The sequence below is a fragment of the Sturnira hondurensis genome, unplaced genomic scaffold (assembly GCF_014824575.4).
Source record: "Sturnira hondurensis isolate 20B ecotype Veracruz unplaced genomic scaffold, ASM1482457v3 Scaffold0001221, whole genome shotgun sequence".
In the NCBI taxonomy this organism is placed as follows: domain Eukaryota; kingdom Metazoa; phylum Chordata; class Mammalia; order Chiroptera; family Phyllostomidae; genus Sturnira; species Sturnira hondurensis.
Genome location: NW_028073852.1, coordinates 5,037,684 through 5,105,934, shown reverse-complemented (window position 1 = coordinate 5,105,934; position 68,251 = coordinate 5,037,684). Strand labels below are relative to the sequence as shown.

The following is a 68,251-nucleotide window of genomic DNA, read 5'->3' as shown; positions in this document are numbered from 1 at the left end:
TAAACATTTCTCTAAGGAAGACATACAGATGGCCAATAGACATATGAAAAGATGCTCAACACCACTAATAATCATGGAAATGCAAAGTAAAACCGCAAGGAGCTATCACCTCCCACCGGTCAGAATGGCCATCACCAATAAATCAACAAACAACAGTGTTGGTGAGGAGGACGTGGAGAAAAGGGAACCCGGGTGCCCGGCTGGTGGGATTGGAACTCGGTGCAGCCGCTGTGGAACACAGTACAGGGGGCCCTCAAAAAATTAAAAATAGGACTACCTTATGACCCACCAGTTCCATTTCTGGGTATTTATTTGAAGAAACTGGAAACACTAATTTGAAAAGATATGTGCTCCCCTGTGTCTATGGCAACATTCTTTACAGTCACCAAGATACGGAAACAACCAAAGTCTCCACTGATAAAAAAAAATAGGCAGAGAAGATGCGGCACATATATACAATGGGATCCGTCACTCAGCCAATAAAAAATAAATTAAATCTTGTGACAACATGGGTGAACCTAGAGGGCACTCGGCTAAGTGAAATAAGTCAGACAGAGAAAACCAATACTACGTGATTCCACTTGCATTTGGAATCCAAAAAGCAAACAAACAAACAAAACTGAAACCAACTCATGGATGCAAAGAACAGACCGGTGGTTGCCAGGGATCTGGGTGAAAATGGTGGTTTTCTCTCACTAGAGAATCACTAGTTGTAACTACAGCCGCAGGGGTGTGAAGTACTGCGCGGAGAAGGTTGTCAAGGACGTTGTAACAACCCCGTGGGGTGTCAGAGGGCGCTGCACTTATGGGGGTGAGCCCTTCACAAGTTATGTGAAAGTCCGATCACTGTGTTGCACACTTGAAACTAATCCAATACTGTGTGTCCACTGTGATTTAAAAAAATTTTTTGTGTACTTTTGCCCTGGCTGGTTGCCAAGCTGGCTGGAACGTCATCGGGTTTGACTGTGGTCGGCACACACATGCAGGTTGTGGGGTCCCCACCCGGTCAGGGCACGGACGGGAGGCAGCCGATCGCTGTCTCTCTCTCTTTCTCTCTCTCGCCCCCCCCTTCCTTCCTCTTTAGATTCAATAAACATATTCTAGGGGGGAGATTTGTTTTCTAAGTGGAACCTAATCAACAAAAGAAACAAGCAAGTGTGGAGATTTCTTCAATGTACTTTCTGCCATAAGAACACTCAGGTTCTGGGGGTTTTTCTTCTTCTTTGGAACACTCTGAGTATTGCCTAAGTGCGTTTTGGTTTGTAAACAAACCCTAAGACACTTGAATAAATCTTAGTCCTTCATTTCTAGCAGGGCCTCCCAACTGTTTCCGAGCTCCCGCCACGGTGTGATGAAGTCTGGCCTCTTCCCACACACTACTGCGCCACCCACGCTGGGAATGGGTGCCAGAGAGGAACCCCTTCGCAGGAGCCGTCCACAATACAACCTTGAACACTGACCGGGAGGAGACGCAAGGCCCTTCTTCCGGCTTTAGCTTTCCATCAAGTTTACTCTGGCCTCTGTGACTTTGCTCGTGCTACTCTGTTAGCTCTTCTTCAAATGTTTCTTACTGCCAGTCACAGAAATTGGTAAATATTCGGTCTACATCCTGCCCCCTTCCTCACGGAGTCGTCTCAGACCACCTTGACATAGCCCATCCCAACAGTTCAATTTCAAACCCAGTGAGTACAGTCCATCTACTCGGTGCTTCCAAGAAAGACAACTGCCGGGGTCCAGCCTCAGCAGGTCTCAGGGTCCCCAAAGGATGGACAGTGCATGCGACGAATGAAGACTCAGACACCCGACTGAATGCCGGAGAACAGCCAGCCTCTGAGGGTCTGACTGAACTTGCAGAGTTTGATTTAAGCTTTATCTTTATAGAGATTGTAACATAACATTAACAGAACAGGTGCATGGCATGATTAGTTGAGCAGAAAAAATCAATACAGAGGTAGCTAGGAAAAGTACAGGAAATTCCATAGGTTCAGTTATGTTAAACAGAGGTTATTTGGACTAGGAGAGCCATTAATCAGACAATTAGAAATAGCTGTATGTACAGAGTTTTAAGTGTCTTATTGTTTATTAAAGTTCTTCGAATTTGGCATAGGGCAAAAGGGTATGCTAGACTGAACAGTGGTTATAGCAAATTTATTGCAAGGCCTTTGTGATGTCTAACTTAGCTATCTATCTTTCTGTCTAAAATGTTTCTCTATGTGCTATGGACTCTGACTCCTTGGTAATTGTTTCTACGTGCTTAGTTTGTAACAGTTAACCAGCTTCTCCTGTTTCTTTGTCTGTCTAATTCTAATTAATTTATATTCCTGTCCAAGGTAGAGGAGGGGAAGTTACTCCATCAACTTTTAGACATTCAGGGGCTACCCCATCAGGAGGGACTTTTGTTCTATGGCCAAGAAACCATTTTGTACAACTTCATTGGAATTCTGCGGATCATTGGGCCTGAAATGCAGGTGTCTAAAAATCCCACCACCTATTAATCTCAAAAACAAACACGCAGGGAGAGATAGACAGGAAATTCAGCCACAGTTTTCTCTGCTGTGCGGATGCACCTCATCCGTCCCAACTGTGTCAAGGGACGGCTGCTGGTTGGCTCCCGACAGACAACCTTATTATCCCTTTTTTTTCCTGGTCCAGGAGGCAGCTGACAGTAATGCAAAGGTTTATTTGGGGGCTCTTGATTTTGTTCTATTGGTCTAGGTGTCTGTATGATGCAGTGCAATACTGTTTTAGTTACTATAGCTTTGTAAGGTAGTTTGAAATCAGGAGGTGTGATGCCTCCGGCTTTGTTCTCTCTTAGGATTGCTTTGGCCATTTGAGGTCTTTGAGTTTCCACATGAATTTTAGGATGTCTTTTTTACTTCTGTGAAAAGTACCATTGTAATTTTGAAGGTTTTTCATTGACTCCATAGATGGCCTTGGATAATACGGACATTTTAACAATACTAATTTTTCCTGTCCATTAACACAGCATACCTTTCCATTAATTGTTTTTTCAATTCCTCTCCTCAAAGTCTTATTGTTTTCAGTGCACAGATCTTTTACTTCATCGGTAAAATTTATTCCGTAAGTATTTTATTGTGTTTGACGCTATTGTGAAGGGGTTTGTCTCCTTCATTTTACTTCAGATATTTTATTATCGTTAGATAGAAATACTGCTGATCTCTGCATCTTTATTTTCGTATCCTGAGACGTTACTGAATTTGTTGGTTCCGTCTCACAATTTTTGGTGGGGATTTTAGGATTTCCCCTAGATAAGAGTCTATCGTCTGCAAAGAGAGAAGATGTTACTCCTTCCTTTCAGATCTGAGCGCTGTTTGTGTCTTTTTCTCGCCGAATCTCCCGGGGGAGGACCTCCAGGCCCGTGCCCCACTGGAGCGGTTAAAGTGGTCATCTGCATCTCGTTCCCAGAGGAACACTTCTCAGCGTTGGGGTTGGTGTCCGCTGGTTTTGGTGTGTGTGTTTCCATTTTCATTTGAAGGTATTTGGGGGGGTTCTTTTCCATTATTTCTTGGACCCACTGATGGTTCAGCGTGTGTTTCATCTCCGTATTTGTGAATTCCCCAGGTTTCCTCCTGTCGGTGACCTATGGGTACAAACCATCACGGTTGGGAGAGATACACAGCATGATTTTGATCTCAAATTTGCTTGTTTTGTTTAAAATGACTTGTTTTGTCCTGTTACACAGTCTGTCTCGGAGAGCGCTCTGTGCGTGACTGAGAAGGCTGCCTCTTCTGCTGCTTCGGGGCGCAGTGTGCTGGACGCACCCATCGGGTACATTTGCTCCAATGTTTTCGCGTTGATTTTCCGTCTGAGTGACCTGTCCACTGTTCAAAGTGCGTACCCACGTCCCTCACAACTATCGCATTGCTATCTCCCGCTTTGGATCCTTTCGTGTTTGCTCAATATACAACACTTAGGTGCTCCAATATTGGGTACATCTCTATTTATCCTTATTATACCCTCTAGATAAATTGGCCCATTTGTCATTATCCACTGGCCTCCTTTATCTCCTCTTACAGTTTTTGGGTGAACGTCTACCTTGTCTGATGCCCCCCTGGCCGCCTTCGCCCTCCTCTGCCGCCCTCACTCACTTGCCTGGAGTGTCTTCTCCCTCCCGTTCACTTCGAGTCCCCGCGCGTCCTTCAACCTCAAACGCGTCCCTTGTAGGCAGCAGAGAGTTGAGTCTTGTCTGTTTGTTTTTTAATCTGTTCATCCACTCTATGTCTTTGGATTGGAGAATGTAACCCATTTACATTTACAGTAATTATTGGCCGGTGAGGACTTCCACAGGCCCCCTGGCGAACTGTGTTCTGGTTGTGCTGTGGTTCCCTAGTTTCTCTCTTCCTTTCCTGCTGCCTTCCTTCGGGATGTTTTCTCACGGTGGGGTGCTTTGATTCCCTTCGCTTTCTCTGTTTTTGTACCTGTTGTGGGTTTTTGCTTTGTGGTTACCACGAGGTTTACATAAAACACCTTATAGCTACAATAGTCTACTTTGTGCTGAGAATAATTTCAATTGCATGCAAAAACTCTACCATTTAACTTACTCCCTTTTATGTTTTTAATGTTACAACTAACCTCTTTTTTGTATTGTGTAGTTATTAATGAATGTAGTTATTAATGAATTAATTAATAAGTATCTATACTTATTTATTTTTTAATTTTTTAGTTATTGATTTGAGAAAGAAAGAAAGAGAGAGAGAGGTTTCTCATTCCACTTATTTGTGCATTCATTGGTTGATTCTTGTATGTGCCCTAACCAAGGATTGAACCCACAACCTTGGTGTACAGAGACGATGCTCTAACTGACTGAGCTCCCTGGCCAGGGTGCTCTGTTTATTCTTGATATTTTTGTCTTTTAACCCTTATTCTAGAGTTAAGTGGTTAATACACTGTCACATTACACTATTAGAATATTCTCAATTTGACTACACACTGACCTTTACCAGTGTGTCACATACTTTCATGTGTTCTCATGTAACGGATTAGTGTCCTTCTTATTTCAGCCCAAAGAACGACGTCCAGTGTTTTCTTGTAAGACAGGTCAGTGGGGACGAGTTCCCTCCGGGTTTTTTGTTTGGGGAAATCTCTCCTTCGTTCCTGAGTGGCGACTCTCTCGGGCAGTGTTCTTGGTCGGCAGTTTTCCCTTCGACACTTCGATGCTACCAACCCCCTCGATCCTGACTCAAGGTTTCCGCTGAAAAAATTCGCTGATGGCCTCTCAGGGTTCCCCTGTAAGTTACCAGCTCCTGTTCTCTTCCCGCTCTTAGAAATACCTCTTGTCTTTGATTTTTGACAGTTTTATCACATGGTGTCTTGGAGATCTCTGAGTTTATTTGGCGACCTACGAGCTTCTTCTCTGTGTAGATCATCTCAGAGGCCCTGTCTTCTCATTTGATATTTGTGTCCTTAATCCATTCTGCTGCTGATAACCTCTACTGTATTTTTTTATTTCATTCATTTCATCTTCAGTTCTAGAACTCCTTTTCTGTGATTTCTATTTGTTAAACTTCTAATTTTTTGTTGTACTGTTTTCCTTATTTTGTTGAACTGTTTTTTCTTGTTGTCTTGTAGCTTATTGGGCTCCTTTAAAAGGGTCATTTTGTGCCCTGGCTGAGTAGCTCAATTGGTTAGAGCATCGTCTGGATACATCGAGGTTGTCGGTTCGATCCCCAGTCAGGGCACATACAAAAGGAAACCGCTGACTGCATCAATATGTGGAACAACAAACTGATGTCTCTCTCTCTCCCTCTCTCTCTGGTCAATAAAATCACTGCTTTGAATTCTGTGTCGGGTATGTTGTTGATTTCCTTCTTTGGGGTCAGTTATGGGAAGATGATTGTGAGTCTCTGGTGGTGGTTATAGCTCCTTCCAGGAGCTCCTCCCTCCTTTGGGAGGGCCCTGAAATCTTTATTTTTAAAGTAAAAGTTACCTGCTCCAGTTTTTATGGACCAATTTCAGGAAACACCTTCCATCAGCCCTACTAAGGATTGCAAGGCTTCCCTAGAGGGGCTACGGGTGTGCCTGCTCTGAGCTTCCTGCGCCCTCTGGTGGCAGACTTCTTCAGTGTGCCAGCCTTCTCCCAGCCCTGCGGCCCACGAAGCCAATGCTCACAGCCTCTCTTCTGCTTTCTCAGGGGCAGAGCTAAAGCAGAAGTTTGTGGTCTCTCCCTGGCCCACAGAGGCAGACCTGCATTCTGTGCATGCTCCAAGGACATCTGCCAAAGCCGTCTGTCACAGAACCAACCGGCTGGCAAGCTCAGCATCCCGAACCGAGGAAGACGGGGCACACGCCCATCTGTGCCTCCGGAGCCTTCCCCGTTTCAATGCCCTAGGTCAGAATCCTTGGGGGTGCACTGATGTTTTTAAAGGAACTCTGGTCACATTAATGTCCAAGAAAGTTAGGGGCTGAACCCACTGGTGAAAAGTGATTTACACAAAGTTATCTGGGGGTTCACACACGAAACCAGATCCAGGTCTCAAGGGCCATGCCACAGGGCTCAGCTACCTATTGTAAACTTCTGCCTGGTCTCTAGCTGTGCTGGTCTGAATCATTGCCCTTCCCAAGGCCCACATCCTAATCCAGTCCCTGGAAACTGTGATATGTCACCCGACTTGGCAAAGGGAACTTCGCAGATGTCATTAATTTGAGGGTGTTGCAATGGTAAGATTATCCAGACAGAACCAATATAATCACAAATGTTCTTATAACAGGGAGCAAGGAGGATAAGAATCAGAGATAAGATGTGATGACGGAAGCAGAGGAAGAGGAGGGAGAGAGAGAATATTTAAAGAGGCTTTGAAGCTGCCCGAAGGGACCATGAGCTAAAGAATGCACAAAGTTTTTATAAACTGGAAAAGGCAAGAAAACAAATTCTGCCTCAGGGTCTCCAGAAGGACTTCAGACCTTCGGAACTTTATATATTTATGTTGCTTTAAGGCATTTATTGTATAATAATTTGTTACAGTAGCAATAAGAAACTAATGCAGATTTTTGTAACTGTAGGTAAGGTGCTGCTGTAACAGATTTAAAAAATATAGATAGCCGTGGCTTTGGAACCTGACAATGGACAGAGGCTGGAAAAAATTTTAGCCTGATAGAAAAAGCCCAGATTTCCTGGAATGGACTGTTGGCAGCACAGAAAATGAACACACTGACCTTGGTGTTCCCTCCTAAAACAAAGCCTACTGTCAAAGCTTTGTGCTCACGTTTCTCCAAGGATCAAGCAAGGAATCCCATGAATAGCTCGTTTCAAATTTTCCTGAAAGCAAATAGATGTGGCCTGAAAAGGGAACGTGAGCAGCTTACTCGGGGGTGTGGGCACACGGATGACCCCCTCGTGGCCTCCACCTGCCACCTGCATTAGAGGGCCCGTGCGCGGCAGCCTAACTACATGATGACGTCCCACTGACTTGCTCTCCACTCCCCGGGGCCGTGGTACCCACTGCCAGTAGGGACGTACCCCTGACCGGTGACTAAGGCAGTGGATGCAGGAGGGGTGGGGGGCAGGGAGGGCTGCAGGGCCTGCCAAGAGGGTCTGTGGGTTCCAGCAACAGCTGACTGATGCCTCAGGGCACTTTGGAAAGTGTTTCGTGAAGCTTCATGGCACTCCCTCCGAGGAAGCAGACCCCCTCTCCTCCCCTCCTGCTCCATCAGGAGGCATCGAAGTTTCCCCAGAGATAGCCTCTCAGATCCGAAAATCCAGGCCCCGCTGGGCCCCTCTGTGCAACACACCGTCATCCCTGTTTCATTACGGAGACTTGGAACGCCCAGCCCACCCGTGAACACCCCGTGTGGAAGAAGGGGAGTGCCTGAGATCGCCGGTGGCCTTAAAGTACACTTGAGACGACTTCCGATCTCCCTGCGTCCGGATTAAAGTCAAGGCCGGACGCCCTGCAAGGTCCACAGACGCACTGGGGACCTTCCATTCCCAGCACCCCATCTTTGTGAAGCAGGGTTTTCTGCAGTGGCCACGTCCAAAACGTGATTACAGAGTAGACTGGACAGGAGCAACGCACTTTGGGGGTCACTGTCTCCCACCACAGCCCCGATGGGACCGTCTAGTCGCAGGAAAACAAGCTCAGGGCTCCCCCTGACTCCGCATCATGGTGAGCTGCGTAATTATTTCATTATATGTTCCAGTGTAACAATAATAGAAATAGAGCGCCCAATAAATCAATGTAATGCACTTGAACCATCCCGAAACCTCCTCCCTCCCCACCCCCACCTCTGTCTGTGGGAAAAACTGTCTTCCACAAAACTGGCCCCTGGTGCCAAAAAGGGTGGGGACTGTGGAATGAGACGAAGGGCCCATCCTGACATGGAAGGACCCAGGAGCACCAAGGGGGGTTCTCGTGGCTGCCTCTTCACCATGGAAAGTTAACCAATCTGCTTGGATTTGTCAGAACGAATGGGAACCTCTTTACAAAGACGGACAGATTTTTTAAAATCAAACACTAAATATTTTAAGCAAAAGCTCCCCGATGGGCTTCATTTCTGAGTTTTGAGAGCTCTCTTCAGCTTCGCAGAAAATCCGGACAAGCAGCAGTAGCTCAAAATGTACCCACTGGTTGCCTCACTTTCAGGTTTGGCAGCGAAGGAGCTGAAGTGAACCAGACTCGCTGTATCAAAATGTGATACATTCTTACTGTCTCCTCTTTGAAGACGGGAAGGGAAGTGTTACCTGGTGACAGCTTCTGTGGGAGGGAGGTCGGGGCTCCAACCTCTTCGCACCCTTGGTCTTGGGCTGTGGTCCCAGTGGACCATAGAGCCCTCCTTGCTTCAGCCTAAGTCTGACAATAAGTGGATGGAGGTAGGAAGGAGGGCCAGATGCCTGTGGAAGTAAGCCAGTGTGCGATCAGCCTGAGACGGGGAAGCGGACCTGCACCGGAGGGAGAGGTAAGGCTGTGGAATCAGCTGACATTCAAGGGGAGGAGTCAGGTTACTGCGGATCTCTGACCCCGGGCCTCACAGCAGTGGGGAGAGGTCCAGTTCCCGGGGCGGTGGGTGTGTGGAGGGGGCATTGTGCGAACACGGGCAGGAAGCCGGAGCCCCAGCCCCCAGCCGGAGCCCCTGGGGGCCGTGTAGGTCCCAGCCAGGCCTGACTCCTTGGGGGCTAAATCCTGGTTCCAGCATCATCTTGGCAAGTCACCTCGCCCCTGGGCACCGTGCAGAGGCAGTGTTCGCGGAGCCCGAAGTGCTCCAGGCCCACCGTGCACCGCGAGGCCTCGTTTCCCAGACTCCTGTCACATTCCACGGTGCTTGTTTCCGCGGTGCGCTGTCAGGGTTGAAGGAGGAGGTAACCTCAAAGGGTTAGAAGAGCTCTTGGCGCCCGCAAATCTGATGAAGACGGGGTAATGTCAGCATTGACCACAAGGTGGAGACATACTCCAGCAAATGAGCCACTGACCTGGCTGGTTGGGAAAGGGTTTGCAGGCTGAGGTCCACTCCCAAGTAGCTGAGTGCCTCAGACCGCTGATTTTTCTGTTAAGGGTTTTAAAAGCGTGAGGTAGTTCTTGAACTGGGTCACGAGAGACGTGGGTTTGTTTCATGGGGGGAGGGGTGCATGGGTGCTCAGTGGCTTGAGGGCCCCGGATGCATGAACTCGGTCTTCCCCTTTGAAAGTTCAGCTCCCGGGAGGAAGGGAGGACCGGCTGGGCTTCCTTTGTCCCGGCAGGTGGTCCAGAGACCAGCCCCTGCTCCCAGGAGACAAGCCCTCTGTGCACCCTTTCTGCCACGGCTCTCCGCCCTGGTGGCCGAGGCAGGTTCCAGAGATCGTGGTTAAGCTGGTGGGGGGCCCAGGTGGGTTTCTAAGCCCTCTGGTGGCCGGGCCCACTGCCGCCGTGCTGAAGTCGGCCTGTCAGCCTGAAAGAGCTGGTTCTGATGGGGCCGGACAGGTCACAGGTGCCCGTTTGGGGAGGACAGGGGTGCTGGTCTCCCTTCAGCTCTGCGCCCTGGCTCCCCGGGCTGGGTCACAGGCTCCAGGGGAAGCCCCTGGAACGCTGACCCCCTGGCGGGGAGCACTCGAGCCAGGCAGGTTCGGGCGCTCCGCTGCACCCAGGAGGCTGCGGCGGCGGCCCTCGGAGCCAGCTTCTGCAGATGCTGCCGCCTCCTGGGTGTGCGGGCCTCCCCCTCCCCCAACCCGCCCTCCCTGGGGCCCCGGCCCAAGTCACAAAGGCTGCCCCACACCTCATTCAAGGTCAGTCCCAAGGGTGTGACTCCCTGCACTTACCAGGAGGCAGATCCCTCCCACATGAGGCCCCCAGTCCCTCGTCCTGGACCCTAACCTCCCTAGAGGAACGGCCAGTCCTCGTAACCTACCAGTCCCCTGAGAGGCTCAGCAGGGACCAGCAGGTGTCGCCGTCTATTACTGTCAGCACGAAGGGAGAGGGGCGGTGTGCCCAGCACCTGGCTGTGCCCGTCCTGGAGGTTCCTGGGACAGTGCGGGCTGCGGTGGCTCAGTCATGCCTGTCGTCACTGCCCTTGGAGGGCCCCATGGAATTGCTCCAAGTCCCTTTTCCTCTGCAACCAGCAGCGGTGGCTTCAAAGACCAAAACCCTTATCAGGGAGGGCCTAGGGGGCCCCGTGAGACCTGACGTGTGCCTCCCTCCCAGCCTCTTTTTTTTTCTTAAAAAATAAAGGTATGCCCTGGCTGGTGTAGCTCAGTGGATTGAGCACGAGCCTGTGAAGCAAAGGGTCACCGGTTTGATTCCCAGTCAGGGCACACGCCTGGGTTGCAGGCCAGGTCCCCAGTAGGGGGGAGTGTGAGAGTCAACCACACACTGATGTTTCTCTCCCACTCTTTCTCCTTCCCTCCCCCTTCTCTAAAAATAAATAAATAAAATATTTTTAAAAAATAAATAAAGGTATGTCTTTTATCTTTTTATAAATGTATTTATTCTAAAGTAAGGCTTCTTTGGGGGTATAATTCACAGGGATACTCCCCCTGCTCTGTGAACCGGTCTGTGAATTTTGACAAGCACCCACAGCTGTGCGGCCACCACTGCGATGGAGAGTGTGGGTGCGGCTCCCTGAAGTCCTCGCACACCCTGTCCCCACACACCTGTTCTCTGCCACTTCCAGTCGCTGCCTGTCTCCTGACTTTGGGGTTTGCACTCACTTGGTTCTCCCTCAGCCCCCCACCCACCGGGGTCCCAGATCTCACAGGTACTGCCCCTCTGCTCAGAGTACCCTGAGTCACAACCTCTCCGTCATCTTCCTGCTCTCCCCTCATCTCATTCTCCGGGAAGCATCCCAGCCGCACCCCATCTGTTACACCCTCACAGGGACCCTGTGTGGACCAGAGGCTGCCCCCACCTGTCAGGTGANTGCGGCCACCACTGCGATGGAGAGTGTGGGTGCGGCTCCCCGAAGTCCTCGCACACCCTGTCCCCGCACACCTGTTCTCTGCCACTTCCAGTCGCTGCCTGTCTCCTGACTTTGGGGTTTGCACTCACTTGGTTCTCCCTCAGCCCCCCCACCCACCAGGGTCCCAGATCTCACAGGTACTGCCCCTCTGCTCAGAGTCCCCTGAGTCACAACCTCTCCGTCATCTTCCTGCTCTCCCCTCATCTCATTCTCCGGGAAGCATCCCAGCCGCACCCCATCTGTTACACCCTCACAGGGACCCTGTGTGGACCAGAGGCTGCCCCCACCTGTCAGGTGATAGAGTCCCTGCAGACACGGGCCTGAGTGTTTTACTCATTCCTGCTCCCTGAGGGCAGAGGGTGCTCTGTCAACATTTCTGGTAAGCCCCTGTGAGAGAAGAGTTGTTTTCTGGCCTTCTGGCCACTTGCAGGCACCAGCCTTGGGCATGCATGGACATGCATGGACATGCATGCCTCTTGGGCATGCTTGGGAAGCAACCCCCCCCCCCATCAAGCTCTGGGAACTCAGACCTGACAGCCAGGAGGAGAGGCCCGACAAGACACTCTACCTGGCCCCAGGGGTCTCTCACCACTCGGGGCTGCTGAGGGCTGTCCACCTGTGTTTGTGCTTGTGGGTGTTTTCGGACTCCGGCATCCACCTGGTTCCTGGACCCAGGAACCTGGGAGTCTCTGCCGGGTCTCCTGTGTCACCAGCGTCTGCCCCTGTCTCTATCACCCCTTAGACTGGCTGTCAGGGAGCAAGCCCCATCCCCTGACGACCCCCTAACTCCCCCACTCCCATCTTCCCAGCCGCAGGGGCCCTGCGCCCTGCCCTGGACCCGACCCAGCCTCCCCCTCCCCCGCTGCCTGCCTGCCTGCCCCATGTTCTCCCGCCACACTGTGCTCCTTCCAGTTGGCGAACCCCGGCCTCTCCTGCCCGGGCCTCTGCGGGCCCTCGGAGAGCTCAGCGGAAGCGCACCTGCGAGGCTTTATCGGGTCTGGGGCCGTCCGCAACGGCGTTGGTCCGCTGACCCTGCTCTTGCTTCTGCCTTCCCCCAAAGTGCCCCTGGCCTCGCTTCGCCACCCTCGTGCGTGGGCTGTCGCCATCCGCCCACCGCAGTGCGGCCCGCCCTCTGGGCAGGGGCTTCCTCTGCTTTCGCGAACTGGGAGGATCCGGAGGCACACAGTGGGTGCGCCGTGAACGGGCGTTGCTGACCTTCCACGCGCTCCCCTGCTGCGCAGGCCAGCTCAAGGGGCCCTTTCTCCAGGAGGCCCGCCCTGCCTCGCCTGCCAGGGAGAATCGCGCCGCTTTCCTCAGTCCCCAGTGCTCCCTGGGCGACAGCTACTGAACGCTGCTCCTTCTTGTCTCCCCCTTTCAGTTTCCCGCCCTCCAAAAGCCCTGGGAGCTGCCAGCCTCGCTGCTCTCTCGCCAGGAGTGCTGGCTGCACTCACCGACACTTTCTGTCGTTAATTAGATCATAAGTAATTAATGAGAAGCCCAGAGGCTTAGAGAGTGCTATGAAGAAACAGATTTTTTTTTTCCCTTCTCCCTCCCTTTTCTTCGTAGGGCCAGCACAGATTCCCAGACCGCAAAAAGATTCTTGGGCCGGACGCCCTGCAGCCCGCCGGCTCAGGGGGCGGGGCTAAGGAGGGGCGGGGCCTGAGCGGAGTGGGGCGGGACCTGGGCGGAGCGGGGAGGGGCCTGGGGCCTGCTTGCTTCCTGGGCTGCTGGCGGCTGGAGCAGCGGCGCGGAGCAGGCTCTCCCGGCCGAGCCATGCCGGCCGCACGCGTGGAGTACATGGCACCCTGGTGGGTGGTGTGGCTGCACAGCGTCCCGCGCCTCGGCCTGCGCCTGCAGCGGGTGGACAGCACCTTCAATCCCCGCGACGAGAATTACCAGGAGGTGAGGTGCGCCACCCCAGACCCGAGCCACCCCTTCCTCCGCCCCAGCCCACCACTCTCTGCTAGTCTCTCAGACCGCCCCCTCCACCCCTTCTCTCCACTCCGCTTCCCCTTTCCCGAAGGACCCTCGGCCGTGAGCCCTCCCGTCTGGGAACCTCGTGGACCCGAGAGTTGAGCCGGAGGTGGGAAAGGGCGCGGAGACTGCCTGCGGGGGGTGGGGCTGAGCCTCCAAAGGGAGGGCCTTTGTGCCTGCACCCGGGTATTTCCTGCACGGGCCGGGGGCTCCCGGCGTTTCCCTTCTCCTGCGGTTTCGAGACGAGCGCTCTCTTTCCAGGGCTGGGATATCTGGGAGAAGTTTGGTCAGAAGATAGGGGGAGTCTCCCAAGTTGGACCCCGCAGCACCCCACCTCCCCAGCCCGGGCCTGCAGAGCGAGAGCCGCTGCCAATACCTCTTCCTGGGCCACTCCTGGAAGGCAGCGGGGCTGGGGAAGGCTGAAGGGGTGACTTCTCCCTGGTCCCCTGAGAACCCACAGACACGTGTGGATGTTTAGGGGGAAGGATGGCGGCACCCTCCCGCCCTCTCCACACCCCCACCCCCACCCCCCAACTACAAATACACCAAACACTGCCCTCCCCACTGCTCCTTGCGTTGATGCCCTTTCCTCTTTGGACTTTCGCCCCGTGGGTGGGGTGGAGGGAGTGGGGTGCCCCCCAGACTTCTGGTCCCTAGCAGAGCTGCAGAATCTCCCAGCCTCCTCGGGCCTGGCCTAACCCAACTGAGTAGGTTCTCTGCAGAATCAAAGCTTTAGGCTGGGCAGCCAGGGACGGGGCGGGGCCTACTTGTTCAGAGCTTTGGGGCCCTTTTGGGACTTTGACCCTGGGGCGGCCCGGCCTGCAGTGTCAGGTTCTCAGGCACCGTTTCCCTGTGTGGGGCCGTTTGTTCGTGCCAGCCGGAGGCCGGGCCTGCGGTCAGCTGTTAGCCTCTTCCTGCCAGGTCTTCCTCCTGCAGGCCTGGGGACAGGGATCCTGATCCCGGAGGGGGTCAGGGACTCTAATAATAACCCCTGTCGCCCTCAGGCCCCCCGGGTGCGGTCCCTTCCAGAAGGAGCAAGATTCATTGCCCTCCCAGCCTCCAGCGGGCAGATCTGAGGGTTTGCCTGGCCAGACTCCCTCCTAATCCGTGTTTGCCCCGCCCTCTGCCGTATTTGCCCCGCCCTCTCCCGGAGCCCCGCCCGTGGAAGTCAGTGTGGTTGAGAAGGCCTCTAGCCTCTGGGGACAGGGACGGCTCTGGGGAATCGCCCCTCCCCCTTCCTACACTTGCAGGAAGAGAGGCGATGAGATTTCAGAGACAGCTGTGTTGATGTGTGTGTGCGTGTGTCCGTCCCAAACCCTGTGCCCCAGGGCCCCCAGTCTTGCACCCAGAGTCTCCAGTCGTAGTCTTCCCCTCTCCCCTGGAGGAAAGCTACACTCCTCACTGGGTCGGCTGGCTCACCCCCGAGGCCCCCAGAGACAGCACCTGTCTGGCCAGCAGCTTCCAGCAGCTGTGGCCGGCATGGCCTGAGCCTGCTCCATCCCCCTTAGTCCCATGGACAGGTGCAGCATCCGAGCCAGAAGGATCCATTCACAGCCCCGGCCCTGTCCTCCCGGGACCCGGCACACTGCTGGGCACCAGATGGCCGGAGGGCATCACCTCCCTGTGGGCCACTGCTCCTGAGCAGCCGAACACCCAGCCCCACCCCACACTCCTTGTCCCACTCAGGCTTCCTGAGGACACGGAGTGGAAGCTGAGTTGGCTGGGCTGGGCCGGGCCAGAATGGGCAGTCTGGCTCTGGGTGTTATTTAAAGCGGCTCCTATTTTGGTAAATTCCCCTGTTGTCTGTCCTGGACATCCCTTTTCTCCCGAGTGGCGGTGACATCCAGAGTCAGGCAGCAAGCCGGTTAACAGCACGGACTGGGCGCCTGCTGCTCTCGGTCATCTCGGTGCTCAGTGGATTTGACTGGAAACAAACCCTCTGCCAGGTGTGGGCGGCATGCTGACCAAGGGAGCCAGGGCCTGGGGCCGCTGGGGCTCCGCCATCCGGCTGTCTGGGTTGGAATCCCAGTTTTGGCACCTACTGCGTGACCAGAACAGGTGTCTGTACCTCTCTGAGCCTGTCACCCCTCACCTGCAAACATTAAACGAGTGTCCCAAGTGACATGCTTAGTACCTAGAGGGTCCCACAGCACATAGTAGGACCAGTGATATGAATTGTTATGTGGACTGGCGTTGAGGTTCAGCAACGTGTTCAAGTATGTACACCACAGCGGGTACAGAGGGAAGAAGTCTGCAGATACTGATCAGAGAAGACTGGAAAACCGCTTGCACACCTGAGCAGTGCCAGCTGGTGGTGTGGTTTGCGTGCGTGCGTGTGCGCACCAGGGACCAGGTGGCGATGGACACAGGCAGGGCCAGGCCCAGAGCAGATGGCGGGAAGAAGATGAGGAGCAGGCCACCTGGTAAATGGACTGTCCTGAGCCACCCCAGTTCCCAGACTTCCCTGAGGAAGCAGGGGCTCCCACTCACTTTCTGGGGTCTTGGGGAGGAGTGGAAGGCCCCTGATAGTGTGTCCTTTTTCCACCCCTCCGCCCCAGTGGACTTGACCCCACGTCCTTGCTCAGGTCCTGGGAGGTCGCACTGGAGTCAGCAGAGCCAGGTGAGCAGAGCAGGGTGGAGGAGGGGGCCCTGGCCCCGCCAGGCCCCCAGCGTCAGGCTGCCCAACCTGGCTGTTGTCCAGAGGGGAAGCGGCCGGGACTCCTGGCCTGGTGAGAAGGAGCAGAGATAGAGTTGACAGTGAACCCGATAAATTAGTGGGTATAACACATGTGACCAGGGCCTGGAACCCCGTCAGTTGCCACAAGCACTGCTGGCCGGGCGTATCTGCTGGGCAGAGGTGGGGACAGCAGAAAGGGCCCCTGGCACTGCCGCCAGCCGTGTCTCCTAGAACAAGCCACTTCACTCTCCTCCTTCAGTTGCTGCTGCCACCACCCCTGCCCCCTGACCCACGGGGAGACCAGACACTAGTGAGCTCATGTGCTTGAGATGTGTCAGTGTGTTAGTGGCTCCAGAAGGCTGTGCACATGTGCACTGTTACTCTGTCACGGTGCAGGAGCCACGTGTGTGCTTCCGGCCTCCCTCCTGGTCAGTGGACCAGTCTTTCGGGACAGCATGCATGATGAAGCAGGCGTGTTGTTGGCTGTTCCTGTTTAGGCGTGTATTTTCATGTCTTGACTTTGGATGGTTCTGTTAATAGACTCCCCCAGAGAGTGCCAAGTGTGTGCGTGTGTCCCCAAGCCATGGGAGGGGACAGAGTGGGGCCCGGACCCAGAACTACAGGATCCCCCACCTTGGGGGCAGGTCTCAGGAGGAAAGGCCAGACAGGGACCCCCCCAGAAGGATCTGAGAGGAGCCTGGGATGAGGAAGCCCCATTCATCCCGCCCGAACATTGAGTCATGGTCATCAGACAGTCACGCTGCACCCTCCCCCACTCCCAGCCCTGGGGGGACAGGCTGGTGCTTAACCCTTCCCATTCCGGGGCCTCCAGCTCCCCTCCCCCTGGCCTCACCCCTAGGCTGGCTCACTCTATCTCCGGGGGTCTTGGGGTAGAGGGGCTCAGGTGGTTGCCCCTCCCCCACTGACTGAGTGCAGAAGCCCCTTGGGGTCCAGTTTTAGCCATTCCCAGAATGCACACTGGCCACTGATGCCCCAGCTTGGGTCCTGGGTTCCCGCTCTGGGTTTCTCGCTGCAAAGTGACAAACCAGAGCTAACCTCAGTCACTCTGATGAGGAGAGATGCAGGAGACTGAACCCTGACGCGGGGCTGTGGGCGCTGTGCGAGGTGCTGGGTGGTGTGGTCAGTCGTCCTCTCCAGGCTCCGGCAGAGCAGACAGTGTGCGAGCAGAGCTCCTGGCTCCCTCGGACGGGGCTCCTCCCTCTCCCATCCGCCCCTTACGCCTTGCACATGGGGACTTGCAGCGTTAATTAGAAGCAGGCACATAATTGCCTATTAGAGGATGTCAGGGGACACCCACTGTGGCCGTGGGAGATGGTTCCGAAGTTAACCCTCCCCTGCCCCTCCCCACCTTCCCTTCCCACCTGCCCCTCTCCCAGCCCCCTCTGCCCTGGCCCACCCTAACCCCCCCAGTACCTGGGAGAGCCGAAGAGGTAAACTGTTCACAACACCCTCCGAGTCTGCGTTCCCGGGGGCTGGGCTGCATTGTCTGCAGCCTCAGTGAGGCCAGCTGCCCAGCCCGGAGAGGCGCTCTCAGCCGCCCACCCGACCGGGTTCCCGGGAGGTCAGGAGGCTTGATGGACGGTGAGAACAGGCAATGAGGGAGCCAGTGCGGGGACCAGCCCATAGGTTGCACGTCTCGGGGGCCCTGCCTTGCGGGGTGGGGACACATGGTAGAGACAGTGGACTTTCCTGTTTGGAGCAGACTGGGGGGCAAGGGCAGAAGTCTGGATGTTAACCTGTCTCTAATCTATACAAAAGGCTTGTCTGGGTTCACGTCACATTTTTTCCCCATCAGGAATAACTTACAGGAAAGTGAACAGGGGTGTGGGGGGGTGGGACACATGCCAACCAGAGTCTATTTCTGGGCCCCAAGAGGGGCCCCATTCCCACGGGCTCCCCCCGAGTCGATGCGCACCGGACTCTATCACCACGGATGCATTCCTCGGACGCTGGGGTTTACACAAATTGAAGGGTACCATCCCTGCTGTTTTGTCTCCTCCGACATGGCATCCAGGGGTCATCCACATGGTTGTGGGCAGCCGCCGTCCACTCTTCGTGGCTGCGTCATGTTCCACGCTGTGGCTGTGGCACCCGGCACTTCCGCCCACTCCTCAGTTAGGCCCGCAGGGTGGCAGTCCCTGCTCAGCCAGTCTGAAGGAGAGGCTGAGCCTCTTGGGAAAGGGTGAGAAACTCTGGTGACACCAGTCAGTGCTTCCCAGACTTGAACGAGGGACAAGTCGCCTGGGGTGCCTCCAGACACCGCCCCGATTCTCTGGGTCCGAGGTGGAACCTGAGAGAGCCCACGTCACCAAGACCCAGCATTCCAGAAGGCGGCAGCCCTGCCGGGCCGGTGAGCTTCACTTCGAGTAGTGAGGTTCTAAACCGTCCCTGTGCTTGGCCCCTTGACCTTGGTCTGACTGAGGCGGCAGGGGCTTCCCAGAATGCCATGGGCTGGAGGCAGGAAGTGGGCAGCTCCTTCGCGTTGTCCCGTAGGGCAGGGGCCTCCATGGGCAGGCCTGGTGGGCTGGGCCAGGGACCCTTCCCCTGCCTCACTGTGAGGACGTCCAGCAGGTGACACAGGCAGGTCGACTAGGCCTAGTCCCCCATTGACCTAGAGGGGGACCTGGCATCCACGTGGCAAGTCCCGGAGGTGAGTCCCTGGTCACACCTATGACATTTATCCCAGTGAAGGTGAAAGCCGCACTTCAAGTCACATCTACCTCCCGCTCCCAAGTGAGCCATCTCTTCTGTCTTCTTCTGGGATGTCCCCACCAGGATGGCCCTTTGTCCCTGAGGCTCAGAAGCCCGTTGGCCCAGGTGACCAGCAGAGTAGGTGGAGTCGGGGACCCGAAGTCAACCCAAGCCCTCCCTGGGGCCGAGCTGCCCAGCAGGCCCGGGAAGGGCGGGTGGACCCAGCAGGTGGCCTCACCACTGAACCGGGGGCACTGGGGCTGCCGCCCTAGCCTCCAGTTCCCAGACATGTCGCCATGGTGCGCGTCTCCGTGGTGCGCGTCTTCTGGCCATCTCCTGCACCAGGCTTGCCTGCCCTGAGCGCAGACAGGCCCCGGCATGTCCCCCACTCAGCTGACCACCCCCACCAGCATGGCGGTTCCCTGAAACATGCTCCCCACCCCTGACAGCCCGGACCGGAGCACCGGGGGCCCTGGACCAGAACCCGCTGGGGGGCCTGCAGGAAGCTGAGCGAGGTTCTTACCGCAGGAGCCTGACTGACAGCCAGGTCCAACCCTGGCCGGAGGCCACCAGTCCAGGTGCCGTCTGGTGCCCATCTGGCTGGACAAGGGATTGGAGGGCACAGCATGGGGCACAGGGCCCCTGACAGACAGCAGCTTTCTACAGGCCCTTACGGTCCTCAGTGGGCCTGGGATGCACCTCCCCCCATACAGAATTTGGGGTGCTGCTGCTGCCTCTGGCACATGGGGGTCACTGTCCTGTTCAGATGTGGTGAGAGGGACTCCGTAAGTGTGTGTGCTGACATCTCCCCGCCCCCCAGCTCAGTGCTGCCCCCCCCAGCTCAGTGCTGGCTTCTCCTTTCTCTGGATGAACCCCAACACCTGGGACAAGGCTCGGGGGGGAAGCAGACATGCCAGGCCACCCCTCCCTGGCCCTGTCCCAGGTCCCACTGGGCTTCTGAGCTCTCCAGGAGGCCTCAGTGCCCCGGTCCACAGGGATGTCCCTCTCCCTGTCTGCCTCCCTCAGTCACACTTGTCACCCGCAGCCCTCACTGCCAGAGGACGCCCATCAGGCAGGGCCTAGTCCGTGTGTCCATCCAGGTGTGCCAGCCGTGGACCCCAGGGCCATCCATCAGCTGTTCCTCGTCCCTCACCTCCTGCCCAGCTGACCACGGCCCGCCTGTTCATCGTTCTCGGCTCCTCTCTAGACCCCGCCCCAGTGCCTGGCGCTGTGCTCAGAGCAGGAGGAAGGACGGCAGACACCCCACTCGTCCTGGCTCCCACACCCATCGCCCCCTGGGGGCTCTGGGCCTGAGGACCGGACCCTTCCCAATACCCCCACCCCCACCCAGGGGAGCAGTGCTGACCCCGGGCCTCTGCCTCTGCAGTCGCTGCTGTTCCTGGGGCTGGTGGCTGCCGTCTGCCTGGGCCTGAACCTCGTCTTCCTCACGGCCTACCTGGTCTGCGTGTGCTGCTGCAGACGGGACAGCGCAGCGCAGACCAAGCTGCGCAGGTCTTGCTGTGTCACCTGGTCGGCCGTGATGGCCGGACTCGTGTGCTGGTGAGTGTCCCTCCGTGCTGGGCCTGACGTGTGTGGCTCTCGGTTCTCCACGTGCATGAGGCGAGTCAGGCCCCGTGGGTGGGAAGTGGGCCTGACCCCCTACGTCTTGCTGACAGTTAGCCCATGACCGTGACGCCCCTTCCACCCCCTCCACCACCAGCTCTCCTCACAACCCCCAAGCAGCTGGTGTGTCGCTTTCTGGCCACGTTCTCCTGACCGAGCTCAGGGTACCTCGATCGGAGAGCCTCTCCCTAGGGTGGGCGCTGTCCCTTTTCTTGCCAGGCAACAGGAATTAGGTGCCTAGATGGATGATGAGGACCTCGCTGGTTGCCCACCCCTGCCCAGGTGCGAGCCTGTCCAGCCCGGCAGCCCCACAGGTAGCTCCCTGCTCCGTGTGTTGGGTGGCACGGCCGAGCAGCTCTGCTGTCTGGGTCCCTCTCCCCTCCCAGCTGTCCCCTGGAGCCTGTGAGGTCAGAGGGAGTCTCACCCCCACCCAGATCTGTTCCACCTTCCGGCTGGACCGATAGCGCTCACTTACTGCCATTGGCAGGGGCTTCTTCGCTCCGGGTGAGGAAGCGTGGACCTCTACCTCTGGGCGAGAAGTCCACACTCACTCTGGCCCTGTTGTGACTTGGGGCATTTTTCTCATTTTTGTGTCTACAGTGGTTTCTTCCAAAAGTCTCAGGTCTCTGCCTGGAGACCTGCTGGGGGTGGTCACCCTCGACGGGTAGAGTCCCTTAGGACTTAGCATCCATTCCACACGAGACCCCATAGCATGAGCGACTGCAGGAGGCCAGAAAGCAGAGGGGACTCCGTGAGCCCAGGAGCGAGGGCGCCCGGCTCCGCACCCCAGGAGGCCCGCCCTGCCACTGCGGCTCCCTCTGGTAGGGCGTGTTCACCAGCGCGTCCTGCCTGCAGCGTCGCGGGGATGATGAGGCGCTGAGCGCATCCCCTGGGCAGGACGCCAGGCTGGGTGAGACAGGCGGCCGGGGCTCAAGTCATAGACGTGAAGGCAAGAGCCCTACCCCAGATCCGGAGTCTGAAGGCCCGTGGGGGTCCCCGCAGAGAGCAGCTCCTTCGGCGTCACCCCAGCACTAGACAGCCTCCCCCTGGGACTCGGCACGGGCAGGAGAGGCGGGCCGTGAGACGGACAGCGGGAGAAAGTGCTGTCACACGGGGAGCCCTCTCGTGTGAGCTTGGTTTGTTTTTTAGTTTTAAGATTTTAGTTATTGATTTTAGAGAGAGGAGAAGGAGAAGGAGAGAAACGTCAGTCGGTTGCCCCCAACTGAGGACCTGGGCTGCAACCCAGGCATGCGCCCTGACTGGGAATTGAATTGGCCACCTTTCATTCTGCAGGCCAGCGCTCAACCCACTGAGCCACACCAGGCAGGTCTGGCTCAGGTTTTTTTACAAACGTGACAAAGGACGGAGGAAAACTATGGAGCAGTAAAAAATAACTTTGGAGGGTCCGTTCCAGTAAGAAATCGATTACCTGCCATTGAAGGAAAACTCAGAGCAGAAGGATGGCAGTTGGCAGGACTCGTTCTAGAGAATTCCACGAGTTACCTGTGCCAGGCAAGAGGGAGCCGGGGGTACGAGAGGCAGGCACCATCCCTGCCTCCTGCAGCTCCAGGAAAGGCATTCCCGGACCACACTTCCAACAGGCACTCCGGGCGGTTCTGCCCTGTGCGCCCTGGACCCCATCCTGAGGAAAGCTGAACTAGGGGTCAAGGACACCTGGAAGGAGGCTGCTGCCACGGTCTCCCAGGAGACCGCACCCTAGCTCCTGTCCTGTTTAAAGGGAAAAGGGCAACATGCATGCATGCGTGTGTGGATTTGTCCCCCGCCCAGGACTGGCGTGTTTTGGAGGAAACCTCAGGAGGCTGCCTGGTGAACATTTCACATGGCCCCGCAGGGGGTGGGCCGAGTAGAATGTGACAAATGCCAGAGGCCGGGTTTGAGATGATGTGTTCAGCCTGGAATGTTGGACTAAAACCAACCAGGTGAAGTTTTAGAGACAGAGTGCTTTCCTTCATTAAAACAGAACAAACCAGTTCAGCACCCAGGGAGGAGGAGAGATCGGGCTTCAGGGCAGCTCCTAGGAGGGAGCCCAGGGTGTTGGGGAACCCCCAGGTCAGCAGGGAGAGGAGGGTCTCAGGACACCAGCACCCCCCTCCTTTGCCCAGAGCTGGCTGGGGCACCTGGGCCTGGACGTCTCGCTCAGAGGCCATGTTTAATGGTGGCCTTGACCAGTTAGAGGAAATCTGGAGGACAGCGACAAGGTAGACAAGGGTCTGACTTGGGAGCAGGAGAGAGAGGGCAACCCAGAGACACGGTTAGGGGTCTCGCGGAGCACCTTGCAGAGGTGGAGGCTTCTTCTGGGCTTCCCCAGAGGATGCTCAAGAAGGAACGGGGCCTGGTTCAGGGAGGTGGGCTTTGGCTCAGTGTGAGATGGAACTTTCTAGAGCTGGAAGGTTTCACTGGGGCAGAAGTACAGGGATGGGGGAAGGCAGAGAATGGACAGAAAGTCCCCGACCCCTGGAAGCTTCAAGAGAGACAAGTGTGGTTTCAGGAGACCGCATTGGTCCCCCAGCCCAGCTGTGTAGGACCTCAGACACCTGGGTAGCTGGCAGAGACACAGGGTCCTGGGCCGGCTGGCCGCCAGCGCCTTTGGAGTCATAGCCCCAGAGGGCTGGAATCTTCTCCTGACGAAAAAATGAACCGCACAGGCAAGCTAGTCAGCCAGGCCAGGGACAAGCTGGCCCCAAACCCTCACCTCCCACCCCACCTGCAGGAACTTTAGACATCGTCCCCTGCCCAGCCCCCAGGAAAGAGTGTCCCACAGCTAAAGTGGAGAACCTGCCCTCCATGGATACTGGCCCAGCTCTGTCCATAACCACCAAAACCTGAAAGCAGCTGAGACGTCCTTGGGCCGGCGAACGGACAAGGAAACTGTGCCCCCCACCAGACGGCGGTAGAACATTGCTCAGCACTCAGAACAACTAGGCCGTCCGGTCATGGGGAGCCACGGGGGCAACGTGTGTGCACGTTAGTGAGTGAAAGAAGCTGATCTGAAAAGACTGCCACCCCACGATTCCAGCTGTGTGTCCTGGAAAGGGCAAAACCACGGAGGCAGTGAAAGATCAGTAGTTGTCAGGGGGCAGGGAGGAGGGGGCGGTGAAGAGACCAAACAGAGGACTTTTAGGACGAGGAAAATGCGCTGCCTGGCCCTTAATGCTGGACGCCTGTGACGAAACCTCGTCCGGCCCCTGGAGTACACACCGAGCACGAACCTGAATGTGCCCCGTGAACTTTGGTGCTTGATGTGTCGACGTAGGTTTGTTGGTTGTAATCATTGCTCCGCTCGGGGGGGAGCTGCTGACAGTCGGGGAACCTCGGGGGGAGCGGCAGGATGCATGCAGGTCATCGCTGATCTTTCCGTTCAATTTTGCTGTGAACCTAAACCTACTCTTAAAAATAGTATGCTTAAAAAAATGCCCTGGTGCCACCTCTAACTTCATTTGGGTCTCTCCCCTAGTGCTGCGGTGGGCATTGGTTTCTATGGAAACAGCGAGACCAACGATGGGGTGCACCAGCTGATCTACTCCTTGGGCAACGCGAACCACACCTTCTCGGGGATCGACGAGCTGGTAAGGCTCTGGGTGGCTGGCCAGGCCGGGCGCCGTCCGTGAGGCCAGTGTGGTCGGGACAAGGGGCCGCAGTCAGAGTCCTGCCAGCTGGGCGCCCAGGAGGGCTGGCCACCCTTTGCAGGGGCCACAGTTGGTCCTGGGGGGGCACGGGGCGGTGGTGGGGTCAGATCCCACTCGTCTTCAGGAGAGCCGCAGCCTTTCCTGCTTGGCCTGGGAGACTCTGAACTTGGAGAATGCGCCTCGTGCTCTTTCTGTGTCCACATCGGGTGCTGTATACAGTCTATCTTGGGGTCCAGGAGGTGTCAAGGAAAAACTCTTCATAAACAGGTCAATGCGCCCCAGTGGGGGAGGGGAGCTGCTGAGACTGCCCAAAACCCAGGGAGGTGTCCTCCGGCTCTGGTTCCTGGGTGCCGTGGGTCCAGCTGGCGGCTCAGGGTGAAAGGTTGTGCTTGTCTGACCAGAGGAGATGCCAGACATTCAGGGAACGAAAGAGCTACTCTGCTGAGCCCTCAGCCTAAATGACGGGACCGGGAGGGCAGGGAACCTGGGTCTTGTCAAATGTCTGGAGACCTTTGGAAGCACCAGGTCCTGTGGGGCTGGTTTTCTAGGTAGCCCCAAGGTGCCCCTAAGAGTCAGGCTCCAGGCCAACTGCCAGGAAAACCGGTCCTTGGACATTGTGCCCTTCCCAACCCCCTCTGGCCCAGCAGAGGGTGACCTAAGCAGGTGGCCCATTGGGGTCAGACAGCCTCAACTGTAAAAGGCAGCCCCAGCCGGAGCATTGGGACATCGTCCTGGCACCGCTGGAAGAGGCTTCGACCTCATTGCCTCTCCTTCTCCCTTAAGCTCCTCCAGGCCTTAATCTCTCAGCCCTTCAGGAGGGGCTCACCTTAAAGAGACAGTGGAGCTGTTCAGCACCCGGATGCTGGGCAGGGGCAGTGGCTCTGGCCTCTGAGAGAGCCTTTCTGGGGCACTGAGGGCCACGTGCCTTTGTGTGCTGGGACCCGCCCCTGGGGACTGAGAGCTCTCTGAACGCTGGGATTGGGTGGCTCTGTGGGGCGAGGACAAGCGGCCGGGACAGGGAAGCTGAGGGTGGGCTCGTGGGCCGAGTGCATGCTGATCGGTGCAAGGAGGCCTAGGGGTGACCTGGCTGCTGGGAGCTCGCCCTTTGGGCTCTTCCTCCCCTTCCTCCACACAGCAACATCAGGACCCTGGAGGAGGAACTCAGCCCCGAAAGGAGAATCCCCTGCCCAGGGAAGTCCCAGACCCCGTGACCTTCACTGGCTGGCTCGTCACCATTGTACAGAGTGGCCCTGTCCCCGCCCTGGGGTTGAGGGAGAGAGCCCCGGGGCCGTCCTGATGGGAGCACTGGAGTACTTGATGCCCTGGTCCCACAGGAGGAGCTGTGCAGGGAGGCGAGCTGGGAAAGAGACCCCCGCTCGGGGTCCATCCGCCCAGCCAGGGGTGTGTGCCCCGGGGGTGTGTCCCGTTCTCTCACACTCCCAAAGGGAGGGGCTCCGTCTGTCCTGGGGTCAGCCCCTCGTCCTCTCTCCACCATTTCTGAAAAGGGAGGATCAAACCCCCAGCTTTTGTGATGGTCCAGCCGGCAGGACGGCTTCCATTGTGACAACAGCCACCTCCCGCCCCCTCTGGCTGAGCCCCCAGGTCTCCCGGCTCCTGAGCTCCCCCAGAGGCAGGGCCTCCAGGGCTGCTCTGGGCCTTGGGCTGGGCACCCGGTGTTCCTTCCCCAGGGGCTCCTGGGGAGGCGGCAGGTCCTGAGGGCACCCAGATCTGAGGGGTGCAGGCTGCATGTTAGATACACGATGTTAGATGAGACACCGTCCCTGACGGTGCCTGGTGGTCTGCAGTGCACCCTCTGAGCAGGGGTGACAGTGGTGACGAGAGCCATCATTGTAACTACTATAATTAGCCGTATTACCGCAATCGGCTTAGAGAGGAGAGAAGGCCTGAATTGGCAGGGAGGAGGGCAGGACGTGGGGAGCAGGTCAGGTGACTCAGACTTGAGCCAGAGTGAGTCGGGCCCTCCGAGGACTCCTTTCCTAGGCCAGAAGCCTGGGTAGGAGGGGGGGCCCAGACTCGAGGCTTCTGGCTGGTGGTGCAGGGTTCTGGATCAGCTACACACTGTGACATGGGGGGTCAGAAAGGGTCACCTGGGAGGGCCAGCGGTCCTTTCTCAGGATCCAGTGTCCCCCCTCTGTGCCCCAGTTACCCAGGGGACCCCTTGCACCTCTCACCCCTCGGGGTCTCAGCCTCAGGGGCTCTCATGTGAGCCTGCGGCAGGCCCGTGGGCGGAGCAGCTGGGGCACAAGGTGGCGTCCATGGCCCAGGCCGGAAGCTAGTGTCTTCAGAGCAAGAACTAGGACTCAGGGGTGGGAGGGGGTCTGGTCTGCACCCTCCCCTGCAAGGGTCTGGGATGGGCTCCTCCCCACCCCCCTGCCCAGGCTGCACCCCTTCGACTCCTCGCTCAGCTGCCCTGCTAGAAAACCTCATGAAGTAGAGAAGGTCCTTCCTCCCAGGGGCTGCATCGGGGTCCCCCAGAGGGCAGCCTCATCCCAGCGTCTGATCCTATAGGTCTCCGTGGGCCTGGGGATTTGCATTTAGAATGAGTTCCCGGCTGATGGCCCTGCTGCTGGTGGTCCAGGACCACCGCTCCATCCGCTACATCCGCTCCGTCCGATGGGACGACGGCTGCCCCCACCTGCTCGCTGGCCTCTCACCCCACCCCGGCCCGGGGAGCTGAGCCGGCCCCTCTTGTCCACGACCCTCTTGTCCACTGACCCTGTTCCAGGTCCGGGGTGTCCCCCCTCTGCCGCCCTGCTGGGAGCTCTGTCTGTGCCAAAGCCCCAGGGACTGGGGGTGGCGTGGAGAAGGGGGTGTGAGTGGGTCAGAATTGTGCTTTCGGTTTTTTTATCGTTCTGTGAAAAGACATCAGGAGGGGCCTGGAACGTGTCACCGGCTTTTGTTTTTTATCCAAGGAGGGATGTAAGAAAATAGAGAAGTTGAACATGCAGAGCCGTGGAAGGGGGAAAGTGGTCTTACAGAAAAGGTTCACGGGTCTTTTACTTTGCCCTCACATTCATAGTACAGGGATATGAAAACCTCACACAGCACGAGGTTTTCGCGAAGGTCATCATTTAACGGTTGCGCCTTCTGGATCCCTGGCTGCAACACCCGTGAACATTGCTCTTCCGGAAGTAACACAGGACAGCTTATCGAGGCGAGGTTTACTTTCTGTGTTGACTCCCACACGGCCCTCGCCCCTGTGTGAAGCTCAGCGCCGCCAGATCGCTCAGGTGTGGGCACCTCTGCACCCTGGTGTCTCCAAGTGCCAAACCCACTTGCGAGAACTGGGAACAAGCCGGAGAAGGGAGCCAGCTGCTGACAGTGGAAAAATAAAACAGCGAGACAAAGAGGGGTATTCTTTCTGGAAGGGGAACTCAGAGAGCAGTGCCGATGTGGAAACCCACAAACCCGCAAACCCGCGGTCCCACCCCGCCTTGATCAGGGGTGTCGTCAGCTTCTCCTCGGAGTGCAGACTGTGGGAAGGGCCTGCCCCTTCTCCTGAGTCATTTTTATCTTCCCTCCGGGCCTGGCATCAGCCACGCCTTCCCCTTCCAGCCAGTTGTGCTTGTTGGTTTTAGCTTGACGACCTCAGATCGGCAAAGCTCTTCTTCCCCTTGGTGCCAACGCACCGGCCTGGAGCAGGCCTGGAGGGAGGGATGAGCTGGGGGCTCACGGGCGGCGCCCCTGGGTCTCACGGGGACCCCACGTCTGAGCTGCCCGAGCTGTGGGTGCAGACGGCAGGGCTTCTCTCGTGGGGTATTCCCAAACCCAGTTGAGAGAACAAAAGGCCGGGCAGCTGCAGACGGACTCTTCAGCTTAACCATGTGNCGGGCCTGGCATCAGCCACGCCTTCCCCTTCCAGCCAGTTGTGCTTGTTGGTTTTAGCTTGACAACCTCAGATCGGCAAAGCTCTTCTTCCCCTTGGTGCCAACGCACCGGCCTGGAGCAGGCCTGGAGGGAGGGATGAGCTGGGGGCTCACGGGTGGCGCCCCTGGGTCTCACGGGGACCCCACGTCTGAGCTGCCCGAGCTGTGGGTGCAGACGGCAGGGCTTCTCTCGTGGGGTATTCCCAAACCCAGTTGAGAGAACAAAAGGCCGGGCAGCTGCAGACGGACTCTTCAGCTTAACCATGTGATTCCTCACTCAAAAAAAGAACTCATTATCCAACGTGTTTAAAGTTTTAAGAGAATCTGCAAGGAAGAAACCTGGGTTTTCATTCATTTCCCTTAGAGTAAGGTGCTGGGCCTGGGGCCCGGGGCCTAGTTCAGGCCGAATACGGGCCTGTCCCCTGGCTGCAGGGGACAAAAGGCCTGGGTGGGTCATGGGGCTTCTCTCGTCCATCTTCCCTCTGGGCAGCAGCCCCCTGAGCCCTTCAGGGCGGGGGACAGCAGCACTAGAGGCACGCTGCCCCACGCCCAAGCAGCTGTCCTCTGCCACTCATAGGCCTCCGGAGTCAGAGTCAAGAGCTGGGCCTCGCCGGCTGCCCTCCACCCTGGGCCAGATCCCCAACCTCCACCTCTCCCTAGGTGTCCGGAACCACCCAGAAGATGACGGTGGACCTGGAGCAGCACCTGGCCCGGCTTAGTGAGATCTTTGCCACGCGGGGCGACTACCTCCAGACACTGAAGTTCCTGCAGCAGATGGCCAGCAACATTATTGCCCAGCTGTCAGGAGTGCCTGTGTGGACACGGGTCTCCGCCGAGCTGACCGAGCTGGCCGACCAGACTGGCTACGTGGAGTACTACAGGTGAGGGGCCGGTGGGGGGCAGAGGTGGGGCACAAGCGCTATGGCTTCCTTCATCCAAGCCTGCGTCTTGGGGCCCACGCAGGGAAGTGCCACCAGAAGGTCGTAATGAACCCTTAACTGAAATCAGACAACGTGAGAGCTTTCGGGGGCCGAGGGGTGGGCACGCGGAACAGTCTTCTGGCACGCAGCCTGGCGGTCCCCCGGGCCAGCATTCTCCCCAGCTGGGGCTGGAGCAAGTGCAAGGGGGGTTTATGTTCCTCACCTGCCAAGGTTTATGGGGCAGGACCCCCTGCATCTACAGGCTCAGCTGCGGGATGCAGGGGGTCAGGGAGATGGTGGCCTCTGTGCCTGCACAGAGCCTCCCCTGAGGGCAGTCGCTTCGCAAGCCTAGAGATACCCCTGGCCCGAGTGCTGGGGGCTGCAGGAGACCGTCGTGCCGTTGCTGCTGAGCTCAGGTGTGCAAACTCACACCCACGTTATCTATCCCTCCGGGTCTGTTTATGTCTTCCTGCCTCCACATTCCTCAGACCTCAGGCCAGGTGAAGACACTGGACACAGGGCAGCTGACCAGGGGCCGGCTGCCCTCCCCTCCTGCCCTGTGCAGGGTCTAGTGAAGGTCACTCTGCAGAGAGCCAAGGAGGGAGGCAGTGGTCTGGGCTTGGGGTGTCTGCTGGCCGAGGGTCGGCACGCACTCGGGATGCGCATGTCACCACACCCAGAGCCCCGTGCGGCGGAAGCTGGTGATGTGAGAGCAGAACGGATACTGAATCCTGACCAACAAGTACCAACTCTTTGGAACCCCTCCCCACCCGTTTGTTGGCTCCTTTTCAAGCCCTTTGCAAAGGTCAGAGCCTTTACGGCAATGTTGCACCATTTACTCTGGTTTTCTGGATTCATTTCCCCTTTACGAGAAAGCCCCAAGCCAGGCTGAACGAAGACTGTAGAAAATGCTCCTGGTGGCCACTGGCCAGAGACCTCCCTGCCCTGGGCTCTCGCCTCCCCTGAGGCAGGAGACCAACAGCAGGGCCCTGATGAGGAGGAGCCCCCTCCCAGGGTCAGGATATTGCTCCCCGTCTCCCCCCACTCTGCAGCACATCCAGCCCCTGTGTGCCCAGGGTGTCACGGATGGCCGATGAGAGGGACCTGGCCCAGCTTCCCACCAGGCGAATGCTCAAGGGTAGCAGTGCCTTTCACCCAGGTGACAGACATAAGCCGTCAACTCTAAGGCTGTGACCTGGGACCCCAAACAGTGGCATCTGCTTAGTCCTGTGACATGAGGGCCATTCATTGCCTGAGCCTTCGAAATCTTTTTGTTTCCTGAGGGGTCGGGGAGGTCGAACCTGGGCATCGATTTCCACCCTGCTGTTCCATCTCAGTGGACCCACTGTAGGGCCACATGCACTTAAGGGCCCAATGTGGGCACTTTGAAAATGACTAGGAGGAAATAAGCCAGAATGTCTATATCAAAAGGAACTTAATTTTTAAAGTGATTTCATTTAAAAAGGGGAGGGGAGGGTGGTGCCCACGGCCTAGAGGCTATTTCAGTCTGGCTGATTGACAGAGACCCCTGGAACTCCCAGCTCCAGCCCCTACCCCTTGTTCAGGTCCTGGCAGCAGAGGTCTCCTCCAAGGCAGGCAAGCAAGCGCCTGCCACTCCTGAGCACCCAGGACAACGCTCTGTCTCTTGTCCTCACCTTCTGCTGTTTGTCGCTCCTTCTCCCACCCGAGCTGCTCTAGAACAAGGCTTTATTTTATTCTCTGACAATTTTTTTAGATTGTATTTCTTTTTAGAGAGAGGGGAAGGGAGGGAGAAAGAGGAAGAGAAACATAGATGTGCAAGAAACATCGCTTGGTTGCCTCTCAAGCCCCCCCTACGAGGGGCCTGGCCCACAACCCAGACATGTCCCCTGACTGGAGATCAAACCCACAACCTTGGCATACTGAGGCGATCGATGCTCCAACCAGCTGAGAGGCCCGGCCAGGGCCAGGGTATCTCAGTTATTTTATTCTTGAACGAACCAGCCTCGGGCTGGGTCTCCTTCAGACAGCCTCCCCATTTTTGCTTTTTGTTTTTTTTGTGTTTTTTTTTTGTTTTTTGTTTTTTAAATATATTTTATTGATTATACCATTACAGTTGTTCTATTCCCCCCCTTCAATCCCTTCCACCCGCACCCTCCCTCCCCCACCATTCTGCCCCCCTTAGTTTATAACCACGTGTCTCAAGTTCTTTGGATTCTATATTTCCCCCACTATTCTTGCCCTCCCCCCTATCTATTTTCTACCTACCATCTATGCTATTTTCTGTGCCTTCTCCCCCCTTCTCCCCCTCCCACCCCCCTGTTTCTAACCCTCCATGTGTTCTTCATTTCTATGGTTCCACTCCTGATCTAGCTGTCCTCTTGGTTTGCTTTTGTTTTAGGTGTGGTTGTTAATAGCTGTGTGTTTGCTGTCCTTTCACTGTTAATATTTTTCATCTTCTTTTTCTTATGTAAGTCCCTTTAGCATTTCATATAATAAGGGCTTGGTAATGATGAACTCCTTGAACTTGACCTTATCTGAGAAGCACTTTATCTGTCCTTCCATTCTAAATGAAAGCTTTGCTGGATAAAGCAATCTTGGCTGTAGGTCTTTGGATTTCATGACTTGGAATACTTCTTTCCAGCCCCTTCTTGCCTGTAAGGTCTCTTTTGAGAAATCCACTGACAGTCTGATGGGTACTCCTTTGTAGGTGACTGTCCCCTTATCCCTTGCTGCTTCTAGGATTCTCTCCTTCATTTTGGTCTTGGCTAATGTAATTATGATGTGCCTTGGTGTGTTCCTTCTTGGGTCCAACTTCTTTGGCACTCTCTGAGCTTCCTGGATTTCCTGGAAGTCTATTTCCTTTGCCAGACTGGGGAAGTTCTCCTTTATTATTTGTTCAAATATGTTTTCCACTCGTGGCTGTTTCTTTCCCCCTTCTGGTACCCCTATAATTCGGATGTTGGAACGTTTAAAGATGTCCTGGAGGTTCCTAAGCCTCTCCTCATTTTTTTGAATTCTCATTTCTTCATTCCTTTCTGGTGGGATGTTTTGTTCTTCCTTCTGGTCCATTCCATTGATTTGAGTCCCCGTTTCCTTTCCATCACTATTGGTTTCCTGTGCATCTCCCTTCATTTCAATTAGTTTAGCCTTCATATGTTCCTCTAATTTGTGACTTTGTTCCTCTAATTTGTGACTATAATCTACCAGTTCTGTGAGCATCCTGATAAATAGTGTCCTGAATTGTGCTTCTGAGAGGCTGGCAATTTCTTGGTCGCTGAGAGTTATTGGCTCTGGGACTTTGAGTTCTTCTTGTGCCATCTTTCGGGTTGTTCGTGCCTGTTCCATAGCAGGATCAGAGCCCTAAAGTGTTCACTAGAACAGGGCAACTAAGTCGCTGGGTTGTGACGCTGTATGTGGGGGCGGGGTCAAAGAGGGACTATGGCGTCCTGTCCGCCGCCTGCCGCCACGGCCCTCACCGGTGCCGCAGTTGCTGCCGTCACCGGGCCCACGCGTTTCGTCCCACTGCACGCGAGTGTGCCACCGCCGTCAGCCCTCGCCCCCTGGGGCCTGCGTGGTCTGTCTCACTGTGCGCGAATATGCGCCCGCGGTCTGCCCCGCACCCCAACTGGTTCCCGTCTGCCTGCGCGCCTGGGTCGGGGGCCCTGTCCTGCCCGACCCTGCTCGCTGCTGGCTCCGCCCCTCTTACCGTCCCCGTTGAACGGTTAGATGTAGTCGGACTTCCGTATAATTCAATTTTCTGTCCTTTGGTTGTGTCTTTGTTTCTCCAAACCTTTGTTTTATTCAAACTTGGTTGTGGGAGAAGGCACAGTGTTTCCACCTATGCCTCCATCTTGGCGGAAGTCCTGGAATCCATTTTTGCTTTTTGGATGGTTCTAAAGCATAGCCATCCAGCTAAGCAATTATATTTTAGCACTTTCATTCAAGGCCTGGCTAAGTATTAGAGGTAATAAAAAGCCTGAACAGACTACCCTCTTGGAGAGGCTTCTTGCAACAGGGTGAGCAACTGAGAGCTTCAACAGAGACCGGATGTGGGGGGGGTGGGGGAGGCAGGGCTGGAGAGGCTTCCTGAGAGCCCATTTTGGTTAGAAATACATTCCCGGGTCATCACCTGGCTCCTCTGGGGAAACGCCTCTGCCATGGAGAGCTGTTTCCAGGAACTCCTTACAGCTGGAGGTGCAGCCCTCCTCCTGGAAGGTGAGTTAGAAGCAATCCTAACTGGATCTCCCGCTGAGGGGGAGAGAAGTAACAAGAAACCTTTGGGTTTGAAACCTGAAGCCAGGGCTTTGAGAGGGGCCTGGTGGGCTGGCCTTGTCTCTTGCCGGGAGGCTGGAAGAGGTGGAGAGTCAGGCCAGTCCCGAGCTTCCCGGCCTCGGCCTCAGTGTTCCAGTCTGTGAATGCGGGATCCTCACGCCAGATGGTCCCCGGGGTTCCTTCCAGCTCTGACTCCGACTCTAAGAAAACGGCCCCTTGGTGGCCTCCTCCTAGTAGAGGGCTGGCTCTGCACCTGCCCCAGAGCCCCGACTCCATCCCTGGGCGTGGCAGGGGCCCCGTCCTGCGCTGCGCAGGGAGTGTTTTGATTGGGCCCCTTGGGGGCGGAAAGGATGCACTCGGCTGCCCGGTGGCCTCCAGCGTGCCCGCCCCTAGGAACCCCGCAGTCCCTTTCTCCCAGCTCCATCCCACCTCGTACCCACACTCTAGGCTCTTTTCCCTCTTTATGGTATCAGTGAAGCCGGACACCGTTGCTGGGGAGAAGGGGCCAGTGAATTTATTTGGCTCTGGCATTGAGAAAAATAATGAGTACAAGACTTCCCTTTTGGGGACTGGGAGAAGTCCCTTCTCCGCCCCACCCCCTCACCCCCCCACCCCCGCTCTGGGCAGCTGTGGTAACAGAGGGTCGGCGGGCCTGGGGGCTGCTCTTCGGGCCTGCTGGATGGGGAGCTTCGCTCTGCTCCACCTGAGTGCCCCCCACCCTCCTCCCAGGTGGCTTTCCTACCTCCTGCTCTTCATCCTGGACCTGGTCATCTGCTTCGTCGCCTGCCTGGGACTGGCCAGGCGCTCCAGGTGTCTCCTGGCCTTGTGAGTAACCCTGCCTGCGGGCCTGGGACAAAGATAGGGCAGGCGCCTGGGGCAGTGGTACCACCGTCAGAGAGCTGCGCTGGGGGAAACAGCCTGAAGCCACCAGCTCGTTATCTGGGCACCAGCAAGGACTGGGCTTTCCTCCCTGTGTCCCTCCCCTCCTGGCCTGCCCAAGCAGCAGAGCCTCCCGCCACCCCTAACCAGGACCCCCCTCAATGCCCTCACAGCTGTCTCTGCAGCCCAGGGGCCTAATCCCAGGGTTCGGTCTGTCTCCCTGCCCCAGAAGTCAGCAGGGGCCAATGAAGGCAAGTTCATACTGAAGTTGGTGGGCCAACAGCCATCCGGGGGTCCCCTGTCCCCCAGCCGGCCTTTGCCTGGATCCCATCCTCGGCTGCCTCTCTTCCAGGATGCTGTGCTTCGGGCTGCTGGCCCTGCTCCTCAGCTGGGCGTCCCTGGCTGCGGACACCGCTACAGCAGTGGTGAGTGTGGGCGTGGGGGTGGGGGCTGGCCTGACCCGGACCATCTCGGGTGGGTGGCACATTGGTGTGTCCTGTCCAGCATCCGTAGGGCAGGGTCAGCTTCCGGCCTCGGTCCCTAAGCTAAAACCCGAGCATCTCAGAACCAAAGGGGCCCAGCTCTTCCGCACCAGGCCCGTCACTCCGTATGGGGGACACGGCCCAGAGAAAGGAAAGGGGCCACCACAAGATGGTGAAGCATCTGGGGCGAGAACGGAGGGAAGACATCGGAAGCCTGTCCCTTTGTCACCCCACGAGCCCGTTCCCAGCCCCCTGCTCACTGCTCGTAAGGACATGCACAAGTGGCCAGGTGACTTCTCTCTGGTTCTGGTGGGGTGGGCGGGGTCTGACCCTTGGGCACGAGGAGCCCCCCACCCTGGCTGCAGCCTCACACCCCAGAGCACTGGGAATGTGGGAGGCGGCATGTAGCTGGCTCCGCCCCTTGCCCTTGGACTCAGGCACAGTCTGACTCACAGGGACGCAAGTTCACGGAGGTGGTGCCTCAAAATATTAAAAAGCGCAGGTGGGGGAGCTTCCCATGGAGGTGTTTGAATTAAGCTGCGTGCATGAGTCACTCGTTCATTCACTCATTCATTCAGCTGTTGCTTGGCTCTGGGGCAGTCAGTGGTGCCAGGTGCGAGGACGTGTTCTTGACTGAGTGGCAGCCTACAGCAGTCAGACTTGTGGGAGGATCGTTGTGGAGGTGCCTGCTGGGGGGTGGCAGGATTTACCCGGGGGGGATCTCAGGGAACCCCTGGCCAACTCAAGGGCCCCAGACGGACGCTGTGCCCTGCGTCTGTTCGGCCCAAGCTCCCTGCAGATAAAAGAACGGGGTTCCTGCTGGAAGCCCTCCTCCCAAACTCAAGCCTCGCCCCGTGGCGGGGGGCTGGCCAGGAGCTCGGGCCTTGGGCAGTTTGCCCATGGTGCCCACAGAATGAATGGATCCTGGTGCTGCTTGGTGCATGGCAGCTTTCCGCAGAGCTAGCCCAGAAGGGAGAGGAGGCAGGCGGCTCCCCCCTAACCATGCAGTGTCCTCTGGGCAGGAGGGAGAGCTGGACAGGCATGAACCCATGTCCCAAGGGCGGGGGCCCCTTCAGGTATAGGGAAGGGCAGGTCGGATGGCGGGCACTGAGCCCAAAGGCATCCTGTTGTCATCGGGAGCGGGGAGGGCTGTACACAGTCCAGGGGAGTGACTGCTGGCAGAGCGACAGGCACAGCTGCCTGGCCCCTGCCTCTCCTCGGGGACAAGGGAAGCTTAGGGAAGCTCCCACGTGGTGTGCCTCTCTGGGGCCCCTCCTGCCGCCTGGGCAGCCTTGGCCTCGTGGAAGTAGCAGCAGCACCCCACTCACCCCCATAAGCTGCCCTTTTGGGAAGCAGCCCCCTCGGGGCTCCTTCACACTGGGCTTTGGTGTCCAAGGAAACCAGAGGCGATTTAATCTCCCAGCTGGGCACTGTGGAATGCAAGGGCTCCGAGGGAAAGAGGGAAAGAGGGAAAGGCCATTCCCCTGACTGGTTTGGTCAGGCCCCTCTGTGCTGGAGTCAGTGTGAATGAGCCTTTGACTGGGCTGCAGAGCCTGCTGCATGTTAATGCGCAGTGGGGTGAAGAGGAGCCGGGAGCCAGGGAGGGCGGGGGAAGTCCATTGTCACAGGCTAGGCAGGCAGCTTTTGTGTGGCCTCCCTGCCCCTTCCCTCTGAGGCCTGGCTTTTTTTTTTTTTTTTTTTTTTGAGAGCTGTGGGGCCAGAGGACTGCCACTGTGCCCTGCCCTGACCCCCACCCCCTGCCTTTGCTGTCCCCAGAAAGAACCTCCCCAAGTAAGGACGGGGCCACAGGAGCTTTGGCTGCACACCAGCACTAATTTGAGGGGGGCTCCCTGGGAATCGGGCACCTCTCCCAGCCGTGCGGCCATGGGGGAGTCACGGAGGTTCCCCAGGCCTCGGCTTTCCTCAGTGTGAGGTGAAGCGGGTCACAGCCCTCACCATAAAGGCTTGTAGGTGGGGTGAGGTGGGTGGCCAGTCGTGGGAGGCATACAGGAAATGTTTGGTCAACAGTAGCCACCACTGGTTACCACACAGTTCCTCTCATTATGTGAGGGTCAAGCGGAGTCCTCCAGACTGTCACCTCTGCTCCCAGGAGCTGCCTGCAGACTCCACCACCACCTGGACCCGGCTGGGTCTGGGGATGGCTGGCTCAGAGGGTGACATTTTTGCTGCCACCGCTCCCAGGGCCCGGAGCTGCTCCCTGTGGTCACCTAGCCAGGCCGGGCCGTGTGACCCAAGCCCCCAGCTCGGCACTGGGAGAACCTGGAGCTCCTGCCCTCTGACTCCCAGCCCCACATGGTTTCATGAGTGGGACCTGCCCTCAAAAGCTCAGTGGTGGACTCAGCCCCAACAGAGTTCATTAGAGTCAGTCCTGGGAAGGCTTCCCAGACTGACACCCCCAGAGTGTGTGGGACTTGATGCCAGCAAGATGAAAAATAAACTAGAGATGAGCAAATGACTCCCCAACACCCATCCTGCAACCTACTCTGGGCCCAGGCCCGCCCCGGGCTCTCCCAGAAGAGGCATCGGAAACATGGGGTACTTTACGTAGATTAACTCATAAGGGGACGGTGTTTTTCTCTCCGCATTGTAGAGGAGGCACTTGCCCAAAGTTGGGGGAGAGCCAGGGCTCAAACCCAAGGGGGCTGAGTTTTCTGAGTGTCCCCGTCCACCTGGGACGGAGCCCAGAGATCCAAGTGGCCGGGGCCGAGGGCACGGGGCCCCTCCCAGGGCACTGGTGCGGTGACCTCCCCCACCCATCTGACCTCTCCCCGGCTTAGGGTGCCAGTGACTTCTGCGCAGCCCCCGATACCTTCCTCCTGAACATGACGGAGGGCCAGCTCAGCACAGGTAAGGAGATCGCAGGCCTCTGGTCAGAGCCCCTCTGAAGAGCCCGAGAGTGTGCTACCCACCCATTTGAGCCCACTCATCACCCAGTGCCTCCCAAAACCCGCACTCCGGGACCAGCGGCACCTCTGGGCCACTTCATAGAACCTGTCTCCTTGAGGGGCTCGGAAGTCGCCTGGCTACTGGGGATGGATGAGGGCCTGGTCCCCTGCCTGACGTCGTCTTTGCCTTGCAGAGGTGACCCGTTACTACCTGTACTGCGGTCAGAGCATGAGCAGCCCCTTCCAGCAGGTACGGCTCACCGCGCCCACTGTCCCCTTCGTCAGTGTGCTCTCTCTAGACCCACAGCCCCGGCCCTGACCGGGAAGGTGGAGGTGGCTGGGTGTTCTTGGCGTCACTGTGGTTCTCAGAGGGAGGCCGTGCTCTTGGTCAGCCTGTAGGTCAGTGTTTCCCACACGTGCGCCCAGCACCCGGAGTGCAGTTAACACAAAGATGCTACGAAGCAGGTCGGGGGGTGGGGCCTGAGAGTCTGTATTTCTCACAAGCTCCAAGGCGCGGCCAGTCCGAGGTCCACTTTGAGTAACAAGAAGCAAGAGGCCTCTCAAGAAGCCTCAGGGATGAGGGGAAGCTTTCCTGCAAGCAGGAAGGGCCATCGTCAGGGATGTGAGAGCAGATGCCGCGGCGGGAGGGGGTTCTGTAGAAGAACCAGCCCTTGGCAGCTGGGGGGCTTGGGAAGCGAAACCTCACCGCGGGGCTGTGGTCTGTCCCGTCGCAGGCACTGACCGTCTTCCAGCGCTCCCTGACTGCCATGCAGATCCAGGTGGCAGGACTGCTGCAGTTTGCTGTGCCCATCTTCCCCACGGCGAAGGTGAGGCGGTCTCCCCAGCATCCACACTGGGAGGGGGGAGCCCCAAGGCCAGGGCATCGGAGAGCCAGGCGCAGAGTGTTCTCCCCCCATAGTTGGGCTCCTTCATTTGGCTTTAAAGGTTGCTGTGTGTGGTTTTATCCACAAGCCCTGCCCCCACCGCTCAGTCTCTGTCTGTCTGTCTGTCTGTCTATCTGTCTGCATGTTTGCCTCTTTTCTTCCTTCTTCGTCAGAATGAGCTGCTCAGAATCCAGCTCCTGTTAAACTCCTCGGAATCCAGCCTTCAGCAGCTGACGGCCATGTTGGATTGTCGGGGGCTGCACAAGGTGCTGGGCTGGCCCTGGGGGGCGAGCGGGGGTAGGGATGCCCTAGCTGGGCACATGTTCGCAGAGAAGCCAAAAGGGCCTGGAAGAGAGATCCCCTGGGCTCCCTGCAGGGCCGGGCTGTGGGGAGGAAGCTGGACAACAGGAAGGTGGGGGAGGTGCTTGGCTTCTGGAGTCTCCCCAGGAGCTGAGACAGGGAGATCTGGTGGACCTACCAGGGAGCAAGGTGGCAGGACTGTACACAGCCAGGTCAAGTCACCTATAGAACACTGGTCGGGGCCATCTGGTCAACCCATCCACCTCCCTGGGAGCAAGTGGGCATCCCAATCTCATTGCCAAGGCTGTCTCTCTCTGGGAATTTGAACTGTCAGACACTAATGCAGGGGACACACTGGGAGTATGTGAGCCCTCCCTCCCCACAAAGCAGTAGGCCAGGTGTGCTGACTGCTCTCACGTCTCAGGTGGATGCAGGGCAAACGCTCACGGTCGCGGCTGCCGCTGACTGAGGACTTGGTCCTGCACTGCGCCTTGTCCTGTGTGCACGTTGTATCCGACGTGCCGTTCAGTCCTCGCAATTGTGCCACGCAGCACGCGTCATTGCGTGGGGAGTTTTACAGAGAGGAAAGTGTGTGGATGGATAAGTGGAGAGATCAATAGTTCTCTGTGTGTGTGTCTGTAGATCTGTGCTAGGTAAGTAGACAGATAAATAGACAGACAGACAAATAGAGTGTGCTGACTCATCGAAGATTCCAGAATTGCTAAGTCAAGCTTGGATATTGGGTCCTGGCTGCCTGACTTAAGAGCTGAGCACACAGGCATCACCCCAGACCCTCCTTCCCTCCCTGTTCACGTCCGGTCAGCCCCTCAGCCCGCGCTCTGCAGCTCCCGCCCAGGCCCCAATTTTCTCCCTGGTCTCCAGAGTTCTCCCACCCGTGTCCTTTCGTGTAGCGCAGCCAGAGTGGTTTAAGTTAAAAACGAACTGGATCTCGTCCCTTCCACCCCGAACCCTCTGGTCCTTCCTGTCATAGTACAATAAACTATGGACTCCTCCCCTGCCCTGCGAGCCCCGGGACGACCCTGCACCAACTCAACTGTCTCCTGTTGGCCTGGGTCCTCTTTCCTGAACCTGCCAGGCTTGTCCCTTTGTGTCACTGCTCAAGGCGCCATCTGCTCCATCCCCCCCACCCCACCCCAGCCTCAGAATAAACATCCCACTCTTCTGGCTCCCCTACCCAGACCCCCACAACCTGGCCGTCCTTGTTCAGAGCTGACCCTCCAGCGCCTAGCGCACAGTAGGTGTTCAGCAAATGCCTGTAGAGTGACCCCAAGGAGCCCCATTGTGTTGGGCTCCGGAGTGTGGGCCTTAATGGCGGTCAGGGTGCTGAGGATGTGAAGGGGGAGATCTGGGGCCAGGCCGAGGGGGAGGGGCCTCTGGAGACAAGTGCAGGCCAGGCTGCGCCCGGCTCCCTTCCAACTGCGTGTCCCCCCCCCCCTCCCCAGGACTACATGGACGCCCTCACTGGCATCTGCTACGATGGCATCGAGGGCTTGCTCTTCCTTGGCCTCTTCTCCCTCCTGGCCGCCCTGGCCTTCTCCACCATGACCTGCTCGGGGCTGCGGGCCTGGAAGTGCTTTACCAGCAGGTGGGCTGCCTGGAGGGGACTTCCTTGGGGAGCAGGCGGGAGGCTCGGCTCTGCCCGAGCCGAGGGCTGATAACCTGCAAGGGCCCAGAGCAGCTGAGGGCCCAGGCATCCGGCCCCAGCAAGCTGCCTAGCTGTCTGCCAAAGCTTCCCCGAGAGCCCAAACAGACCCCCAAAGCGGGGCTTCTGGGGAGCCCGGGCAGGAGTGGGTCTGAGGATGGGGACAGTGTCATGCCACAGCCTGGCATCCTTTGCCACTCCTCTGCTCCTCCGCACAACTCCATGGCATGAGGTAAATGAAGAGAGCTTCCACTGCTGGGTGGGGCGCCCCCAGCAAGCCAGGGAGCACGGGCTGTAGCATGATCACCAGGGACCTACAGTCTCACTGGGGACATAGATGAGGACGAGGTGGTAGATCAGACAAGAGGAAGCAGGTTAGGCAGGGTCAGTGTGCAAGTGGTCAGCACGGTGGGCTCCCCGGAGGAGGCGGGTGTGAACTGAGAACGTGGCTGAGTGATCTGTGGGAGGCGCAGCCGAGGTCCATGTCTCAGAGGAAGTTCAGGGACACACCTGTGGCCAGAGGGAGCGTCCTGGGCTGGGACCCCACTGCCTTGGAGCCTCCCTTGTCCTTCATGGTCGGCCGTGTTCTGCATGTCATTGCAGGGACAGAGACTACGATGACATCGATGACGACGACCCCTTCAACCCCCAAGCCCGGCGCATCGCTGGCCACAACCCACCACGGGGGCAGCTTCATAGCTTCTGCAGCTACAGCAGCGGCCTGGGCAGCCAGACCAGCCTGCAGCCCCCGGCCCAGACCGTCTCCAACGCCCCCATCTCGGAGTACATGTACGGCAGGGGCCCCGGGGCTTCCCCTCACACAGCCTGGCCCAGGGGAGAGAGGTCTGCAGGTCCGGGGAACCAGGCAGGGAGGAAGGCACCAAAGGCAGGCGGTGGTCCCCTCACTGCAGCCTGGGAGGAAGGCGGCCACTGAGCCTTTAGTCACGTGACCCCTGCACACCCACCCATGGGGGGTGAAGATCTTACCGTACAGACGCCAGGCCTTTCTCCAGGAGCCCGAGGGGTGGGTCTCGGGGCCGAGAACCGGCATTTCCCACAGGCCCCTCTGTGGAAGTTTGAGTCCCTTCCCCGTGCCTCCCCTCCTGAGCTCTCCTCTCCGCCCCACAGGAACCAAGCTGTGCTCTTCGGCGGGAACCCCCGCTACGAGAACACGCCGCTCATCGGAAGAGGCTCCCCACCCCCCACGGTAACCCAGGCTCCCTCGACGGGTGGGCAGGGGTGGCCAGGGGTTCTTGAGCCAGGTTCCTGTCAGGGAGGGGCCTCTGCCTTCACTCGGCCAGACAAGACGCTTCACTTGCCCCCTGCAGGGAGTTTGGAAGGGACCATCCAGTTGATAAACTAGGAGCACTGGAGACCCAGGGCCATGGGGTCGGGGACACAGGCCTGACCCCTGAGGGCCAGGATGCTCGCGGGTGTCCAGCGAGGGCTCTTGGCGAAAAGCACACACAGTGCCAGACCCAGGGGAAGAGATGGGACCCAGCCCCAGTCTTCAGGAAGTGCATGACCTGCAGGAGGGGACAGCCAGAAAGCTGCTGGCAATAAGTGTCACCAGTACTTCAGGAGGGACGCAGAGGGGGGAACCGTCCCCGCTGCCCCACAAAGGTCCTGTGGAGCAGGTGGCGCCCATGCACACCGCAGAGCAGTGGGCCTCGCCCGGCCATCGTGCCCCCCGGGGGAAGTCTGGCCACGTCTCTTGGCATTTTGCTTGCCAGATTGGGAGAGCATTTTGGAAGAGCTACTTTGTCATCAGAACAATGACAGCAGCATGGGTCTCAGCCCCCAACCCAGCCCCCACAACAGAATGGGGCCACAGGGCAGCCAGGACTCAGCGGCAATAACCTGTATGATCCGTCTCTCCCCGCGTGACCCCACCTGGCAGTTTCTGCCCTGGGCACCTTCCCCCCTGAACTTTTAGAAACAGCATGAGGCCTGGGTGAGCTCTTGAGTCCAGGGCCCCAAGGCCCGGAGAGCGGGTGGGTGGAAGTCAGCACCTTCAAAACAGCCCCCTAGCTTTTCTCTCTAACCGGAAGCCTCCCGGGTTCCTTTTCCTCACCACCAGTGGCAGGGGACCCAGGAATGCAGGTTGATTTTCATGTGAATCTGAGCATAGATAATTAGGGGGAATCTGCTGCTGTGAGAAATGAATTACTCAAAGCACCACGATGCCAAATAAAAATGACTTTCAGATTACTTTCTGCTTCGAAAGATCCAGGCCACTCTCCCTGCTGTTAGCAGAGAGGAGCAAGGACTGACCTTATTTGCAAGGCTTAAGAACAGGGAGCAAGGTTGAGTCGAGGTGGAGTAGGCAGGCACCTGGGAGGGAGAGTGGCTGGTCAGTGCAGGCACCGTGCATTTGAGGCTGGGAGCCAGAGGTTCCTGATGGTCCCTGGGGCGGAAACACCCCGGACAGGAAGTCTGCCCAGGCCACTCTAGTTCCTCCAGTCCCCATGAGGCCCTGTCATTAAAACCTGGTGCCCGCCCTGCAGTGTGGCTCAGTTGGTTGGGTGTCCCACAAAGTGAAAGGTTGCCAGTTTGACTCCCGGTCAGAGCACACGCCTGAGCTGCAGGTTCAGTCTCTGGTCGGGGCGTGTAAGAGCAGCAACCAACCGATGTTTCTCTCTCTCTCTCTCTCTCTTCTTCCTTCCCTTCTCTTTCGAAATAAATGAATAAAATCTTAAAAAACAAAAAATCCTGGTCCCTGACCACTGTGGCTAACTGTGGCTGGTCCGGCTCTCTCTTGCTCAGAAATTCCTGGTGCCTTTGCTAGGACAGGGTCCACTGTGACTGGTGACGTGGTGTGGCCCTGTTCCAACTGTCCTCTCCTCTCTCTCCCACAGTACACTCCCAGCATGAGGGCCACCTACCTGTCCCTAGCGGATGAACACCCGAGGCACTACGGCAGTGAGTTCCCGGCCTAACCGCCTTTCGGAGGGCGCTGCCTCCTTGACCCTCTGGTTTGTCACGGACTCACATGAGAGCTGCGTTTCTTCAGTGGAAACCAAAGTCGTCTGGAAACTGGTCACAGGACCCGGAGGGCCCTGTTCCCACAGAGGGGCCACTGAGAGTCAGGCAGAATCGGCCTGGGCGCGGCTGCCCTGGGCAGATGGAAAACCAGCCTCTCCCTCTGCCGGCTTCCTCCCCACACCAGAACCGTCCCCCAGCCGCTTGGCTGTCCCTACGCTGGCAGCCTGGCTCAGCTCACCCCTACACCCCACCCTCACGGTGGGGCAGAGCAGCGAGGAGGGGCCGGGTCAGGCCCCACGGTCCCATTGCCCGGCCTGCTCCCTGCGAGCACAGCCGAAAGGCCAGGCAACCACCCTGGCCGCGTGGATGGCAGCATTTTCCTGCAGGTAAAGGTGGAATTGCTGATCAGGAGATGTTTTTAAGGAAGGTGATGTTCCCAGTGAGACCAGGAACTGTCCAAATCGGTCTCCCGGGGCCTGGTGGCCTCTTCCGGGCCACAGAGGGAAGGGGTTGGAGAGCTCTGCGGAGGAGGCAGGTGGCCCCAGGGCCAGGGGACCGGCCCTGCTGGGTTTCTACAGTGACGCTCGGTGGGAAGGGGGTGGGGAGCCTGCCCCATCCCGCCGGCCTTTCTGCAACCCTCCCTTCCAAAAGCGATGCTGTGAGTTTGTTCGCCGCAGGTAGGGGCGGTCTCAGGTACTAACACACACTTTGAACACAACTGTAACTCTTTTATTCCCCCCGCCTCGTGTTTTAAGTACCTTGTCCAAAGACTTGAACCTCGGAGCTCACCCAGTTTCTACAAGAGACCAGGGGCTCATTCCTTACGCTTGATTTGCCTCCCATCCTTTTCAGGGTTTGCCGCCACCAGCCAGTTCTTTAAGGATCTGGGGGTGGGGGAGAGGGGGTTTTTAAATAAAATAAAGATCAGAAGAGACTTCCGGTCCTAAACTGCTTTTTGATGGGAACTGGGTTTATCCCCTGCCTGTCCCCGCCCCCCACCAGATCCTTTAAGGGAGGCAGGAAGGGCAAACAGCGTGAACAACCCCGTCCAGAGGAATGAATGACCAGGCCGCATTCATTCCCTTCCCTCTTGTCTGCAAGTGAATTTGTCAGTAAAGGTTTTAGCAGAGCGGGACAACTCGATGTGTAGACAGGTGTCTTCCTTACCTCTCCCATCCTGTTGCCCCAGACCCCTGCACTTTACCTGCAAGGTGAGAAGGAGCTTGGTAACCAAGAAAAAATAGTGACCCATCCTGCCCACTGAGGAACCAGAGTCAGGGTCTGGTGCTGCCAACACCCTGCCCAGTCGGAGGGCCTGGCACTGAGGCCTCCACGGCCTCACACGCCAAAGCAGGGACCGGGTGGCGTGGCTTGGGACAGGGTATTTTCTATCTGTGTTTTGGAAGAGCTACTTTGTCATCAGAACAATGACAGCAGCATGGGTCTCAGCCCCCACAACAGAACGGGGCCACGGGGCAGCCAGGACTCAGCTTCGTAAACCTGTATGAGCCGTCTACCATAAAAACCCTTTGTGTGACCACGTTGTGGGCAGGTGGAAACTGACGACTAGCGGTTGCTTCTTAATCTTTCATTATTGGCTACTAGGGAGTTGTTTTTAACGCATGTAAACTAAACTAGAACCTTTGCGTGGTGCCCCAAGGAGCCAGGCAGGCACAGCTCTGCTTGGTGCGCGAGCGCCCCCACCTGGAGGACAAATAAACCACTTTACTAAAACATGCGCTCAAGTGTCTAATTTCCTCCGCTGTGGGGATAAGCGGGGACTGAGGGGCCCCTTCTGGCTGGATTATGAGGTCAGAGCTTCGAAACAGATGTCAGCATGAGGACAGAGATGGGGCCACTGACTGAATATCGTGGCCTCATTTGGCCCCTGGCTACTCTGCACTCAGACCTGGTTTCTGCCAGTCTTTCTCCGAAGGTCTCTACAGTCATCGCTGGAAATGTTGCTGATAATAAGCAGCGTGCATCGAACCCCTGCACTGTAGCAGGAAACATCCCAAGTATCTCTGTCACTTGTTCATCAAACCCACAATAACCCTGCGGGGTCACTCATTTCGCAAATAAGCCAACTGAGGCGCAGAGACCGTAACTTGGAGCAAGAGTCAGAACCCAGAGTGCCGACCCAGAGCCCCGCCTGGAGGCCTCTGCAACGCTATGGAGTTGCGGCGGTGGTCACACAGCGGGCTGCTGCCGCCGTCCCCAACCCCCGCTCTGCCACGGGTCCTTCCCGCTGTGGCCATTTGGTCACACTTTGGATTCTTATATGACACGCGGGGGGCGACGTGGCAGCAGAACGGAGGCTGGGGTTATAACTGCCTCGTGGTGGCTGAGGACCCTGCAGAGGGGGGAGGCAAACGATCTGCCAGATCACAAGCAAATCGATAAACAGCAGAATTCGGCACCGGCATCACCAGCCAGGGCTCAGGACTTCGGAGCCCTGATTACAAGCTGGCGTTTCCTCCGTATCCTGCCCAGGGCACATTTGAAGACTTGGCTACAAACCCTTATCGTGAGTGGCGTTTGGCTAACTTGTTGCTTAATTTCCTTCCTAACTCTAGAGATCTCCGGAGGAAGGAGGAGGGATCCGCGCCGCTCGGGTCCTTCCCCGGACGCAAGGTCACGTGCTCCACTGGTCCCAGCGCCTGCGCGTCCTCCGGCCCGGTCAGATTGCTAGGCAACGGGTAAACGCCGCAGCTGGGAGCCGTTTGAGCGGAGCTGGGGGCAGCCCAGCAGCTTGCGCGCTTCCCCAGCGGCCCGGGCGCAGCAGAGCTGACCGAGGTTAAGCTAGGGCGCTGGAGGACGTCGGCTGCTGAAGAGGAGAGCGGAGAGAGTGAAGGCGGGAGCCACTGAGGGTAATCATCACGGAAAGTGCAAGGCATTCCTGATGGGGGCATCCTCAGGGGATAGCGCCTACAGGTGGCGGATGCCAGGACTATCGCTCTTAGGGTGCCCGGCGCGTTGGTCCTCGCTGCCCTCGGCACCCCCGAGTCACTGGGCCCTGCAAGTTCTAAACACCTTGCCTCCTGCACCCCTGCTCCCAGCCAGCAGTCCCGATACCCACGATCTGTCTCCTGGAGGGGTTGGGAGACCGTTAAATGCAGGGGAAACACAGGCTGCGCTGGGGTGGTGTGAGGGTGGTCCGTTGAGAGGAGAGCTTGCTGGTGAGAGTGGAGGGAAGGGCAATGAGTGAACACCTGCTGGGCAGCAGGTCCTGGTAACGCACCTTCGTCTAGTCCTCAGTGCTGATCGCCGCTGTAGAGCCGGAGTCCGGGTGCTGGCTCTGTCTGGACTGAAGTGCTGTGACCTTGAACAAGGTACTTAATGTCTCCGGGCATCAGTTTCTCCATCTGTAGAATGAGAGTTGTGATAACTGTTCGGGGGACTGTGGGGGGCACACAGAGAGCCCGTGCATGCGTTCACAGGGCCTGGGGCCCATTTCTAAAAGGAGATTTTGTTTGTTTTTAGGGGGAAAGGAACCCACAACCTGAGCTCTTGGGGACTCGCCGTCAGAGGCCCACTTTCTGAGAGTTAGGAGTGGCCAGCACAAGGACAGCTCCACTCAACTCTGTCGGGGACAGACCCCATCAGGTGACCAGCAATTTAAGCCAATGAGGAGCATTCAGACCCCACCGAGTCTGTTGGCTGTGAGAGGGTTAGAGGGATCAAGGGCTCTTTGGGGGGTGAGTGAAGAACAATTTGTGGGGAGTGTGTGCTGCATTTCAGAGGCTTCCAGTCAGCACCAGTAAAGGACACACTTCCTTGCATTGCACCTGAGCACTTGCTTTTCACGCTTCTCCCAAGTGTGTCAGGTCTCTGAGTGACTGAGTGGCCCAGCCAAGGTCAAATAGCTAGTGAGTGTCAAGGCCAGAACTTGAAGTACGTTCGGATGGCCCAGCCTGGTTTTGGCCTAGCACAAACCAGAGGGCTTCTCTAAGGCCTGACTATTCTTTCTGTCGAGGAAGTGGTCCCGCCTTCCCTGCTCCCATCCTGGGCGGAGCGGATGTGGGGTGGGAGGAGGTTTCCAGGAGTTCCCCAGAGGGTCAAGTTCAATAACCTAGAACTCGGGAATAGGCGAGTCCTTGGGCAATCAATCCGGAGGTGGAGTGGGAGACTTTCTAGAAAGGCCCAAGGCTCTCAAACCTGTGTGCCGTAGGGTCAGGTCCAGGGCCTGGCAAGGGATGTGGCCAGCACAATGGCCATCAGGACTTCCTCCTGCTTTGCAACAACCATGCTGGCTCAGTGAAGGCTGGACCCCGTTGGGGGTGAGAGCTTTGGAGCCGGCCAGGCCAGCTCTGATCTGGACACTGCCCTCAGGGCATCTCCGAGAATCAGCTTCCTCCTGAGCGAAATGGAGATTTTATGGTCCGCACGGAGGGCAGCGGCAAGGGCTGAGCAAGGTAATGCCCAGCATGCCGTCATTGTTTGGTGGATGATTTCTTTTTTTTTTTATTTTATTTATTTATTTATTTTTTAAAATATTTTATTTATTTATCTTTAGAGGGGAAGGGAAGGAGAGAGGGAGAGAAACATCAATGTATGGTTGCCTTTCATGCATCCCCTGCTGGGAGTTGGCCTGCAGGGAACTGGCCTGCAACCCAGGCATGTGCCCTGACTGAGAATCGAACCATGATCGTCTGAGTCGCAGGCCTGCGCTCAATCCACTGAGCTACACCAGCCAGGGCTTGATTTCTTAAAATAAAGATTCTGCTTCTGGACAAATCTCCTAGAACCCCTCCCCTCAACCAGATCGGGAACCTGGAGCCGTGCCCCTCCAGGTGAGACCCACGGAGACCAGGGAGCAGCAGCCGGGCGGGACCCCTCGCTGCACACACTCCCTCTGTCCTCGCAGTGGCCGCTACCATGGAGATTGTGTATGTGTATGTGAAGAAGCGAAGCGAGTTCGGCAAGCAATGCAACTTCTCCGACCGCCAGGCAGAGCTGAACATCAACATCCCGCCCAACCCAGAGCTGGCCGAGCTGTATGTGGAGCGGAACCCGGTGGACACGGGCATCCAGTGCTCCACCAGCATGTCAGAACACGAGGTGGGTCCTTGCCCCGGGCCTGGCCCAGGCCCCGGCCACTCCAGCCACCTGGAAGCCAGGTACAGTGAACCACTGTGTGTGCTGGAAGTGTGGGGGCGGAGGCGCCCCACAGTGGCCAGGGGCAGACCCAGAGCCCAGCAGTCCCTGGGCCAGGCAAGTGCCGGTCAAGATGCTCTCTCTCCCAGGGCCTCTACTCTCCCTTTTAAGACTCTAGAGTCATTTTAGGCATTCGGTACAGGTGGAAGAGGTTTCTGAGCAGGTGGCGTTTATTTATTTTATTTTATTTTTTTAGAGAAAGGGGAAGGGAGGGATAAAGAGGGAGATAAACATCGATATGAGAAAGAAACATTGAGCAGTTGCCTCTCATACACACCCCATCGGGGCACTGAACCCACAACCCAGGCACATGCCCTGACCGAGAATCGAACCAGCGACCTTTTGCTTTGCGAGACACTGCCCGACCAACTAAGCCACGCCAGCCAGAGCATGAGGGTGTGGAGATTTCCATCCACAGGCCATGCCCAGCTGAGAAAGGAAAGGTCCCCATAGAAGTTCTGGTCAGAGGGGCCTCTGGGACGGGAGAACCGGGTCACGTTGCTGATTGGTCTCCCAGCGAGTTCCCCACCTGTCTGAACCAGGTGGTCAGCTCCTGATTATGTGGGGGACGGCCAGGAGAAAATTAGACTGGAGGAGATGACCCATTTACTGAGGCCCAGATCAGCCAGGTGAGAATCAGAGCTTTGGTTTAATCAAAACACACGGCGAACGGGGTAAACGGTTCCGATAAGTCAAGGTTCAAAAGGAATGAACATGGCGTGTCCCAGGGCTAATCGCTGCCACGGGGGACAGGGCAGTTTTGTCCCTGGTGTGGAGATGGCTGCCACAAGGGCACAACATGTTAGGGTCTCCTGTCAGCAGCTCTGCCCTGCAAAGACGGCTTACATTTGTGAGAGCGGGCCCCAAAAGGGACAGGAAAGGGAAGTGACAGCTGAGTGGGCATGGGGTTTCCGAGGGAGGTGACGGAAAAGTTCAGGTAGCAGAGAGTGGTGACAGTGGCACTGTGCTGTGGATGTCCCTGACACCACCGATTTGCACAACCCCAGTACTTAAAGTGGTAAAATTTATGTTGCAAATATGTTACCCCAATGTTTAAAGTGGGGAAAATGGGAAGGAGGCAACCTGGTAAGCGCAGGGGTTAAGACTCCGTCTCTGCCCTCCTCCCTGCCACAGAGAGTGGGCAGAGCAAATCCAGACTCTTGACTGTTCCTGCGTTTCATTCCTGGGACACTGTAAACGGTAGGACGGAGAAGGGTAGTCCCTTCTTCCTCCTTCGGGATCTCACAGAACACACGGGTGGGATTCGGAGAAAGTCAGAAGTGGGTTTTCCATGACCAGGGCATCAGTGGCCAAGCTACTGGCTCCACAGAGTAGCACGTTCGTGGTTGCCTGTGACCCCTGAGGACCATCGACCACCTTCCTGGTCCCTGAAAATCGTGTGGTTTTGGCCAAAGACACTTCTCGGGTCCACTCCTGGGCACTCAGGGCCCCGGATCCTGGCCTGCAGAGGTGGCTAAATGCCCACACCTGGGGCCGGCGTACTCACCCGGGGCTCTCTGTTCAGGCCAACACAGAGCGAATCGAGATGGAGACCCGGGGTGTCAACCACATCGAGGGGGGCTGGCCCAAGGATGTGAACCCCCTGGAGCTGGAGCAGACGATCCGCTTCCGGAAGAAGGTGGAGAAAGACGAGAACTACATCAACGCCATCACGCAGCTGGGCTTGGTGAGGCTCCCTCCAGCTCTAGCGGTCAGAGTCACTGCCACCGCTCTGCGTCCTCGTCCGCATGTCAAGCCCTGATGTGCCAGGGCCTGTGCTCAGCTCTTGCAGCTACTCAGGGGACCTCCTGGCTGGGAGCAGGCAGACAGTCCACCACAGCCAACCTGAGGGGAAGGCGGGGAGGTGCGGGGGCTGAACAGGCTTTAGAAGGGGTCTGGAAGTGGCCCCTTGGGGCAAAGAGAACCCCCAAGAATCCCACCCACCAGCTACCTACCAGTAGGGGACATTCGTTCATTCAACACATTGCGTCCGAACTTCTGGAGCCAGGCACAGTAAGAGAGTGCAAAAGTAAAATTCACATACATCCTGCTCCAAAAGAGTTTATCATCTGCCAGAGGTCAAAGACAAATACAGAGAGAGTACCACAGAATGTAGAAAGACATGCTGTAAAAGACGGGATGACTGGCCATTGGCCCCGTAAGGAGAGAGAGCTGGTTTCCTGCTGAAGGGATCAGGGAGGGCTTCCTGGAGGAGGCGGCACTTGAGCTGGGGCTTTGCCATGATGGACATTTGGAATAATGGGGGGGCTTTCTGGGCGAAGGAGCCAGAAGATGGGCGCTCTGGATGGAATCGCAAATACTTCTGTTTGGCTGGAGCCCCGTGTCTTCACCTTGTTGTCATTGTTGTCCCTGAGGAACCTTTTTAGACGTTCTTCTCCTACTTGCCTCCGCCCCGAAATTCCAGTTTCCAATGACATTAGTATGCCGTTCATGTACCGTGTGTATATCTGGGCTTTGTGCATGAAAGGTAATATTAGTTTACTGCTGAGAACCAATTTTCACCCCACTGGGGGTGATACTGCCCCGCTGAAAATGTGTGGGCTGGTGGTGGGGGAAGGACCCCCCTCTGCCGCTAATAACCCCCGGTGTGTCCCCTCAGATCATGGAGCATTGCATCAAGCAGAACAATGCCATCGACATCTACCAGGAGTACTTTGATGACGAGGACACAGTGGAGGTGACAGAAGAGGCCCCCTCAGCTAAAACCATCAATGTTTTCAGGTATTTCGAGAGTCAGGCCGGTGCTGGCTGACCCCCGTCCCCTCTGCGGGTGGGTGTCCCCAAGCATGTCTCCATAAGCAAGCTGGAACTTAGTATTTCCTTTCCGTTCTTATAATCAGCCTTTATTTATGGCTCATATAATTGGTTTTCTGATTCAGGGAGTCTTGTAAACTTCGTTTTTAAAACAAACTTCTCTGAGTGAGTGCTTAAGCGTGCTCAAATATGTTTGAATGTTTTGAAGAAAAGATTCAGTAAGTAAGTAAGACACATGGGCAGCCTCGCACTGCAGCTTCCCGCCCTTTGCTCACCCCTAAAGGGACCCCCAGGAGATCAAGAGGTCGGCCACACACCTGTCCTGGCATCCCGATGGCAGCAAGAAGCTGGCGGTGGCCTATTCCTGCTTGAATTTTCAACGGGCGCCTCAGGGCATGAGCCACGATTCCTACATCTGGGACCTGGGTGAGAACCGGAAGGGCCCAGGGGAGAGGCCGGGGGCCAGGAGGAAGCCTCTCGTCCATCCCTGTGGGGGTCCAGGCAAGGCCACGAAGTCACATCAGGGAAGCCGGTAGCCCGCTTCATCTCCAGGTCTGTACGCAGGTCGTTCAAGACCAGACCCCACGAAGTCCCGATTCTGGGCGCCTGAAGAGCGAGTCAGATAGAACTCTTGGCAGACAGGGAAGGGACCCAAGGGGGAGGGGAGGGGACTCACTCTGCCCTGCCTTCCCAGTGCTCGTCCTTCATTCATGGCCAATAGGAGCAGCCTGTGCCCCCTTCCCCAGCCTCCCGAGAGCAGGGACCTTTGTTGACAGAGGGGCTCACTCCGAGGGCAAAGCCTGGCCCCTAGGGTCAGTTCTGGCCGTGGGGCCTGAAGGGGGGAGCGGCCCAGAGAAAGGCGTCCAGGCTCCCTGCTCCTGTTGGGCCCCGCGCTTCCCTTTCCAGGCCTGGTGGGACATTCTGGGATTTCTCCCCCCTGCTTTTCAGAAAACCCCAACAGGCCTGAGATTGTCCTGAAGCCATCGTCCCCTGTCATCACCTTGGAGTACAACCCCAAAGATTCCCACGTGCTCCTGGGAGGCTGCTACAACGGGCAGATCGGTGAGAGGAGCCCGGGGCCTTAACCGCCCGTTGCCTCAGTGAAAAGAACTTTTTCACTGGGCAAGCTTTGGGTCAAGTCGAATAGACAACCTTGCAAGTGGGGTCTTGTGGGGGCGGGGGGTGGGGCGGGGGCCACCAGGCAGATCACAGAAGGACCATTTATTGGACTGGAGACCTGAGTGAGCTCTAGCTCCACAGCGCCCCCTCCTGGCTGCCAGGCTGCGGTTGCCCCAGGAAAGCAGGGTGTCCTTCTTCAAGGCTCCCGGAACGGAGAGTGTGGGGTCCTAAGTAGGGCAAGTCAAAATGCAACAATACTCACTGTTCTTACCAAGAGTCAGCTGGTTTCCTTGAAACAACACTTTCTGGATTCTCGCGAGCCTTTGCCAAAGCTCCAGTGTTGTGAAAAAGTCAACTGTGACAGTTGTCGCTAGTGTTCTCATTGCTTCTGTGGAAGAGAAGGCCGTCAGCGAGGTGTTTACTCTGCCATGGTCGCTGCTCACACACCCAGGAAACCGAGGCTTTGGCTTGTTAGTGAGATCAGAAGAGACCCGCCCACGTGGGCTCTGAACGCCCGCCTACCCTCCCCCACTGGCCCTGGAGCGGCCAAACCCCCGTCCCACCCCCATCTGCACCCCGAGCCAGACTCAGTGGGCGTGAAAGGGGCTCCCCACCCTCCTGCCTGCACAGTCTCTTGGCCTCCCCTCTTCCTTTGGGTCGGAGGGTAGGAGCCAGATGGGCTGGGTCCTTTCTTCTCAGAAACAGTCTGTGGCCAGGCTGCCTCCTGACCGGCTGACACCTCTGATCTCCCTCTCAGACCTGCTGCCGCCATCCTGGGGAGGCTGCCAGGGTAGGGGACGGATGTAACCCTCCCTGCCCCGGCCCCCGGGTGCCAGGGCTCTGAAAGCCAGCACTGCCTTCTTTTATTCAGGAGCCCTGCCTCGTTCATTCATCGCCCTCTCAGTGGCTGTCACGCCCACCCAGGCCAGTCCCGGCTCCCAGGCTCCACTGCCTGTAAGGACCACCAGAGCAGGACCCACCCTCGGGCTCTCCTTTGCCCAAGCAGAGCAGGCTCAACTGAGAAAACCCCTCTCTGGGCCAAGCAGGTGCAGGACAAATGCTCTAGACTTGGATTCCTCGAATCAACACTTAAGGATCGAGTACTTTGGTTGTTTGTTCTACAAAGTCAGCTTTCCTAGAAACAGCTCTGAGTAACAGGGTGGGTCCTGGCTGTTTCCCTGTGGGACAATGAGAACAAAATCTATTAGGACAAAAAGCGGATAAGCTCCGGTGTTTCTCGGTAAAGCAGGAGCGAGGCGCGCTAATAATGGGTTGCAGTAAAGGGCGAAGCTGCCTGTGTGAGTTTTGTTTTCCCACTGGAGGCAGCAAAGGCACAGAGGATAAAGGGAATGAGTTTCCACAGCAGGAGAGCTTTACTCAAAGGCGCCTTTACTTTCAGGAGCTTCTCCCCGTGGTGGAGACGCTCCTTTGTCTCTGCCTGGCTCACTCCATCCCAGGCTCTTCCTCAGTCTTAGTTTCCTCTCATCTCCTCCAGGAAGCTTTCCTGGACCACCCCCATGTGTCCCCCATCAGAGAAATTGCATCGTGGGCTGTATTTGCAGGTCCCCTTCCTGCCTCCCAGGGACAGTGCCTGTCCCGTTCCCAGTGGCTTTCCCAGGGCCCAGGGTGGCACTCAACACGTGGCAGGGGCTCAGCAGAATAAATGACGCGTGCCCTCTGGCAGTCTTTCCACAAAGGGGGTGTGGGGGCTTCAGGGGCTGGTGGGAAACGGCAGTCTGGACCTAGCCCTCGTTCTAAACACCCACGTATCTGCCAAACCAAGAGCAGCGGCGCCCCCTGTCCCCTTCTCCCTGCACCAGGGAAGGAAGCCTGCGCCCTCGTTCACCTGCCCCTCATTTCCCTCCCCACCAGCCTGCTGGGACACCCGGAAGGGCAGCCTGGTGGCAGAGCTCTCCACCATCGAGTTCAGCCATCGAGACCCCGTGTATGGGACCATCTGGCTGCAGTCGAAGACGGGCACGGAGTGCTTCTCAGCATCGACCGACGGACAGGCAGGCAGGGGCGGGTTCCGGCAGGCCAGGCAGTATAGGGGCGAGGGGGTGGGGAGCAGAAACAGTTACCGAGCTTCCCACTGGGGTCGCCAGGGAATGTTTTTCCTTTGCGTCTTATTTTTAAATTGAAAAATAGACAACACATGCACAGAGGACGGAACGCTACAGGTACAAAAGGGCAGACAAGCCTCCCAGGTGCCCTCCCAGCAGGCACCCCGCCCCCGCAGCATCTTCGCCGGCCCGCAGGGGTAGTCTCTGTGTACAGAGGCAAACACACCTGTCGTCTTTGCCCGCTCTTTGCACACCTTACGTGTGGATCTGCCCTTGATGTTCTTCATTTAACGGATCTTGGAGAGGATTGCATGTTTCATAAAGCATTGCCCTGCGCCCATTAGGGACTGCCTTGGGTGTGGCATCATTTCTCTGAGTGGGTTTCAATACTTTGTTGCTACCAAAACATGTAGCAAAGAGTGATGCGGAGGTGCATGGAAAACATATGTTCCTGGCAGTGGGGTTTCTGGGTCAAAGTGCAGGTGCATTTGCAGGTGCAAAGTGCAGGCTACCTTGTGGGGAGCCTGTGAGAATAGAGATGCTGGGGCCCACACCTGGGGATTTGACCCCGCAGGTCTGGGGCGAGGCCCCAGCATGTGGATTTTATGATGCTTGCGCCTGATGACCAGACAGGTTTGGGACTGTGGACCAGAGGAGTCACTCTCAAAGCATGCTTGTCCCACACCCTGTCACACATCCTGATGACCACAGAGTCGGACGTCAGGAGTTTGGAGGAGGCGAGGGAGACATAATAAGCCAGGAGAATCGCAGGACCTCAGGTCTCAAAGCAGCTCCCCCCCCCGCCCCCCCACCAATCAGGTCATGTGGTGGGATATTCGGAAGCTGAGCGAGCCCACTGAGGTGGTGATCATGGACATCACGAGAAAGGAGCAGATAGAGAATGCCTTGGGGGCCATCTCCCTGGAGTTTGAGGCTACTTTGGTGAGTGTCCCTTCCTCTGTCTTCCCCTGCTTCTGTCACCTGCCGCCAGGGCATCTGGAGCCCAGAGCGGGCTGTGGCTGCTGCAGCAGACACCTGGACCTTGAGCTGCTGCTTACCTTGCTCCTTGGAAGAAGCATCTTCCCAGACCTGGGGTGGGGTCTATACAATGACTTGCCAGCAGGGGGCAGCAGAGCTCCCTGAGGAAGGAAGCCATCCTCATTCCCAAGAAGTCCCTGGCTAGCGGCTGGGCTGGACAAATGGCAAGTTGTCAGACAGGACCGGATACCAGAAAAGCCCCTTCTGTGTAAGAGGACTGCCCAGACCAACATCAGGAGGCCAGGAGCTGTCTCGGCCTTGCGTGAGACCCTGGGCTGGTCAGTTCACTTCCTGGAGGGACGTGCTTGGCAAACCACAGCACGGGCATGATTATGGAATTCAGTGGCTGAGAGTCCAACAGTCAAGACCAAAGGTGAACAGCAATGGGAATGTGTCAGAAGAGGGAAGCTTCTAGAAGCAAATGGAGACTCCCTCAAAAGTGGGCGGCGGGGGGGAGGTGCAGCTTTCTTTGACAGCTCTTGGCTTGGGCTGGTTCCTGTTTATGTCTCAGTGAACCCCTGTTCTGGCTGCCCGCTGGGATCGTCACTGGTTTGCTTTTGGTTCCTGTGACAGCATTTCTTGGCCCTTGAGAGGCGGAGGCGCCCCGGCCTCACCCTTGCCCTGGGACCCCTCCCCCAAGGCTGGTGGATGAATGCCCGTGGGGTGAGGTGAAAGCTGCCTTAACTGGCCCTCAGCCCGGGGCACAGGGGTCAAGGGAGGGAGGACTCAGAAAACCGTTCTGCCCTGGGACCAGGCATTTCTGGGCCAAGAGCCTGATGTAGCGACTACGCCGCTGCTAGCCCCCACGTCCCCCATGGCTACCGGTTGCCAATGGCACGCTCTGGGCTGGACACCTGTACTGCCTTGTGGGATGAGCTTGTAGAACCGCCCGTGCCGGTGTGGGGAGGTGAAGTTGTTACCCACAATTTACTCAGAGAAGCGATCAGTCTTCGTGAGGTCAAGTCACGTGCTATATATAGAACATGGAGCTGGGCTGCTGCCCCGGCACCAACCCCACAGCCCAGACCCCACCGTGACCCCGCTGCTGTTGGCAGCTGGAGGCCTGAGGAGCCATCCACATGGGAGGGGGAGCTCATCTCCCCTACTGGCCTGCGGGCGCCCTGTAGTTGCCTTTATTACTTACTTGTCAGGGCCTCTAAAGCCGAGTCTCTTCATTTTCCTTTGACCCACGCCCCCAATTTGTAGCTGTTATTTTTTCTTAAATTGTAGTCAAAAACACCAAACCTCAAATTTACCATCGCAGCCATTTTCAAGTGCACAACTCGGTTGTGGGAAGTAGGTCCACATTGGTGGGCGGGGGTCTCCAGCTCGTCTTCATCTTGCAGGGCCTGCACTTGTAAAACAGCCACTCCCCACGTCCCCTCCCCCAGCCCCTCTGCTTCCTGTCTCTGCGAATGCCCCTCCTCCAGGCACCTCACTTAAGTGCACTCAGTTGGGTGTTCTTTTGTGACTGGCCTGTTTCACTCGGCATAACATCCTCACAGTTCATCCACATCGCAGCAGGTGCTGGACTGTCCTTCCTTTTTAAGGCTGAGTAGTTCTCCATTGCACAGACAGGCCACGTTTGGTTTCACATTCATCTGTTGCTGGACGCCTGGGCTGCTTTCCCCTCTGAGCACGTGAACACTGCTGCCGTGAACTCGGGTGCACGGTGTAGCCTGTAACTTCAGGAGCAGCGGGCATTGGGGGAGCTCTTTCAGACTCATGTTTTCTGCTATTCGTTCCATCGATTACTCCGCCTGTAAATAGGCATTCAGGGTCTTTAGGAGAGATACCCCGTGGACACCGTGGTGCGGCATGGAGAGGGCTGGGGATGAGTCTTTAGAGCTGGAAAAGTCAGGGTGGGGCTTGACTAAGTACGAGGCCCTTGAGCAGGTTCTCAAGAAGGGTGACGAGGCTGGTAAGCGGGGGCAGCCCCTGAGGCGCAGGTGGGACACAGCCTGAGCAGAGGCTGGAGCTGCAGGTGCACCCCAGAACCTGCTGGCCGTGCCAGGGAGGCCTGAGCTGGTGTCCCACCGAGACTCCACCCCTGCCACCCCCTCCACAGCCAACCAAGTTCATGGTGGGCACCGAGCAAGGCATCGTCATCTCCTGCAACCGCAAGGCCAAGACATCGGCCGAGAAGATCGTGTGCACCTTCTCCGGCCACCACGGCCCCATCTACGCCCTCCAGAGGAATCCCTTCTACCCGAAGAACTTCCTGACCGTCGGCGACTGGACTGCCCGCATCTGGTCAGAGGAGAGCCGCGAGTCATCCATCATGTGGACCAAGTAAGGGGGCGGTTTGGAAGTAGGAGAGGGATGCAGGAGGGTGCAGGGGACAGAGGGGGCAGCCCAGCCCAGGAGTGACCCGAACGTTTGTGTGTCCACCCATAAAAGGGAGAAAACACCCGAGCTCATGCTAGGAAGTGGCTTCACTCAGGCACTTTGCAAAGGGGTGCGCTGCAGACCGCCTGGGTCAGCGGTGACAACAGCTGCGGTGAATTTTCGTAGCCCGCAGGACAACGCTGGGAGTAGGGTAGCTTTGTACTCCGGTCACCTCATCCTTTGTGTGAGGGACTCAAGCTACAGGGAGGTAGAGCCACTTGTGTCGGGTCTCCGGGTGGGCGACTACAGTTTGCTAACCCATTCACGTGTTGCCCGGGGGACACCTGGGTTGCTTGCAGCTCTGAGTTGTTGGTTGTTGTGACTGGAGATGCTAGGAACTCGGTGCATGGTGTGGCCCGGTCTTGCAGTGAGCAGCTGGAGGTGGGGGAGGGGCGCTGCCAGACTCGGGTTCTACATTATTTATTCAGTCATTTCCTTGATCTGTAAACAGACATTCAGGATCTTTATGGCAAAATGCCTCATGCACACATTTTCTGAGGGACCCCCACGTTGTTTTACACAGCAGCGGCACCAGTCCGCATTCCCACCGACAGTAAAGGAGGGTTCCCTTTTCCCCACACCCTCGTCAGCGCTCGCTGTCTTTTGCTTTTCTAATAACAGCCATTACAACAGGCAAGGTCCGGTCTCGCTCTGGTTTTGATTTGCATTTCCCTGATGGTTAGTGGTGCCGAGCACCTTTGCCTGTACCTGCTGGCCACTTCTGTGCCTTTTTTGGAGGTATGTCTGTTCAGGTCCTTTGCCCACGTTTACATTGGGATCTTTCATTTCTGTTCAGTGGTATGAGTTCCTTAGAGACTTTAGATAGTAACCCCTTACCGGAGAGATGGTGTGCAAGCATCCTCTCCCCTTTCGGGGGCTGCCTTTTCGTTTTGTTGACCATTTCCTTTGCTGGGCAGGAGCTTTTAGTTAGACATGCCCCCTCTTGCTTTTCTCTGCTTTTGCTGCCTGCACTTTTGGCGTCGAGTCCAAAGAGTCGCGGCCGAGACCAAGGGGTTTCTTCCTTGTGTTTTCTCCCGGGAGCTTTACGGTTTCGGGCCGTGCATCCAATCTGTACTCCGTTCCGCGTCGATCTGTGTGCGTGCTGTGAGATGAGGGTCCAGTGTCCTTCCTCCCTGCAGAAACCATGTCAGATCACTGTCACACCTCGTGGGAGGTGTGACCCGCTCCTGGTCCCACCCAGTGTTAGGAACTCTTCCGGGCACCTCCCTCCTCCAGTGAGTCCCAGCTCACAGGTGCAGCAACACGTGCCCGTTCCCTGGGGTTGGCTGTGGAGAAGGGCCAGTGGCCAGCCCCCCGGAAGGGCAGAGCCCTTTGCAGTGAGTGCAACCTGTGAGCTGTGGGGGGGCAAAGCCAGACACAGGAAGGACGTCCTGGCCAACAAGGAGACCCTGAAGCCCAGGAGGGGCTGGGTGAGCAGAGCCGTGGCTCAGCAACCTCCCTGCCCCTCCCAGCCACAGTGGTCCCTGACTCCCAGCACTGGCCCCCCCAGGTACCACATGGCGTACCTCACCGATGGCGCCTGGAGCCCGGTGAGGCCGGCGGTTTTCTTCACCACCAAGATGGACGGGACCCTGGACATCTGGGACTTTGTATTCAAGCAGTGTGACCCTGCCCTCAGCCTGAAGGTCATGCTCACCCCCTCCCCTTGCATCCAGGTTCTCAGGCCCCGGCAGCATGGGTGACTGCGAGGCTGAAGGGGGGGATGAGGGCGTGGGGGGCAAGGTGGAAGATGAGGCTGGGGCGAGGGGTCAAAGGTCCCGCCACCCAGTCTCAGTGTGACCTTCATCCTGTGGGTGATAGGAGTCACTGCGGGTGCTTGAACGGGCCTCCTCTCCGGGAGCCAGGTAGTCAGACACAGTCTTGCTCTGCTCCTCCCACGTCCTCAGTGTGGTCACCGGGCCCTCCCAGCAGGTGTGCGACGAGGCCCTCTTCTGCCTCCGGGTACAGGACAATGGGTGCTTCATCGCCTGTGGCTCCCAGCTGGGCACCACCACACTGCTGGAGGTCTCGAGTGGGCTCTGTACGCTGCAGAGGAACGAGAAGAACATAGCTTCCTCTGTGAGTGCCCGGCGCCGGGGACACGGCCCTGTGTCTGCAGAGCGGGCCGTCAGGGGGCACGCAGGGCTGCTCCCCCTCACCTCCTGAGTGGACACTCTGGGGGGGCAGCGTGGCCTCCTGAAATGAGCACTGCAAATGTGTCTGGGGGGGAGGGGATATTGGTCTGAATCCTCCCTGGCGCAGTCACTAAGTAGCGAAGTGGCCTTGGGCAAGTCACTTCACCTCCTCAAGCTTTAGCTTTTCTTGTCTATCACAGCAGTTTGACTAGCTCAGTTTGTCCAGTTTCAAGCAATGTACAGGGTCTGGCCCAAATAACACCCCCTTTTTATTACAACACTGTAAGCATGGGATTGTGTAACACAACCGTATCACACTCAAGCACACCACGTAGCATGTTAGGTGTGATGTTCAAGGGGCTGTCCATCTCGTGCAAGACACTCACATCCCCTCCCAACCGCACTCACGCAGGCCTTCCTTCTGCCGGATGCTGTATGTTTTTTGCAGCAGAACCCAGCAAATGAAGGTTTCAGAGACTGCCGGTAGAGGGGACAGGTGGCAGGGGACAGCCCCGGGGATGGGGCCCAGGGGGCTTAGATCCATCGCTACACCTCGCCCTGGCAGGGACCCCAGGGAGGCAGCCCCACCCCCAGAACCGGGCGGCACACGGTGCTGAAAACCCCAGTGCGGAGACCTGGGAGGGCCTCTCGGCTGCACCTGGATGTGGTCCCACCTGGGGCTGGTCCTTCGTGTTGTGCGAATGCGGAGAGCATTCTTTACACTGTCGTCCATGTTCTTGGAACCTCTTGGAGCGGAGTGACCTGTTGTCCCCACCCCCACCTTCCGACCCCAACATTCGGCCCTCTGCCCTTCCTGTTAGCCCTGAGTCCAGACCCCTTTGGAGGCTGCTGTGAGTGCAGTGAGGAGAACCCAGACTGGCCCCTGTGCGGGGAGCCCTGGCCGCCCGCCTCTTCCCACGGGCCTCTCTGTCCCCATGTGTCCCAGATATTTGAGCGGGAGACCCGGCGGGAGAAGATCCTGGAGGCGAGGCACCGAGAGATGCGGCTGAAGGAGAAGGGCAAGTTGGAGGGCAAGGAGGACGAGCTGCGGGAGGAGGAGACCGCCGTGGACCTGGAGGAGCTGGTCAGCAAGGCGGAGGAGGAGTTCTTCGACATCGTCTTCTCCGAGCTGAAGAAGAAGGAGGCGGAAGCCCTGAGGAAGTCCAAGCTTGTAAGGGCCTCTGACAGGGCCCGTGGGGGCTGGTGGGAGGCCTGGCACTGGGCTCTGCCCGTTTACTGATCTGCTGGGTGGCCTCGAGCACAGAACGCTGTCAGATGAACCTTAATGTGTCCATCTGGACAAGGGGAGGCCGACATTACCCCTTCCTCCAGAGGAACCCTAAGCCCGCAGGCAGATGCCAGCTCTGTGAGGGCAGGGGCTGAGCTCCGTGCTTGTAGAGCCCTCCTCTGCACCCCCCACACCCCCCTCCCCCACCCCACGATGGGTGTCCCCCAGGACCAGCTGAGTGAGAGTGGAGGCTAAGGCTGGTGTCAGGTAAGAGTAAGCCTTGAGGCCCGGGGAGGCGGGGCTGCGACAGGGAGGCAGGGCTGTGACCTCCTGGTGTGGAGGACATTGTGGTGTCAGGGGTGTGACCGAGCTGAGCTCAGTGTCCATGGCCCAGCTCTGAAGCACTTCCTGCCTATAACAACCGGACTGGCCACTTCACTTCTTGGTCCCTCATTTTCATTCGGCAGCTGAGGAGATTAGCTCTGAAGGTTGTGTCTGGTCACCTTCCAGGCCCTCTTCGGCACCAAGGGACAGAGGAAGGGAAGAACATTGTCGCTCTGGGCCACTGCCTTGAGAGACCCACGGATAGGGTGCCGGGATGGGCAGGTGCAAGGGAGCAGCGCAGAAGGGAAAGACCTCGGGGGCGTGTGTTTGTGTGCGCCCTTGTGCGCAAGACCAGGGGCGCCTTTCGGGGGTGTGGCCCAGAGTGACGTGAAGACAGAGAACCCCATGTTCAAAAAGTCTTGAGAATGGCAAGACAATGACAGAGGAGCCGAAAAGCAAGCGTGGGGCCTCGTGGGGCTGCACGGGGCACCCGCCCAGGACGCCGGTCCTGCTGACAATGGCTGTGTGGCGAGTCCTTGGGCACAGATGCGGTGGCCAGAGCCGAGGTGGCCAGGGCCGCAGGGCAGGGAGAGTACAGGGAGCGGGTAACTGCCTCCTCCAACCTCTTCCCTCTCCTGTCACCCCTGCCCCCCGCCCCACCTACCCCGGGTCTAGGCACAGGCTGTGATCTCACAGGTACATTTGTTTTCGGAGTCCTGGGGTATGAGCAGCTGTGTTCTCACACTCTCTGTGCCCCAGGGGTGGGGCGGGGCTCTTCCTCCATGTGTGGCAGGGGCGAGACTGTACCGTAGCCCTGGGCTCCCCGCCACCCCCACCCCCGCCCTGGGCTGACGGCCCTCCAAAAGTTAAGGGTGATACTGGCCACCTCCCACGGTGCAGTGTGGCTCACAGACATGGTTCTTGGGGCTGGAGGTCCCAAAAGGTGCCCCTCACAGGAGGGGTTAAGGTTCACCGAACTTGGCCTCTCCTTCCTCTGCGACCTCCCTGCTTCCGACTCGTGGTCTCTGCATTTGGCCAGCACTTTGGGAGTCAGAGCTTAGAAAGCACTGCAGGGTCGGTAGCTTGCTTCCAACCCCAGCCACAGCCCTGTGAGGTGTGCAGGTGAGGGGACCCAGGAGGCTCGGGAGGGGCAGGCCGAGGTCAGCCAGGCAGCCAGCGGCAGAAGCAGGACTTGCACCTGTCCCCTGCTGTTCTCACCATGCATGCCCACTGGCTCTGCGCGCACTGGCCCTGCTGGCCACAGCGCCAGGACCCAGTCTCACCCCATTGGCTGCTCTGGGCCTCGGGCTTAACTGCAGGGCCCAGGGCAGGCCTGCCCTCACACGGGGTTCTGCTCTGTCTCTCTCTCGGGCAGCAACAGCCAAGTCTGAAATCTGAGGAGGAGACAGAGGGAGAGGACGAGACGGAGGGACAGTACCAGGTGGAGGGAGAGGACGAGCCGGAGGAAGAAGGGGGCCCTGAAGAGACTCCAGCCTGAAACCCACGTGGCTGCCTCCGTCTCCCACCTCTTGGCATTACCCCCATTTTATAAGTTGGGGGCTGAGCTCCTTCCTTAAAGTGTCACTGGAGGGGGGAGGGGGAGGGCAGGGGGAGCGAGAGGGCCCTGGCCCAGCTGCCACGCTCGCCCCACAAATGGCTGCCCCACACTGACTCACTGAGCCCTGTCCCCAGCCACCCCTTGGAGGGTAAGGGGGTGCCCCTGTCCTGGCCACGGTGGCAGCTCCACTTTAGGTCTCACCAGCCTCTCAGCCTGGCCCCCCACGTCCCCTCCAGCTTCTCAAGGGCCACCCTGGCCGTCGTTTCCCTCTGCAAGCTTGCACAGCCTCCCCTGGGCTGGTCACAGCCACGCAGAGCCTTGGACGGACCCAGGGCCGGGGACTGTCCTCCTGACCCTCCCTGTCCACATGTGACCCGGGAACAGGAGGTCTATCCACTCTGAGATGTCTGTCCAAGCAATGCCCTTGGTCGCTTTACCTCCAAGAGGGTCCGACGGGTCCATGAATCCAGCTCAGTCACTTGTGTGCGCTGCAAGCTTTCTGTTGTCTTCATTCTTGTAAATTAAATCAGCGCTGACGATGCTAACAGTTAGTGCTGGCCATGCATCCCACTGGACGGGCGTGCTCTGTTATCCTTACCCTCCCCTACGGAGGAGGAAGGGCCAGGTTCCAGGAGAGGTGTGGGGACCTGCCCAGGGCACAGAGAGGGTGGGGGGGCCTCACTCCCAGTCCTGCATATCAGCCACCTGTAGGCTCGGCCCTGGGCAGGGCCCGCAGAGCCCCGGTGGGCTGCCCTGACCCGACGGCACCACAGAGCTTTCGGTGACCACTGCCAGAAGTGTCACAGGCAAGAGGGGACTCAGAGCCAGCCATGTCCCAGGAGAAGTCCCCACCCACCATTCATTCTGTGGGTGCCGGGTGCTCCTAACAGGGACCCTAAGCGCCCTTGTTAAAACTGTGTCAGAATCTTACTGGGGAGAGGCCGGGGGCCAGCTGCTCTGCCGCATCCACACCCAGGTCTCCCAGGAACAGGGTTCCAGGCAAAGGGCAGCCACGAATCGCGTGTCGCTCCCAGTACCGTCTCCTGTGATGGGCCGGCCCCTCGCTGTGCCAGGATTCAGGAAGCCCCGGGGCATCCTCACAGCAGTGGTTCCAACTGAGGGGTGGTTTTGCCCCCAGCGGGACACTTGCAATGCCTGAGCGCAGCATGGACATGACTGGTGGTAAGGAAGAGCTCAGGAGTGCTGCTCAGCGTCAGCAGTGCCCAGGACAGGCCCCAGACAAAGAATGACCTGCCCTGAAGGCCAGTGGAGTCCAAGTGTAGAAACCCCAACTTAGAAAAATCTAATCAGACGAAGCGTGCCGGGAGAAAGGCCCAGCTCCCTGTCGGCCCGGGCACACTGATGGAGCTGCCTGGAAAGGGGAATGTTCTTTTCCTGCCGTAGAATTTTGGCTCTTGCTTGTGCTGGTAAAGGTGGGTCACCTCCTGGGGCCGGAAAACCGTTCACCGTAGATACAGAGAGTGACACTGTGCTGTGAGGGCCTTTGAGGAGTGGGTGTAGGGGAGGAGAGGGGGCCCCACAGGTGGCGATGGGCAAGGGGGTGCGGGAGCTCTGGGAAGGCGGTCCCCATCGCTGCTCATCCTCACGATCGTGACCTTCCCCTTCTCATCACCAGTCTCACCCAGAACCTGTTGCTTAGGTTCTCCCAGGGCAGTAAAACAAAGCCGCGATGCCTCATCCAAGAACCAGAGGCTGCTGGGAAATCCACCACCACCGTGGGCGTGGAATGTGGAATGTGGAATAGGAATGGCGGCCCGGGTGTGGGGACCTATCTGAGCAGGGTCGGAGAGTGGCAGAAGCAGCAGCAGCTGGGCCCGAGAGTCCACAGCACAGTTAGGTCCCTTCTGTCCACGCACGAATGAGGGGAACGTGCTCCTCCTCCTGGACCTGCTCTGCCCAGCTGACCTGATAACGGGGCCACGTAACCGATGGTGCCTAAACCTGCAGGCAGGACAGCACCGGGTGCCATGGTGGGGTCGCTGCCCCTGTTCCCTTCTGAGTGGCAGCTGGCTGTTATGGGCCCCAGGTCAGAACCCTGCAGAGGGACCCCCTGGCCCTTCGTCAGAAACAAAATAAGTGTCCCTGGGGTCCAGAAGCCTCTGGGGAGACAGTGCCCCGGCAGGGGGGGGGTGGGCAGAGGTAACCCACAGGGTCAGACTGGCACCCCTCGTGGCTCTTGCCTGGTTCTTCCCAGAGACCCAGGCACTGGCCCCTCTAGGTGCCAAGGGCCTTCGGGATGGAAAGGGGAAGGTGGGCGCGTGGTGACTTATGGAGCTCACGGCGGGTGGAAGGGTCTGAGCTTTGAGGTCTGCATTGGGCGCAGGGGCTGGCCATCCAGGGCACGTGCCTTCACTCATTCGCTCAGCGCTGTGCCAGGCCCCAGGGCTCAGACCTGCTGTCCCAGAGCTTGTGGGCCAGTGGCAGAGACCGAGAGCTGACAAACACAGAGAAGGATAGAATGGTGGCTGTGCAGTGACCTTCTAGGGAAAGTACTGGGCGCTGCGATAGGAGGAACTAACTAGGCTCTGGGGGAGGGAAGGCGCTGTCAGGAAGGCTTTCGTGTGAAAGTGATGATGAAACCGAGATCCAGAATGAGTCTGAGGCAGCCAGGTGGTGGCATGTGAGCAGGTGCGTGAGCAGGTGCATGCACATGCACTCACGTGTGTGATTAAGGGGCTGCACAATGGAGGGGGCGTTCCAGGTGGAGGAGAGGAGACAGCTGGCGCTGCTGCTCTGGTGACCGACCAGGAGAGGCCGGCGTGGCTGAAGCACAGTCGCCGAGGACTGGAAAGAACCCGGAGAACACACAGCGGCCAGGCCGGCAGGGACCTGGCGGTCCCGTTGGGGGTTTTCATCTTTCTCCTAAGGTCATTGAGAAGCAGCAGAGAGGTGTGGTCAGATTTGCATTTTTTTTTAAAAAAACAAAATGGCTGAGCTGGTCATGAATGAGTGCCTGGAGGGAGTGGCCCTGAGGCTGGTTGTGGGGACGGACGTGGGGTGTCTGGTGAGAGAAGATGGAGGCCTGGAGTGGGGTGATGGCTAGAGTCACTCATCTGCCTGCACTCTGCAACCTACGGCAGGGGCTTGGGGGGCAGAGTAAACGTAATAAGTCATCAACAACATAGCTGGGTTCAAAGCAAACACTCCATCAGCCTCCCTCCCTCACGTGGAAGCAACTGGTAACCATCGAAGGCAGCCTTTCCCGTGGTTACCAAGTTCTAGGTCACTAGGAACTGACACAGTTTCTCGGGATCCCTTCAGCATCAGAACCCCAGGCCTGGAGGGATGCTGGGCTTCTTCAGGGAAAAGTCCTCTGTGGGTTTCTCTTTCATTTCACCTCCCAAGCTCTCTATAGCCATATGCAGCTCACGAGCAGGGGACTTTGGTCCTTTGGGCCCCCGAGGGTCACAGGGCTTCAGGAAGTGCTCAGAGCGCGTCAAAGTCAGTAGATTCCAACCACAGGTGGGCTTGGAGGGAGGAGGAGAATGTCACATGTCTCAGACGGAAAATATCGTTGCTGCTGGGGAACGATGGTGGCCAGTGATGTTCACACTCAGCTGGGCGGCCCCGGCCTTTTCATCAAGTGAGGGGGCTTTCATCCCCTGGGACCTTCAGGGACATGAATGAAGAGCTTGTAGTGCTCAGAGAAGTAGGGAAACAGGGAGGGGACATGAAGGTGAGTTCGGAAGAAACTCACAAATGTGGGAGATGGACCTCCAAGACCGAGAGGCGGAACACCATCCAGNCGGAAAATATCGTTGCTGCTGGGGAACGATGGTGGCCGGTGATGTTCACACTCAGCTGGGCGGCCCCGGGCCTTTTCATCAAGTGAGGGGGCTTTCATCCCCTGGGACCTTCAGGGACATGAATGAAGAGCTTGTAGTGCTCAGAGAAGTAGGGAAACAGGGAGGGGACATGAAGGTGAGTTCGGAAGAAACTCACAAATGTGGGAGATGGACCTCCAAGACCGAGAGGCGGAACACCATCCAGGGATGGTAGCCCCTTGGGGAGGGTGCAGGTGGGTGAGCACAGCCCGGGCAAGGGCAGAAGGTGGGGACGAGCCCAAGACGAGGCAGGGGAGAGCCAGGCCCCAGGCGTAGGTCAGACTCACAACGGAAGGCAATGGGGATCTTAAGTGAGGTCACGGCAGGGATCTGTCCTCTGGAACAATGGCAGCGGCCGTAGATTGGCATGTAGAGAGACCGAGCAGGCTGCTGTGGCCATCCAAACTGGACACAGAGGCCCCAGCAGAGGTAGAACCTCGGGATTTGATTGCAGAGGATGAGAGGAAAGGGGGAGTCAAAGTGACCCGGGGGTGTGGGGCTGGAGAGGACGGGGTTGGGGCGGTGCTGATAAAAGTCAAGCAGAGGCAAGGGCTTGAGAACAAGGATGGCTCTGTGATGAGTCTCCACCTGAGAGGGGCTGGGTCCTCCTGCCTAGAAGCTCCTCTTACTTCTCCCAGCCTGGGCCATCCTGGTGGGGTCCATGCACCCGATGGAGTAGAAAAGAAGGAAAAGTAGCCATGGTCCCATTGACCAGGGGCCTCCTGTGGCTGACCAGAACAGATTAGATTCCGGGTCTGAAATGGAAGTCCGGAGGGTGTTTTCTACCCAAATGACACACCTTTGAACTTACCTGGTGCTTGTTGCAGCCATTTGCAAAGCAGCCTGGGCCAGAGAGCGGGACGAAACCCTCGGACCCCCTACAGGAGTTTTTGGCTTCTTCCCCTGCTTTACCCACTTATCAAGCCCAAGGCCACTGGGGGCCTTCTGTGTTGCATATTAATAGCAATAACACGCAAGCTCCCGAGCAGCTGGGTAAGCCAGTCCCCGGGGGCAGGCTGGCATCGTGCTCTGCCACTGGCTGTGTGCCAGGCTGTCTGAGAGACGCCCCCTGGGGAACAGCTCGCCCTAACCCAGCTCCTTCCACGGGAAGTGAACCTCACTGGCTCCCCTCACCTAGTCTTTGTGGGGGGTGGGGGGCAGGAGGAGACAATGAAGATGGACCCTCAGAGACAGAGCAGCAGGTCCAACGCCCCAGGAACCTAGGACCCTGAGGGGGGCAGGAACCCGTGGCTCCAGGTGGTTTGGCAAGTAGGATGCACAGCGGGGACCAGAATCCTGTGTTCCAAGGCCCCCTGAGGTCTGACATCTTCCCACTGTGCTCCCTGGTTGAGTAAATGCTGTAATTCTCACCAACAGTGGAGCCGGCTGCGTTCGGCCTATGCTGTCTTGCCTAATCAGTCTGGGGGCGCTTCCAGCAGGCCGGGG

General features: G+C 57.6%; 2 protein-coding genes across 7 annotated transcripts; both read left to right on the top strand.

The window, feature by feature from the left end:
* The first annotated feature begins 13,089 nt into the window (after nt 1-13,089).
* Nucleotides 13,090-43,480, top strand: TTYH2 (tweety family member 2). Of its 2 annotated transcripts, XM_037066475.1 has the most exons (14): nt 13,090-13,284; nt 20,133-20,305; nt 23,844-23,955; nt 28,563-28,783; nt 33,806-33,901; nt 34,308-34,380; nt 37,236-37,305; nt 37,538-37,593; nt 38,078-38,170; nt 38,401-38,493; nt 39,991-40,133; nt 40,794-40,979; nt 41,319-41,397; nt 43,049-43,480. In XM_037066475.1, the coding sequence occupies exons 1-14, from the start codon at nt 13,156-13,158 to the stop codon at nt 43,127-43,129; spliced, it is 1,605 nt and encodes a 534-aa protein (XP_036922370.1). In that variant the 5' UTR covers nt 13,090-13,155; the 3' UTR covers nt 43,130-43,480. The 2 variants fall into 2 exon arrangements, with proteins under 2 accessions (XP_036922370.1, XP_036922374.1); XM_037066479.1 differs by lacking the exons at nt 13,090-13,284; nt 20,133-20,305; nt 23,844-23,955 and adding an exon at nt 25,945-25,962.
* A 2,388-nt stretch (nt 43,481-45,868) lies between these two features.
* Nucleotides 45,869-63,499, top strand: DNAI2 (dynein axonemal intermediate chain 2). Of its 5 annotated transcripts, none has more exons than XM_037066444.1 (14): nt 45,869-46,045; nt 46,659-46,778; nt 48,041-48,236; nt 49,858-50,019; nt 50,953-51,074; nt 51,391-51,533; nt 52,056-52,169; nt 54,099-54,238; nt 55,109-55,231; nt 57,396-57,619; nt 59,226-59,361; nt 59,648-59,794; nt 60,797-61,021; nt 62,778-63,499. In XM_037066444.1, the coding sequence occupies exons 3-14, from the start codon at nt 48,054-48,056 to the stop codon at nt 62,898-62,900; spliced, it is 1,842 nt and encodes a 613-aa protein (XP_036922339.1). In that variant the 5' UTR covers nt 45,869-46,045; nt 46,659-46,778; nt 48,041-48,053; the 3' UTR covers nt 62,901-63,499. The 5 variants fall into 5 exon arrangements, with proteins under 5 accessions (XP_036922339.1, XP_036922362.1, XP_036922330.1 ...); XM_037066467.1 differs by having other exon boundaries at nt 46,659-46,781; nt 48,043-48,236; nt 59,684-59,794; XM_037066435.1 differs by having other exon boundaries at nt 45,870-46,045; nt 46,659-46,781; nt 48,043-48,236.
* Nucleotides 63,500-68,251: the final 4,752 nt, after the last annotated feature.

Bases quoted from the DNA above. Each gene is read 5' to 3' on its own strand.
- DNAI2 (XM_037066444.1), top strand. From the start codon at position 48,054: ATGGAGATTGTGTATGTGTATGTGAAGAAGCGAAGCGAGTTCGGCAAG. The intron at 59,362-59,647 runs GTCATGCTCACC...CCCTCCCAGCAG, and splicing joins ACCCTGCCCTCAGCCTGAAG to GTGTGCGACGAGGCCCTCTT. The intron at 61,022-62,777 runs GTAAGGGCCTCT...TCTCTCGGGCAG, and splicing joins CCCTGAGGAAGTCCAAGCTT to CAACAGCCAAGTCTGAAATC.
- TTYH2 (XM_037066475.1), top strand. From the start codon at position 13,156: ATGCCGGCCGCACGCGTGGAGTACATGGCACCCTGGTGGGTGGTGTGG. The intron at 34,381-37,235 runs GTGAGTGTGGGC...TCCCCGGCTTAG, and splicing joins CGGACACCGCTACAGCAGTG to GGTGCCAGTGACTTCTGCGC. The intron at 37,594-38,077 runs GTACGGCTCACC...GTCCCGTCGCAG, and splicing joins TGAGCAGCCCCTTCCAGCAG to GCACTGACCGTCTTCCAGCG.